Source organism: Lactuca virosa, chromosome 8 (genome assembly GCF_052849685.1).
Source record: "Lactuca virosa cultivar CGN04683 chromosome 8, Lactuca_virosa_CGN04683_v6, whole genome shotgun sequence".
NCBI lineage: Eukaryota > Viridiplantae > Streptophyta > Magnoliopsida > Asterales > Asteraceae > Lactuca > Lactuca virosa.
In genome coordinates this window covers 90243251-90315339 of record NC_136433.1, presented here as the reverse complement: position 1 = coordinate 90315339, position 72089 = coordinate 90243251, and the positions used below count along the sequence as shown (strand labels likewise).

General features: G+C 34.8%; 3 protein-coding genes across 3 annotated transcripts; 2 read left to right on the top strand and 1 right to left on the bottom strand.

Annotated features, from left to right (window-relative positions):
* Window positions 1-31513: 31513 nt before the first annotated feature.
* Window positions 31514-34391, top strand: LOC145130617 (uncharacterized). The gene is made up of 6 exons (XM_079065392.1): window positions 31514-31931; window positions 31992-32054; window positions 32105-32934; window positions 33016-33166; window positions 33339-33656; window positions 33745-34391. Exons 1-6 carry the CDS (start codon window positions 31514-31516, stop codon window positions 34389-34391), a joined length of 2427 nt encoding a protein of 808 aa, XP_078921518.1.
* A 1512-nt stretch (window positions 34392-35903) lies between these two features.
* On the top strand, window positions 35904-37250 carry LOC145130616 (uncharacterized). The gene is made up of 3 exons (XM_079065391.1): window positions 35904-36056; window positions 36147-36777; window positions 36853-37250. Exons 1-3 carry the CDS (start codon window positions 35904-35906, stop codon window positions 37248-37250), a joined length of 1182 nt encoding a protein of 393 aa, XP_078921517.1.
* Window positions 37251-39958: 2708 nt separating this feature from the next.
* On the bottom strand, window positions 39959-41294 carry LOC145130615 (uncharacterized). The gene is made up of 3 exons (XM_079065389.1): window positions 41142-41294; window positions 40421-41051; window positions 39959-40356 (listed from the first exon to the last, which is right to left on the bottom strand). Exons 1-3 carry the CDS (start codon window positions 41292-41294, stop codon window positions 39959-39961), a joined length of 1182 nt encoding a protein of 393 aa, XP_078921515.1.
* Window positions 41295-72089: the final 30795 nt, after the last annotated feature.

Genomic DNA, 72089 nt, shown 5'->3' with positions numbered 1-72089 from the left:
ACAAGTTAGGATGGTGTAGGAGTGCATACTGTTGGGTTATGAGCATTCTAACACTCCTAAGTGTACATGCAACCCTAAATACCTTGGATCTATGTTTTCTCTATTATACATACAATTATGAACATCCAAGGTATTATCCTAATCTAGCATACAAAATAACAAATATAACAAGATAGAATACATACCTCTTTGATGTAGAATGTCTTCATGAAGCTTGAGTGCCTAGTGCCCCAAGTGTGACACCTCAAATGGTTCACACAACACCAAATACACTTGGAATAACTTGAGAGAAACTTGAACACTCCTTGAAATCGTCTAGCCCTCACACTCACACATTAGTGCACGATTTCTTGAGCCATGGGATTCTTTTATATGGTGGCTATTAGGGTTGCACCATGTAACTCATAACTTTACCCATTACTTATGCTCCATGGATTTTAACCTCCATGGAGTATCCATGGGTCACCCCATGGACTTAGTCCAACATAAGGAATCTTGGATCACAAGCCCACACATATAAGAATGAATGATTTACACAATCAACCCATATATTTAATTAGTCTCCTTTTGATCACTTAATTAATTCCAAATTAATTCTTGATCAATACTAATTAAATAACCTTATTAATATATTAGAACTTATAATATATTAACCAACCTTAAGTGTTATTTCTCTCATTATAGTCTATCCAAATGCATAATGCCATGCAACCCAAATGGACCATGCCGGGTCGGGTCAAGTCTTACCAATTATAGTTATGGACTTAGACATTAATCCAACAGTCTCCCACTTGGATAAGTCTAAAACTATTATTGCGTATGACTTCAGGAACCGATCAGCAATCGTAGCTCTCAAAAGCTTCTGTCGAACTCTGACCTTGTCGATGAACTCTGACCTTTGTCAATGACTTGTCCATTAGATAAGGGATCATATATTCCTCCATTCTAGATATCATATGGACTGAGACATGGATTATCAATCATTCTCTCTGTCCATTTGTTGTTTCCCGATTTCCGATTCATGATGACTGACTGATTGAACAAATCAAATCAGTCCTGGCTTGGCCAAGCACTCACATGTATCATCTTTAAATCATCGAGGGGCCCACAGATATCGCTTTTATCCCGAAGGTAAAAGGAATGGATAAACTTCGACTCATATGGCTTATTCTACTACTTGTTGAATCATACACAAAGGCACATTTTATAACATCGAGTTACCAATGCGTTTTCGTGCAATCAATGTATAACCAACTCATAGTAACAACTCATATCTCTAGGTTTGAAGAATATAAGATATTATCGTCTCATGATCACTCGTGATAAAATCCATGAAGTGATTCAAATGAGCGCGGGTTGAATCCAATACTCAGAACTTATGAGCACTCATGAGTGTTGTAGCACCACTTTGTCCACCAACTTGGACCTCTACAAACCAACCCATGACAGTCTTGATTCATATCTACTTCCAACATATGACCGACTGTGGATGGTTTGAATAACTTAATCATTCAGGAAGAGCGACTTAGTTATTCTGGAAGTCAAAACATGCAAAGTGAAACACAAGAATAAATGAATCAAATATGGTATCAAACCCTATGAATATAAATAAACACTTTTATTTATCACCATACTGATTACTCATTATTCATTGTTTCGGTTTTATCAACTTTATACTTGAATTTAAAACAATAGTTGTCCCATGCTCCAAGCATGTACACTATGTTTTCTAAACACTAGTCATGCCATACACCAAGTATGCATACTATGTTTGTCTATGATCTTTACTTTGTAAAATAGATCAATTGAACATCACTCCAATGATCCTCTTTTCACAGTCCCAAATCCTTACTGCAAATGCAAGAATTCCAAATTCATGCCATTTACTGAAATCTGTTAGATTCTAAACTTATATGCATTGATCCTCTTAATGATTATGCACAAAGTCAGAAAGACTTGACAACAATCATTACAGAGCATTCCAAAGGAGATCAGCTCCTTGGAAACATCCTTATTGCATTAAGTTTCCTAATCTTACACAGATTGAATAATTTCTAACTCTGAAACATTTCCATATTCCATTTTGACTATCACTTCTGAACAAGAGTTGCCTCCTTACAGATTATGTCAATATGGTCCTTCCAGAATTAACATTATACTTCCAACTGTCCTTGAGCAACCAATCTTTGGTAAACCTTAGATTGTCCTCGACAATTGCTTAATCATTTTAGTCATATCCAATTCTAGACCTTTTCCCTTCATAATGCCCCAGGCATTTGGAAAATTTTAGAAAGGATGAATATAGCACATGTAATCGATCCTATATCCGAAGCATATGGGACACGATTCATGATGTCTCACATAAAGACTAAACCAGTCTTTTGCTATAATATTTCCATTTCAATTTGCCAAGTTCTCAAAATTCAGATTATGAAAAGGGATGCCGTAATCATAATCGAATTTTAGAACGCAAATAATGGACCCATATATAGAATTTCCTTATGTTGAGCCATTCCAACATGAAATTCATATATATATCCTTGATTAAATACGATTAAAATCTCAATCTAAGCTTTTTAGAATTGAAATGAAGTATAATTTCCTCTCCCTTAATTATAGCAAAACAACTTTTTCAACCCCTGCAACCTCACGAATTGAAACTTTTGTTTTCTATAATTAACATTGCTAACTTGCAACCTTTGTCATAATTATCATGCTCCCACTAACATGATGATTATTAGCATAACACTTATGCTCCCACTAGCTTTGACATGTACTCAGAAATCAGCTGACTTTCTTACCAAAGTTCAGATTTCTGATACTAGATTGTTTTGATAAAACTTTATCAAAATCATACACCTCTCTTAGATAGCTCACATGTGTGTCTAAACAATTTTAGAACTATGAAAAGGGATGCCGTAATCATAGTCTCAATTGTTTAGACCTTTGCCACTTCTCACAAGTCCATGTTAGTGTGCCGGTAAACCACACACGCTCCACTAACGACTTTGAGAATGCAAATATCACAATTGCTATCTAGCTAAAATCTACTTAGTGAAAGTGTTTCCTCACCATCATTTTCATGAATCGGAGAGAAACCTTATGACACTTAGATTTAATAGTGTATGTGTTCTTATCCATGTGAATTTGTCAAAACCATAATCACAAGACAAGGTTAGTGACAAATCCAAACTCATATTGATTAAACTTGTGCAATCTTAAATTCTTGCCATTTGGAAGCTCAGGTGCCTGCCATTGCTTCCAAGTAGTTGTGCAACCAATTGAGAACTCTCAGAACTCCTATGCAAAGCCAACTTGAATAGGCACAAAAATTTCAACACGATAGGTTATAAACCTCAAGTCGTGTGCTAGTGAAGGACTTTAAGTTTTATTCTTGATTAAGTCTTGAAACTTTCAAGAGCTTTAAGACTCCCACTGTCCTCTTTACATATAAGACTCCCTTGTCAAATATTCAAGAGATAGTGCGGATTCTTTATCAAGACTAACACTTTACACAATTGGCCTAAGTTGGTCTCTGTTTTATCCAAAACATCACAACTTACCAATTTCAAATGTACAAGAGTAGATAACCTTTTACTCTTACATTTGACTAGTGTTAACAAACCCTCTTTAAGATATGTCACTCAAGTTATAATCTTGGAGTATGACTCTAAGAATTGTTTTGGAACGAAGTATGACTCATCTTTTTGATTTAACCATTTCAACAATTCATGACTCCTCTTCTTGACTTTAGAGGACCAATTGTGATATGGTATCTTAATCATTAAGATGATCATAAGCATGATACTAAAGTACTCTCCCATCTTTTCAGATTTGAGAAACTTTTATCTTTCTGCCATACTTTGATTCTTCTTATTCGTTCTGTCTCACATTGAAACTTCTCCAATGCTACAGACTTATACTTAAACTTATAAGTATAACCATATTTACTGAACTTAAGTAAATCATGACGAATAGTCTTCTTGATCTTTTGTGGTGGACTTGACCAGTGCATAAGAATGTGTACTCGATCCCTTAGTCCTTTCCTTATTCACATAAGGAATTAGTCTTAATTTTCCAAGATGAAAGTTCTCATTCATCATACTATACAACTTGCATGATTCCAAGTTTCGGTCCAATTGAACCTTGGGTGATGAGAATCTTTCCTTATTTGGTAATATTAGACACTACCACAACCGAAAGAATCAAATCCATTTTTCCAATATTGCTATCAATGGAATCTTATAAGCAACAACTTTTCACAAATGCCATTGTAAGGATACTTAAAATAAATAAAATCAAAACCTTTTTCTTTTATTTTAAAACTTTGCGGAAAAACTTATCCTTACAATCCATATGAAAACCTTGTTGTTATCTATTCCTAAGCAATATAAATATCATAACTCTTAAGTAATAGCCCAAAATTCTGATCACCGAACCATGCGATTGAAATCCATCTTCGCGATCAGAATCAGCATGTACTTAATAGAGTTAGACAATGGACTTTACCTGAAGTAGAGCCAAAATTATTGACTTTAACATCCTTAGGTAAATTTGGCAGGTTCGTAACCAATGCCCCTTCCTTTGGCAATAGTTACCTATGGATCCTTGATAATGGGACTATCTCAGACTTCGCCTCTCTCTTTACCATTGGGTCAACAGAGTTAACTATGGCCGATCCCTTTCCATTGGGAAGAGAGAGCTTTACTGGATATCCAATGTCAATGTCCATAGCGTTTTAGGAAGTTGATCTTAGCAAATAGATAAGATCATTAAGGGTCTTGTCTTAGTCTGTTTCATAGGATTCCCAAAAGAACTCACTATGTGACTTAGAAAGTAGTTGAGCCACCAACTTTCTCAAGACTTTGACACCCAACTCTCCCGGCTTGTCAATATGTGACTACATCTCCAAGATGTGATCACACCTAGACCTTGCCTTGCCAATAGGGCTTGAGTGACCTTAAAATTTTTAGGAACTTGTGGGTTAGGGAGAATAATTGGAGGAGGTGAAAGAAGTATGATATCCATGGGACATCATCTTCATTTAGGAAAGCTTGTTTCAAGAGATTTGGGAAGATCATAAATGTCTAGACCAGACATCTTTTTGGGAGATATTCAAGATAGTTGATTTAAAGTCCTTAATATGACACCCAATATGAAATATTAAGGCTAGGACACAACAAACTATTTTATAACTTAGAAGAGGGATGCCGTAATCCAAGCTATAAAATATTTGAAGGTAGGTGAATGACGATTCACCAATTTCCACCATGAAAAACGAAATAATTTATTAGGTTTTAATTGGATTTGAAAGTCCTAGATCTTTGAGATTCATTGAACTGTTCAAAGGCATGTTTCAATCTCGAGTGTGCCCTTCAGGTTTTGTGACTGGGATACCGAGGATCACAAAACAAGGTGTGAATAACCATGCAAATATACTTGGTACCCTTAATATTTACCCCTTAATCAGTGTGCCGGTTAACCACACACGCTCCACCGATACTATGATAAATATTAAGTTACCCTTTGCCTACCTTGTTAAGTCCAGGTTAGTGTGCCGGTTAACCACACAAGCTCCACTAACGACTTAAGCAAAGTGCAAAGTGTAATTTCATGGGTTAGCACCAAATTCACATTTTCCTAAGTAACTAAGATTGGGTATTAATAAGAGTTTAGTTACTTAGTATTTATCATTAATACTTTTAATGAAAGGAGAATTATAGTCCTTGTCCTACCCGTTCGGCTAACGACCCTCCACCAGTCAAGGAAGCGGTGGGTGAGAGTGGACACCCATTAAACTGCCATTTTATAGGCAGTAACCTTATACCCCCCCCCCCCTTATAGACCGACTTCGTGAATGAGGCCTACTAACGGTAAGACTGACTTTACTCTTATACATATATATAAATATTATTAACTTATAATATTATAAAGTATAAGGGTTGAATTTTAACTTTTAAAATTCTAAGGGCTAACTTGGAATTAAAGTATTCATAAGTGAAAACTTTTCAAATTCCAAAACTTGAGGGCAAGTTTTGAAACTATTCAAAACTAATTAATTCCATAACTTATGAGTTTAAAGTAGTTTTAATTAAAAAAAAAAACTCTTCAAGTTCATAACTTGAGGACAAGTTATGGAAGACTTTAAACTAATTAATAAAAAAAATAACTTTTTTTTATTGTAACTTATGGAACTAATTAAGGTTACACTTTTTTTTTTAATTTAATGAAGAGACTCTTGAACCTCCATAACTTGAGGACAAGTTATGGAGTCATAAAACCATTTAATTAGAACTAGACTCTTCATTTTGTAACTTTTGCCAACTTTTATGAGTTTTATGATTCTTAAATGTGACTTTTCATATAACTTGAGGACAAGTTACAAAAACACACTTTGGAATCAACTCTTAGATTAAAATGGATTGAAAACAACTATTTCACACAACTTTTCTATTAATCTAAGAACCTCATAAGAACAAGATAATTCAAATCATCAATCTTCAAGAAATTAGCAAGAACATACAAACTAATACAAATCTTGAAATTATGACAATTATCTTAGAAATTGGATTAGCATGAACATTACCACATCAAAAACAAGTTTATAAGTCCAAAAACATCTTAGGGTAATGTTCCTAGTCCAATTCCAGCCAAAACAATTGAATATATGCATCCAACTCGATTTTTCAGCTACTTTTGCAAGTATAACAAGAAATCAAGCATAGGCTCTGATACCACTGTTGGGTTATGAGCATTCTAACACTCCTAAGTGTACATGCAACCCTAAATACCTTGGATCTATGTTTTCTCTATTATACATACAATTATAAACATCCAAGGTATTATCCTAATCTAGCATACAAAATAATAAATATAACAAGATAGAATACATACCTCTTTGATGTAGAATGTCTTCATGAAGCTTGAGTGCCTAGTGCCCCAAGTGTGACACCTCAAATGGTTCACACAACACCAAATACACTTGGAATAACTTGAGAGAAACTTGAACACTCCTTGAAATCGTCTAGCCCTCACACTCACACATTAGTGCACGATTTCTTGAGCCATGGGATTCTTTTATATGGTGGCTATTAGGGTTACACCATGTAACTCATAACTTTACCCATTCCTTATGCTCCATGGATTTTAACCTCCATGGAGTATCCATGGGTCACCCCATGGACTTAGTCCAACATAAGGAATCTTGGATCACAAGCCCACACATATAAGAATGAATGATTTACACAATCAACCCATATATTTAATTAGTCTCCTTTTGATCACTTAATTAATTCTTGATCAATACTAATTAAATAACCTTATTAATATATTAGAACTTATAATATATTAACCAACCTTAAGTGTTATTTCTCTCATTATAGTCTATCCAAATGCATGATGCCATGCAACCCAAATGGACCATGTCGGGTCGGGTCAAGTCTTACCAATTATAGTTATGGACTTAGACATTAATCCAACACATACTTGTTCAAGATTTCAAGATTCAAAGTACACTGTTATTTAGGGGCGAAGCCTCTAAACGAACGGGGGTTCCCGGGCAGTGCCCTTAGGAGCGGGGTCTAAGGGGTGGCAGCCCTTGGCTGGGGTCGAGCTGCTATATTAAAAAATGCATCAAAAATCCGATTTTTTAGAAAATTGACCCTTTTTCCTGAGATCCGTTTTATGACAGGTTTGGTAGTTTTGATGACAGTTTGTAACTGTCTAGTGACAGTTTTCAGACAGGAATCATATACCCATTTTTGGTCATTTTCTGGTACACTTCTTGAAGAACATTTTCACATACATTCTATAATTTCGTATCTCTAAATTTCATCCAATTGAGTGTTCGATCTGTACCATCAAAATACTTCCATTTGATAGTGAATCACGAATTTCAGAGAATCCAAGCAATCTGTTCATCCCCTATTTCTAACAAATATCACGTCTCACGTCATGAGCTCAATATAATTGATGTTTGGCAAGGAAACTGCATTTCGCGTAGTTATCTTCTGGAATATTCATTCTCATGTCATAAGCAGTAATAGATCACATCGTGAGCTTCTATTTAACTCAATTTTCTCTTCTTGTATGCTCCATTAAGCTCCCAGCTCGGCTCCAGTCCTTCCAGGTTTCAGCTTTTGTCGGTTTTTGTCCATTTTCCTCAAGAATGTCATATTTGGCTGTAAATGTAATTTAACTCAATAAGTACCAAATATATTTGCAAATAACCAAAATATAGTCTAATTGTATTAAAATAATGCCTAAATATATGTATAAATGTGACCATATCAAAATACCCCACACTTGTCTTTTGCTTGCCCCCAAGCAAAACTGATTTTCCTTATCATCACATCAAACCCCTAGCTACCAACATCACACAAGACAATCAATTTGAGCCTCTCCATTACATCAAGACCATAATGCATGTATTTGTGTCTAAATTTCCTAAAAACCTCTCCAATCCTAAATACTTACGATCCTCATAAACACGCTCCCACTTATTTTGAACAGCACTCATTTTATGCATCCCTCCGAATATATCCCTAGAAAACTTTCTTAACCTCAAGGTATTTTTGGTTAAGCTCCCAAGCATACACATGCAATCAGTTGATCAAGAAAGAGTTGAGCAAAATCCACTCTTTTGTTGCAAGCAATGGAATACTGAATTCTTGCTCAAATAGGTATGACTGATCTAAGCTCCCAGTTTTGTGTCCAAGGTGTTTACAAATCACCCCTGATAAGTACTTCCACCCTACACTATAACATTGACGAAGGTGTATTTGGTTAGATCATGAGAGGTGCGCTGAAGGGAAAAGTTATACCCTAATCTTGAACGAATAGACTTGCATATTTCTTTAGCATGGATTTCAAAATAGTTTTCTGATCGGGGAAGATGAAGAGTAGTTCGAAAAGTTTCTACATTGATAGTAAACCTAGATTGACCATCTCTAATGGTTCCGGTAATGGTTTGAGCACTAGAATCAACAAAGCAGGAATAACATAACTCACATACTTGCTTAGGGTATAATGACTATGGGAAGTCGCAGAAAGCATATCGAAGAGGACAGATTTTGATGTAGTTGACGAAGTCTTCAATTTCTGAGTTCTTAAAGTGTTTTGGGATAACATAAGAGAATGTCACATTGTTTTCTTGAATGACAATGGGAGAATCAAGGGCATGAGGTCCTTTGACAATATTAGCATTAGAAGCAAACTCATAAAGAACCTTTGACATGATGAGAGCTTGAGGAAGATGATTGTTGAGAGAGCCCTTTTTCATGAGAGAGAATCAACTGCTTGAATGAATTGTGAAAGTGACCTAGGAGAGATAATTTTCCAAATTTATCTGTAAATTTTCTTCCCATTTATGCAATCATGATTGGAGAAGGCAGCGCCGTAAAAATCTCGTATTCCAAGATACAGTTACATCTTTTAATCATAATACAAAAGTTATTGTTGAGATAAAGGAATTATGTATCAGTGAGACATAGCGTCAGCGACAATAATCATTAGCGGAAGCAAGTAGCGTATCAGAGTTACAGTTGGTAATCAAGTGAGTTCGTGATATCTCCTGATAGTATAGGTTTAAACTATCATTCAGTGACATACTATTGCGAGATCTGATCAGCGTATGGTTCTATACACTTAATCATTAACTTATTTTATTAGAAGAATAAAGGGCAAGAACGGAATGATGCATGTAATACATTCCGGTATAAAATGTAACCATCCTTAAAGAGTGTAAAAGTTTTATCAGTGTATGGCTAATACAGTGAATCGTTAACTTCTTTAATAGAAGAATTGTTAGGAAGGAACGGGTAGGTGCATGTAATACATCACAGACAATGATATAGCCATTGACATAGATTTTTGGAATCCTCATCAGCGTTTGACTTCATATGCTGAATAATAAAATTATGAAGAAGAGTATATGGTGAGAAAGGATTGTTGTGTGTGATAATGATGGGTTTTGAGCAAAACATACAATCATATGTGTGCATGCAACCCTAATTGAATTGGATCTAGGTTTTCTCTAATTGAACATGAAACTTGAACACAAAAGAAGAAACCCTAGGTTCTATGTATTATAATCAAATTCACACAATACGGATTAAAATACATACCTTGATTGTTATATTGTAATAACAATCTAAAAACTTTGCTTGAAAGACCTTTGGTAGCAAGTGCCACAAGTGTCGCGCCTCTAATGGCTCACAAACAAACCTAGCAACCAAGGATTACTATGGAAAGAGAGAAGGGAAGTGCAAAATTCGGCTCTAAGCCTTTCTTGGAGTGTATGGGACGAAATCCAACCCTGTAGGGGTTTATATAGGTGATAAGGAAGGTTTAGGATAAGGCAGGTGTATCTTAGATAACCTTAATCCCTTAACTTCCTCCCTAAGGCTTCCAAGGCACCCTTAGAGCCCAAGGAAACCCCGGGATCATCTAGATTTCGTTTCCCCCTCTAAGGGAGGTTCTAGAATGCTCAATTATCAACTATTGAGCATTGTCACCTTTAGTCCCTGCAGTTTCAATTAATTCCTTCAATCCCAAAATTAACTCCAAGTTAATTTCTGATTAAATATTAATTAAACTATATGATTACTAATTAATATATTATTCACATAATACATTAATTAAATCATTTATTTTGATTTCAAATTAATTTATCAACCAAGTAATAAATTAATAAATCATTCTTCTCTCTCTAACAATCATCCTATTCCATTGCCAGGTTTGAAGGCAACCCAAAAGGACATTGCTACTATCAATTCAAGTTTATAGCAATTATAGTTATGGGCTTAGACACCTAATCCAACAGTCTCCCACTTGGATAAGTCTAATAACTATAGTCGCAAGTATAACTACCAAATTGACTAGAAAATTGTAGCTACCAAAATCCGTTGTCGAACTCTGACCCAGTCAGTGACATGTCCTTAGATAAAGGATCAAATATTACTCCATTCTACAAGATATCATATCGACATGAGACATGAATTATAATCATTCTCTCTATCCATACGTTGTTTCCCAATTTCCGATTTATGACAACTGACTGCAGACTACAATTGACCACATCAACCTAGTCCAGGCTTGGCCAAACGCTTAGGGTGTCATCACTAAATCATCGAGGGGCCCACAGATATTGCTTTTATCCCACTTTGGGTAAAAGGAACGGATAAACTTCAACTCATATGTTTGTACTATTTACTCATCAAATCACACATAACAATACGTTTTATAACATCAAGCTACTGATGCGTTTACATATTATTAATGTGCAACCGATTCGTAAACAACAACTCATATATCTCCGTTTCAGGAGTATAAGATATTATCGTCTCACAATCACTCATGATAAAATCCATGAAGTGATTCATGTGAGCGTGGGTTTAACCCAATACTCAAATCCTATTTCAGAAGTACTCATGAACATTGCAGCAAACTTGTGTTATGTCTAAACACTTAGACAATCTACAGTCGGATTCATGACAACCTTACCTCATTACTTACATCCAAAGTATGATTGACTGTGGATGTTTGAATAATCTTATTATTCAGGAAGTAAAACATGCGAAGTGAAACACAAGAATAATCTAATCCAATATGGTCTCAACACTTTTGAATATAAATAGAACACTTATTATTTAATCACCATATTGATTACACATTATTCATTGTATAATGTTTCGACTAATCAACTTAATACTTGAATTAAAACAATAGTTATCCCATGCTCCAAGCATGCACACTATGTTTACCTATGGTCCTTACTTTGTGAAATAGATCAATTGAACACATTTCCAATGATGCTCATTTCACAATTCCAAATCCTTATCATAATTGCAAGAATACCAAATTCTTCCACTATTAGAATGTGTTAGATTCTAAGCTATCATGCAATGATCATTTTGTAATGTCTAGGCACCAAAGTCAGAGAGACTTTGCCAATTACAAAACATTCCACTGGAGATTGTTACAAGACAATTCCATAGATATGAAGTCTCATATTCAAAGTACATTCCTTTGAATATCCTTCTTGCATAAAAGTTTCTACACATAGATTCTTAATATCCAACTCCCATTATGGAAAACATTTCCATATTTGCCATATGACAATTCATTCTTAATAGAATCCCATCTATTCATGATTATGTCAATATGGTCCATCCATTACTATACTTCCAACTGCCCACAAGCGACCAATCCTTAGTGAAGCTTAGATCGTCCTTGACAGTTGTTTAATTAGTTTAGCATATCCGGTTCTGGTCCTTTTTCCCTCTTAATGCCCTAGGCATTTGGAAAATCAGAACAAGCAAATATTATAACATATGCAATCGATCCTATACCCGAAGCATATAGGATACGATTCATAATAAAGATATGATACTTTACCAATCTCTTGTTATAATATTTCCATATATGGAATTTCCAACGTTGAAACATTTCAACTTGCTATTCATATATGCTCATGACTAAGTTCGATTAATACTTCAATCTAAACTTTTAGATTCGAAATAAAGTATAAGTATCCTCTCCCTTACTATAGCAAAAAAACTTTTCAAACTCTGCAACTTTGCAAATCAAAACTTTGTTTCCTATAAATAGCATTGCTAGCTCGCAACACCTATCATAATGATTATGCTCCCACTAGCACAATAATTATGTCCTTACGAGCATAGCACTTATGCTCCCACTAGCTTTGACATGTACCCATAAATCAGCTGGACTTCTAGAAATCAATACTTATTGACTTTCTTACCAAAGTTCAGATTTCTGATATAAGATGCTTCGATAAGACTTTATCTAGGCTTCTCAAACTCATACACTTTTCCTTAGATAACTCATATGCGTGTCTAAACTTTTTCAGAATTTACAGCAGCAAGTCCCGAATGTTTAGACTATTTTCCATTTCTCACAATTCGAACTATGAAGAGGGATGCCGTAATCATAATCGAATTTGAGAATGCAATTAACACAACTGCTATCTCTTTAAATCTACTTAGTGAAAGCATTTCCTCACAATCATTTTATGAAGCGGAGAGAAACCTTTGCCACTTAGATTTTATGGTGTATGTATTCCTATCCATGTGAATTTGTCATAACCATAATCACAAGACAAGATTTGTGACAAATCCAAACTAATATGGAATGAACTTGTTCAATCTTAATTTCTTGCATTTAGTAGTATAGGGCCTACAATTGCATCCAGGTTGTTAAGCAGCTCACCTATACCGATCAATGTACTTTCATTGATCAAGGTGCTTTGTCTTATGCAATCCAATGAGAACTCATAGAACTTACATGCATAGTCAACTTAAATGGAATGGCATAGAACCAAGAATATGTCAAAACAATAGGTTATAAACCTCAAGTCGTGTGCTAGTGATAAACAATAGGTTTATTCTTGATTAGTTCTTGAAACTATTCAATATCATTAAGACTCCCACTGACCTCTTGACATATAAGATTCTCTGTCAAGGAACATTTCTCGACAAACAAACATTCAAGAGTTAGTTCGGATTCTTATCAAGAAAAAACACTTCATACAATTGGTCTTAGTTGGTCTTTGTTTTATCCAAAACATCACAACTTACCAATTTCGAATGTGCAAGAGTAAGAAACATTTCTACTCCACATTTCATGAGGTGTTATAAACCTACTTTAGATATGTCACTAAAGGTGCAATCTTGGAGTATGACTCTAAGACTCAATTTTGAAACGAAGTATGATTCACCCTTTTTTATTCAACCATTTCAACAATTCCCGATTCCTCTTATTAGCCATACAAATGTACTAAGGTGTCCTTAGAGGATCAACTGTGACATGGTTTCATAATCACTAAGACGATCATAAAACACGATACTCAAGTACTCTCATTTCCTTTCAGATTGGAGAAACTTTTATCTTTCTGCCTAATTGATTCTTCTTATTCGTTCTGCTATACATTGAAACTTTTTCAATGATTCAGAATCACACTTAATCTTGTAAGCATAACCATATTTACTAAACTTTTAGTAAATCATGACGAATAGTCTTATCATTCTTTGAGGCGGACTTGACCAGTGCACATCAATGTGTACCAGATCCTTCTGCCCTTCACTTGACTCATATCTACATGTGAACAAGTAATTAGTCTTAATTTCCCAAAGATGAAAATTCTCATTCATCACACAATACAAGTCGTATGATTCCAAGTTTCTATCCAATTGAAACTTGGGTGATGAGAATATTTCCTTATTTGGTAAATTTCTGACACTACCACAAACGATATTACTAAGAATCAAATCCATTTTCAATATTGCTAAAAATATATAAACACCAATTTTCATAAATGCCATTGCAATGAAATATAAATAAAACAGAATCAAAATTTTTCTTTATTTATAAAAAATGCGGAAAACTTGTCCTTACAACGCAAGTACAAATGAAAACTATGTCACTAAATATTCCTAAGCAATCTATCATAACTCCTAAGCAGCAGCTCAAAAATCTAATCATCGAACCAAGCGATCGAAATCCATCTCTTTGCGATCAGACTCAACTCACTCTTCCTTTAAGCTTCCTTTCTCTTTTCCGATCCTACAAAACATCAAAATGCAATCTTATTACATCATGTATTAAGAATCTATAAATAGGAACCTAATAGAGTTAGATAGTGGACTTACCTGAAGTAGAGTCATACATTTTTACTTTACCATCCTTGCGATCTTTCAGGTAGATACGGCAGCTTCGCATCTAATGCCCCTTCTCTTGGCAATAAAAACAAACATACTCTTTTGGAATGGTACATGGAACTATCTCAGATTCAACCTTTCTCTTTACCATCTGGTCAAACAGTTTGACCTTGGCCGATCCCTTTCCATTGGGAAGAGAAAGCTTTTCTGGACTTCCAATGTGGCCATTGTCAATGTCCATGGAAGTTTGGGAGATTGATCTTCTAGACAAATTTGCTTGACCAGTGCTCCAAATCATTGCTGATTCAGTAGCAATAAGCAAATAGGTTAGATCAATAAGGGTCACGTCGTGGTCTCTCATATAGTAGTCCTTAATGAACCTACTATATGACTTAGGAAGTGATTGAAGAACCAAGTCAACAGCCAACTTCCTTGAGACAACGACACCAACATTCCCAGCCTGTCAATATGCAACTTCATCTCCAAGACGTGAGCACATACATACTTTCCATCTTCGTGCTTGCTTGCCAATAGGGCTCGAGTGACCTTGAACTTTTCAAGGCGACGAACACGTGGGTCAGGGAGAACTATTGGAGGAGGTGGAGGAAGTGAAGTATGATCTCTAGTTCCTTGATCGAAACGTGGAACATCATCTTCATGAGGAAAGCTTTTTCCAAAAGATTCGGGAAGACCATAGTTGTCAGAACTAGACATCTACAAAAGGGAGAAATTCAAGTTAGTTGATTCAATCCTTAATATAACACTCAAATGAAATATTAAGGCTAGGATCCAACACAATAATTTACAATTCGGAAGAGGGATGCCGTAATCCAATTGTAAACTATTTGTCGGTAGGTAAATGACGATTTACCAATTCCACTACGAAAACGAAATTTTAAACGAATTAGGTTTTAAATGAAACTCCTAGATCTTTTGAGATTCATTGAACTTTTCAATGGCATGTTTAATCTAGATTATGCCCTTCAAGTTTGTGACTGGGATACCGAGGATCACAAACAATGTGTGAATAACCATGCAAATTAGCTTGGTTATCTCGATGTCATTTATCATCTAATCAATGTGTCGGTTAACCACACACGCTCCATTGATCAATGATAATTTACGAGAAACCCATTTCCATCCTTTATTAGTCCCATATTAGTGTGTCGGTAAACCACACACGCTCCACTAACGACCAATAAGGTGCAATGTGCAATTTCATGGGTTAGCATCAAATTCACATTTTCCTAAAGTAACTAAGATTAGGAATTATAAATGGTTTAGTTACTTTATAATTCATTATACTTTTAATAAGAATTTAGTGTCCTATCCTACCCGTTCGGCTAACGACCCTCCTGATGGGTTTTGAGCATTCTAACACTTCCTAAGTGTACATGCAACCCTAATAACCTTGGATCTATGTTTGTCTAATTATCATGCAAAGTTGAATTCCAAGGTTATATTCCTATCTAGCATACATGGGGAACAAATTTTAACTTGCATGAAAGATAGAATAACTTACCTTGTTGTTGCTTATGATCCTTGAAACCTTGTGAGCCTAGCACCCTAAGTGTGATGCCTCAAATGCTTCACACAACACCAAATACTTTTGGAATGACTTTAGAGAGAATACACACTTCTAAAATCGGCCTAGCCCTCTTGTTTCTTATGTGTAGCCAATTTTGGTGGAGAATGGGTTTCTTATATAGTGTTGACACATCTAGGGTTACACCATGTAAACCCTAATGTGTCATGACTCTTCATTTCCATGACCCATGGGTTTGTAACTCCCATGGAGCATCCATGGAGCATCCTATGGGTGGAACCCAACTTGATAATCCATGGAGCCTCTTAGCCCACTATATAAGATATGGAAGATTTACATAATCTACCCATATATTTAATTAGTTATCTTTTGATCACTTAATTAATTCTTGATCAAACTAATTAAATAATATTATTAATATATTAGAACTTATAATATATTAATAAACCATAAGTGTTATTTCTCTCATTTTAGTTTATCCAATTGCATGGTGCCATGCAACCCAAATGGACCATGCCGGGTCGGGTCAAGTACATACCAGAAATAGTTATGGACTTAGACACCTTATCCAACAGTCTCCCACTTGGATAAGTCTAATAACTATAACTGCAATACTTCAGGAACCGATCGGCAATCGTAGCTCTTCCAAGGTCTCTCGGAACTGAGAAGATGATGATACGCCATTTAAGATAAGTGATCATATAATCCTCTGTTCTAGATATCAGCCGGACAAATACATGGAACAATGTCTTACTTATTGTCCAGCAGTTTGTTTCCCGATTTCCGATTTGTTTGACAAAGAACTTAATTGAACACATCAACTTAGTTCTGACCGGGCCCGGTACATAGGTCAAAACAAAATCATCGAGGGGCCCATATATCAGCTTCTAATCCAAGAAGGAACAGATAAACTTCGACTCATATGTTTGTTCTACCACTCATTGAATTATACACAAAAGCACGTTTTATAACATCGAGTTACCAATGCGTTAACGTACAATCAATGCATAACCAACTCATAAGTAACAAATCATATCTCTAGGTTTGAAGACTTATATGATATTACCGTCTCACGATCACTCGAGATAAATTCCATGAAGTGATTCCAGTGAGCGTGGGTTGAGTCCAATGCTCAGAACTTATGAGCACTCATGAGTGTTGTAGCCATGTCCAACAACTTAGACCTCTGCAACCAATCATGACAGTCTTGATTCATACCTACTTCCGACATATGACCGACTGTGGAGGTTCGAATAATGTGATATACCAAACATAATTATTCTGGAAGTCAAAACATGCAAAAGAAATATAATAAACGATCGACAAGAGATAGCAACACTTTACTCATAAATAAAACACCTTTTATTCATCATCTAATGTCAATTACACTTTACAAATTTCAAGGTTATCTAACTACTAAATCTAATATCATCCTTCAGCCATATGCTCCGAGCATGCTGGAGATGCTTAACCCGAGTCAGTCCCTTCGTGAGGGGATCTGCTGGATTCTCATCCGATGATACCCTCTTTGCCACGAGGAGTCCTTCTTCTATTCGATGTTTGATGAAATGGTATTTTCTGTCGATGTGTCTGGATCTCCCGTGATCCCTTGGTTCCTTGGCTAAGGCAACTGCACTTTCACTATCACAGAAAATTTCCATTGGCTCTTTAATAGCTGGTACAACTCCAAGGTCTCCAATGAAGTTCTTCAGCCATATCGCCTCCTTTGCTGCCTCGCTAGCTGCTATATACTCTGATTCGCAAGTTGAATCAGCCACTGTCTCTTGCTTGGAACTCTTCCAAGAAATTGCTCCTCCATTTAAGGTAAAGACCCAGCCTGACTGAGAGCGGAAATTATCCCTATCAGTCTGAAAGCTAGCATCACTATACCCTACAACTCTCAAGTCTTCACTCCCACCGAGGGTAAGGACCCAGTCCTTAGTCCTCTGTAGGTACTTGAGGATATTCTTTACCGCAGTCCAGTGTGCCTTGCCAGGGTTCCCCTGATACCTGCTAACCATGCTCAAAGCAAAGGCTACATCAGGTCGAGTACATGTCATAGCATACATGATCGATCCTACAGCCGAAGCATAAGGTATTCGACTCATTTCTGCTATCTCAGCCTCAGTACTAGGGCTTTGTGTCTTACTCAATCTGGCATTACTCTGGATGGGTAACTCTCCTTTCTTGGTGTCCTGCATGCCGAATCTCTTCAACACCTTATCCAAGTAAGTACTCTGACTAAGTCCAATTAGTCTTTTACTCCGGTCTCTCAAGATCCTTATCCCTAGAATATAGGCAGCTTCTCCTAGGTCCTTCATAGAGAAACACTTCCCAAGCCAGGACTTAACTTCCTGCAGAGTTGGGATGTCATTTCCTATGAGTAGTATGTCATCCACATACAATACCAAAAAGCTAACTATACTCCCACTAGCATTGACATATACATAAGATTCATCTTCACTCCTAGAAAAGCCAAATTCCTTGACTTTCTCATCAAAGCAAAGATTCCATCTGCGAGGTGCTTGATTTAACCCATAAATGGATTTCTCAAGCTTACACACTCTATTAGGGTACTCTGTGTTGACAAAACCCTCTGGCTGACTCATGTAAACATCCTCAGCCAACTTTCCATTAAGGAAAGCGGTTTTGACATCCATTTGCCATATTTCATAGTCATGAAATGCGGCTATGGCTAACAGAACCCTAATAGACTTAATCTTGGCCACTGGAGAAAAGGTCTCATCATAATCAACTCCCGGAGTTTGTGAGAAACCCTTTGCAACCAGTCGTGCCTTATAAGTGTGTACATTACCATCCATGTCGGTCTTCTTCTTGAAGATCCATTTGCACCCTACAGTCTTACGACCTGGTACATTCTCAACCAAGTTCCAAACTTGATTGTCATACATGGACTGTATCTCGCTGTCTATTGCCTCTTTCCATTTGGCTGACTCAGGGCCTGCCATGGCTTCCGCGTAACTGTTAGGTTCATCCAGACCTATCAGTGTCTCATCATTGATAAGTGTATCGCCTTCCGCAGTAATATGGAATCCATAGTAATGCTCAGGTGCATTGCTAACCCTTGTGGAACGCCTCAGAGGTACAAACTTGTCAATTGGCTCAACAGAAGTTTCCTCCTCAAGTTGAGTGCTAGGGTTTGAAGTTCCTTCACCACTTGACTCTTGAATTTCTTCAAGGTCAACTTGCCTCCTACTGTCTCCTTGGCTTATGAACTCTCTCTCTCGAAAGAAAGCCCTCCTAGCTACAAAGACCACATTCTCACTAGGTCTGTAGAAGAGGTAACCAAAGGATTTCTGTGGGTAGCCGATGAAAATACACCTCTCACTTCGAGGTTCGAGCTTATCGTGAGTCTTGCGTCTCACGAAAGCCTCGCAACCCCAGATCTTAATGTGGTCTAGTTTGGGTACTTTACCAGTCCACATCTCATGAGGAGTTTTGGCAACTTTATTTGTGGGAACTAGATTAAGGATATTGGCGGCAGTCTCTAAGGCATACCTCCAAAATGAGATTGGTAGCGAAGCTCGACTCATCATGGAACGAACCATATCCAACAAGGTTCGATTACGCCTCTCAGCTACACCATTCAACTGCGGTGTCCTGGGAGGTGTCAATTGTGAGACAATCCCACATTTCCTAAGATAGTCGAGGAACTCTGAACTAAGATACTCACCACCTCGATCGGATCGAAGCATCTTAATGTTCCTGCCCAATTGATTCTCGACTTCCTGTTTAAACTCTTTAAACCTCTCAAAAGTCTCTGACTTATGCTTGATTAAGTAGACATATCCATATCTACTGTAATCATCAGTAAAAGTCAAATAATAACGATTAGCATCCCTTGTGGCATGTTTGAAGGGTCCACACACATCCGTGTGTATAAGATCCAACAAACCTTCACCCCTCTCACAAGAACCTGTGAAGGGTGACTTTGTCATTTTTCCAAGTAAGCATGATTCGCAACTATCATCTGACTTTAGGTCAAATGACTCCAATACTCCATCCTTTTGGAGTTGGCCTATGCGTTTCTTGCTTATATGTCCAAGACGACAATGCCATAATGATGCTTTATCCAAGTTATTATCATTAACAGAATCAATACACAATACATTATTTCCTAAGTTATCAACCACAGATACAGTTTCATACACACCATCACAAGGTAATGCTTTAAAATAAAGAACATTATTAAAGAAAGCATTAATCGAACCAACTTCATTATCAAATGAAAAGGTGAAACCTTGTTTATACAATGCATGAAAGGAAATAATATTTCTTGCCATTTCTGGCGAATAACAACATTTACTCAAATCTAAACTAAACCCACTACTTAGCGATAAAGTATAAACTCCAATCTTGGTGACAGGTAAAGCTTTCCTATTCCCCATGATTAAGTTTATTCTTCCATGCTCCACATTCTCACTTCTTCTTAATCCCTACAAATCAGAACAGATATGAATACCACAACCGGTATCAAGGACCCAAGAGTTAGAATGGGGTGAGTTATTAGATAAGATAGTGTAAATACCTGCATGGTTGGGTTTAACTTTCCCATCCTTCACATCTTGCTGGTACTTTGGGCAGTTCCGCTTCCAATGTGACTTTTCATGGCAATAGAAGCATTCAGCCTCTTTAGGGTCAGAAGAAGGAGTGACAAAACCTTTCTTGGTTCCACTTGAAGAAGAGCCATCAAGGGTCCTAGCCTTGGTACCCTTCGAAGAGCTCTTCCTGTTCTTCCCTTTACCTTTCCCAATTGCCAAAACCGGGGCGGAGTTTGGAGTAGGAGTGTTAACAACCGACTTACCCTTAAGACCTGTTTCTGCGGTCTTGAGGAGTCCCTGAAGTTTGCTGAGTGTGACCTCTTCCTTATTCATGTGATATGTCATGCGGAATTGATCATAGCACGATGGTAAGGAGTGCAAAATGATATCTATTGCAAGCTCCTCAGGGAAGTTCACATTAAGCTTCAGCAACCGATCCACATACCTTTGCATTTTCTGCATGTGGCTCGTGACGGATTCCCCGTCCTTCATCATGGTTGTTATGATAGAGCATATGATTTCATACCTCTCTTGTCGTGCACTTTGATGGTATCTTTCCATCAGATCTTGGTGCATTTCAAAAGGGTAGAAGTCCTCATAGGACTTTTGGAGTTCCGCTGTCATGGTGGCCAACATGATGCATGCCACTTTTGTAGCATCCCTTTCATGTGCCCGGAAGTCAGCGATCTCCTGGGGAGTTGCAGTGGTCTCATCAATCTCCTTAAGCTCCTTGTCAAGGACATATTCTTTGTCCTCGTAGCGAGTAATCATCCTGATGTTTCTGATCCATTCATTGAATTTGGATCCATCAAAAGTGACTTTCCCACACAAGTTCATAAGGGTAAAGGAGCCATTAGGATTAGAGCCAGAAGCAGCATTGTTTGAAGACATCTGAAAGAAGAGAACAAGATTAGTTTAGATATTAAGAGAGTCCTTAATAAAACACCCAAATGTAATATTAAGGCTAGGATCCAATCACAATATATTATAACTTAGAAGAGGTATGCCGTAATCCAAGCTATAACATATTTGAAAGGTAGGTGAATGACGATTCACCAATTTCCACCATGAAAAACGAAATATAAATATTAGGTTTTTAATTGGTTCTTAGAAATCCCTAGATTCTTTTGAGATTCAATGAACTTTTCAAAGGCATGTTTCAATCTCGAGTGTGCCCTCCAAGTTTTGTGACTGGGATACCGAGGATCACAAAACGAGGTGTGAAGTAACCATGCAAATCACTTGGTACCCTCAAGGTTTATCACTCAATCGATGTGCCGGTAAACCACACACGCTCCACCGATGCTATGGTAAACCTTAAGTCACCCTTTACCTACCTTGTTAAGTCCAAGTTAGTGTGCCGGTTAACCACACACGCTCCACCAACGACTTAAACAAAGTGTAAAGTGTAATTTCATGGATTAGCACCTTATTCACATTTTCCTAAAGTAACTAAGATTGGGAATTTAATAAAAGCATTTAGTTACTTTATAATATTCATCATACTTTTAATGAGAATTTATAAGTCCTTGTCTTACCCGTTCGGCTAACGACCCTCCACCGATCAAGGAAGCGGTGGGTGAGAGTGGACACCCATTAAGTTGCCATTTTATAGGCAACAACCTTATACCCCCTTATAGACCGGCTTCGAGAATGAGGCGTACTAGCGGTAAGACGACTTGACGTTATACATATATATATTAGTAACTTATAATATTATAAAGTATAAGGGTTGAATTTTAACTTTTAAAATTCTAAGGGTTGGAACGAAAGTTTTAATCAAGACTTTACATGTTCCAAAACTTGAGGGCAAGTTTTGTAAACTTCCAAAACTTTTCATTTCTTATAACTTATGAATTAATTGAGTAATAAAAATGAAGACTCTTCATTTTTATAACTCTTGTGTTCTTTTAATGGCTTTAATAAAAGTGAGACTTCTGGTTTTCTATAACTTGAGGACAAGTTATGGACTCCATTAAAACACATTATGATCATGAATTAAACTACCATGAAGGTTACAAACAATTCCTATGATCATCTAATCTTCATAAGTTCAAGAACATGAATATGAACACTTTCAAGAATCAAAAATTACACTTAAAAAAAAACTTGTAATTTTAATAATTGCCATTGTAAATGGATTAGCATAAACATTACACCATCTAAAACAAGCTTTAAAACATCAAAACAGTTTAGGGTAATGTTTCTAGTCCATTTCCAGCAACAAATGTGCAAACTTTCATACGAGCAGAAAACAGAAAAACGATTTTTTTTCAAGCTGTTTGCACACAAAAAAAAAAAAAAAAACAACAAACGAACCAGGCTCTGACACCACTGATGAGTTTTGAGAATTCTAACACTTCCTAAGTGTACATGAAACCCTAATAACCTTGGATCTATGTTTGTCTAATTATCATGCAAAGTTGAATTCCAAGGTTATATTCCTATCTAGCATACATGGGGAACAAATTTTAACTTGCATGAAAGATAGAATAACTTACCTTGTTGTTGCTTATGATCCTTGAAACCTTGTGAGCCTAGCACCCCAAGTGTGATGCCTCAAATGCTTCACACAACACCAAATGCTTTTGGAATGACTTTAGAGAGAATACACACTTCTAAAATCGTCCTAGCCCTCTTGTTTCTTATGTGTAGCCAATTTTGGTGGAGAATGAGTTTCTTATATAGTGTTGACACATCTAGGGTTACACCATGTAAACCCTAATGTGTCATGACTCTTCATTTCCATGACCCATGGGTTTGTAACTCCCATGGAGCATCCATGGAGCATCCTATGGGTGGAACCCAACTTGATAATCCATGGAGCCTCTTAGCCCACTATATAAGATATGGAAGATTTACATAATCTACCCATATATTTAATTAGTTATCTTTTGATCACTTAATTAATTCTTGATCAAACTAATTAAATAATATTATTAATATATTAGAACTTATAATATATTAATAAACCATAAGTGTTATTTCTCTCATTTTAGTTTATCCAATTGCATGGTGCCATGCAACCCAAATGGACCATGCCGGGTCGGGTCAAGTACATACCAGAAATAGTTATGGACTTAGACACTTTATCCAACACCTCCACTAGTCAAGAGTGTGGTGGGTAAGAGTGGATACCCAATGGTGGTCATTTTACAGGCCGCTTCCTTAAACACCTCTTATAGATCAGCTTCGTGAATGAGACCTACTAACGGTAAGACTGACCTTTTCTTATACATATATATAATTAAACTTTTAATCTTATATAGTATAGGGTGTATTTTAGACTTTTAAAATAGTAAGGTTTAATCCTTTAATAAATTAAGCTTTTAATTTAATTAGATTTAAACCTATCTATGGATTTATCAATTGTCTTTTAATTAAACACTCTTAATCAATTAATTAATAAAATCCATGAAGGTGTATTTTTAAACTATTAAAAATACTAGGGTTTTAATTTTAATTTTAAATTTCGAAAATTAAACTATTTAATTTAAATTTAAAAATTAAAATAAAATAATTGATTTAATAATTATCTATTATTTAAATCAAATGAGGATTATCCATTAAATTAATCAAGATAATTTAACCTAATCCCAATCCCCTAATTTTCGAAAATGGGAGGGATAAAAATTATCTTAGTTAAACAATTAACAAGATAATTCCTAAAAATATGAACCCTATCTATATCACAAAATATTCGAAAATCACTAGACTTGGGGAGGAAGGCAAGGGTTTCATCCCTTGCCTTATTTTCGAAAATTCTAAGGGTTGGGAAACCCTTAATTTTTGAAATTTGAGGCCAAGGGTTTAGTTTCGATAAACCTTAATTTTTTCAAGTTCAAACAATTGCATCAAATACAATAGAAAACAATTCCTAGGCTCTGATACCACTGATGAGTTTTGAGCAAAACATACAATCCTATGTGTGCATGCAACCCTAATTGAATTGGATCTAGGTTTTCTCTAATTGAACATGCAACTTGAACACAAAAGAAGAAACCCTAGGTTCTATGTATTATAATCAAATTCACACAACAGGGATTAAAATACATACATTGATTGTTATATTGTAATAACAATCTAAAAACCTTGCTTAAAAGACCTTTGGTAGCAAGCGCCACAAGTGTCGTGCCTCTAATGGCTCACAAACAAACCTAGCAACCAAGGATTACTATGGAGAGAGAGAGAGAGAGAGAGAGAAGGGAAGTGGAAAATTCGGCTCTAAGCCTTTCTTGGAGTGCATGGGAGGTTCTAGAATGCTCAATTCTCAACTATTGAACATTGTCACCTTTAGTCCCTACAGTTTCAGTTAATTCCTTTAATCCCAAAATTAACTCCAAGTTAATTTCTGATTAAATATTAATTAAACTATATGATTACTAATTAGTATATTATTCACATAATACATTAATTAAATCATTTATTTTGATTTCAAATTAATTTATCAACCAAGTAATAAATTAATAAATCATTCTTCTCTCTCTAACAGTCATCGTATTCCATTGCCAGGTTTGAAGGCAACCCAAAAGGACATTCTACTATCAATTCAAGTTTATACCATTTATAGTTATGTTCTTAGACACCTAATCCAACAGATAAGCTATGGTGTTTATCTTAACCATCGACAAAGATTTTTCAAGCCCTCATCAACGTATGGTATGTTACGTTGAATCATAAAGCTTTAAAGAAGAATCCATGGGCAAGAGGGAGTTGGTGTGTGTGATAACCTACGGTACATAGATGAACCATCGACACAGAGTTTCAGACTTTCATCAGTGTGTGGTATATCACATGGAACTGTAAAGTTTTATCAAGAAGAATTTGAGGAGAGAATGGAATATTTCAATCACGCTGAGGTGAGATCAACGAGAATCATAAACAATGTCAGCTCATCAACAAGAAGTGGTTTATCTACAGTATCATAGAGTTGAGTTGCAATCTAGAATATAAGATTCACCATCAATTCATTTAATGTTGTACAAAACAAAATGAAAATAATAAAGAGTACAAGAGTAACAAACAAAAGAGTTAGTCAAACATGGAAATATTCTAAAAGCAAAATTTGTGCAACTTTTTCAGAAATGAGATAAAAACCCGATTCGTCAAATCTTTTGAATTGAAAGACCATAAATGAAATTCATTTTCCCGAGATATCTGTTCCTCAACACTGTCTATAAAAGAATGAGTAAACAAGATCAAATATATCAAACTAAAACACAATTCATGGTAGCCAAAGAGAGAATATGCCTTTAATCGTTAAAGTATTGCAAATTGATTCCAAGCTTCATGTTCACCAAGAACAAGAGAGGAACATGAACCAGTCTTTGTAACCAACGAGTTAAAAAGATCCAATATTTGTAACCTTCGAGTTATGAGAGTCACCAAGACAAGACTCGAAGGTTTTATACATTGTGATCCGTGATAGAAGCAATGAGGAGCACCATCTTGTTAAAGAAGTATTTGGATCTCATACGGAATCGGTGTAGCAATGACAGGGTCTATGGAAATTAGACGTGTTATACCTAGCTTCACTTCATCCTATTTCAACAAAGATAGGCTATCCAAGAAGGAAAATATTTGTGTCCAGAAGGACAAGGTCAAACACAATTCTCTCTTATCCGACCTCATTTATTGGATACTCGTGTCAATCAACATGAGCATCAGCGTCAGGGAGAGAGTAGTTAAGGCTGAAGAAAAGATGCAGAGCCAGCTTAAACTAGCTCTACTCGGAAGATGTTGCACCGAAGGAATGACACGCTGATCCTTTCCAAAGGAACAAATCAGTTAAGATCATTTTCAAGATGAATATAGAAGATCCTGAGACTGAGGGGGTGAACGAGAAGAACACACATAGAAACTGTTAGTAGCAATATGTACAATGTATACTCCTTTGGTAAAATAAAAGTTAAAAAGATTTTTTGAAGCGAAAGAGTCATAGTAAACTTAAATTTTAGCAGCTTATGTTTAGAAATTTTGAGGTATCAACACATAATGTAAAGTCATAAAGTAGCATTCTCTTACACAAGTAAAATCAAAGCATATAAATGTTATTGTCCCTGAGTGCAGTGAGCACAATTTTGTTCTTAGAGTCTATAACCTTTCCTTCATTGCAATCAAAGAGAACTTTGTAACCAGCGTCACAAAGTTGACTGATGGAAAGAAGATTGCTTTTTAGGCCCTTGACATAGAACACATTCATCAGCTTGAATGCTCTGCACTTAAATATTCCAACTCCCATGACAGCTTCTTCACTGTTGTCACCAAAAACTACAACCAGACCATCTTTCTCCACAAACTCTGTTAAAAGGGACTTAAGACCGGTCATGTTTCTAGAGCACCCACTGTCAACGAACCAAGTATGCACCAGATCCTGACTTGACTCTTGGACAACTTGAGAAGTATCATTGTCACACTTGCTGAAATCACCATCAGGGGAATCGTTGATAAGATCCATAAGACCCATAAAATTTAGTCCCACATGTACATATGTTTCCTCTTCTTCCACCCATTCTTCATGATCCTCCTGCTTTGCAATGAAGGATTTTGGCAGAGAGATGTTCTCCTTCTTCATGTAGGCCAACAGCTTCTTGTACAAGACTTCATCATTCTCCTGTCTTTGAGCTTCTTTCTTCTCTTTACAGTCCCTGGAAAAATGGTCAGGGCTTCCACAGTTAAAACAATTACCTAAGTTTCTTTTCTCTGAGTTAAGTCTTCTCGTTGAATTGTCTACCTTGGACTGAGCTCTTCAGACTCCATTTGATAAACTTTCTTCGTAACGTTTAACGATCAATGCAACACTAGCAACAAGTTCATCAGTAATTTCGTCATTACTTATTTCTAACAGATCAGAGTTATCACAGTCGCTGATGAAATTTATTGCTTCTTTTCAGGAGACCACGGCTATAGACTTCTCTTTATTTGAGTCCTTCATTATGTCTTTAAGAAGAGGTTTAGTTTCTTCATAGTTTCGTAGATTTCCAAACAAGGAGTTAAGATCCATGTCATTAATCTTCTCACTATTCTTAAGAACATCAACGTGATGTTCCCAGCTATTTCCAAGAGAGTCCAGGAACTTTAAAAACCAACCGAGTAGAATGGTTGACGACCACTAGCATGCGCATATCATTCACCAAAGAATTAAACATGTTAAAGGTTTGAGTTAGAGATTCACCTTGTTGAGAAAAGAAGTGCTCATATCGCTGATTGAGGTTTTTGATGGTTGTAGCCTAAATCTCCACAGTGCCTTCATATGCCACCGTCAGTGTCTCCATCACCTCTTGATTTGATTCACAGTTCTGAACAAAATGATACACATGGTAGGGAAGAGAGTTTCCTATGGTTTCCCTAGCTTTCATATCAAGACTGATAAGTCTCCTGTCGTCATCTTCATAACTATTATTTGGCTTTTCCTTCAAGGGACAAGCAGGAGCATTGTTAACCATAGGTTGATAGATAGAAATGTGAGGACCCTTCTCAATAATGTTAAGCATCTCATAATCCATGGTTTCAAGAACAACCATAGCCTTAGTTTTCCACATAATAAAATTGTACTCATCGAAAGGAGGGATCTTGTTAAGAGCAGACGATTTGGGATTATAGGATATCAACATGGCAACTTAAGTGTATCAAAAACCCGCACTGATACCAATTCAAGGTTTGTATCAATCCAATACACTTCAAATGTGAATAACAAATAACAAACTAACTAAGAAAAGATTAAACAGTAAAATAAGAAACACGTGTAATCACAAATATGATTTCACTAAGAAAGGATGTTCTCACCAAGAGAACGAATGTCACAAAGACATTATATTAAGGTTTCACCCTAATGTTGAATATATACGATTACAATAACCGATATCTCACTAATTAACAGATGGATACCTATATAACTAAATGTTTGATCCTAATCACCAAGATTACTGATCAGATCATAAGATGTGACCTTACAGTTTTAAATCAATATCCTTTGAGAAAACAATTTATATCTAATCACATGAGTTTGGATGACCTCGTTTATACTATGTGTGGTTAGCATCTTTTCTGAACCAAAAGATTCCCGCAAACCATTCTTATCTTGCGAACTCTTTTGTGTGATTTGTTTTTTCAAAAAACTGAATTAATGCTTTAATTCAAACATATTTAAGTACCTTCCTACAAAAATGTGATTTACGAAGAGTGCATATGTGCATAGTTTGTGAATATGTGCATTTTTTAAGTTTGTGCATATATACACTCTTCGTATATGCATGTTTTTTTTAAATATGTTAGAATCAATGAGCTAATTACTTTTTTGATTAAAAATAAATTTGCAAGATAAGAATGGTTCGTGGGAATAGTTTTTTTCGAAAAAAAATCCTGACATAATATATATATATATATATATATATATATATATATATATATATATATATATATATATATATATAGATCATTGATTATTAGTATCATAGGTTATAAAAACTTTGAGTCTTCGTTGAATAATTAAAGTTGATAATTTTTAATATCGAATTAAAATATAATGTAGTTAAGAAAGACTTTTATGATATAGTAATTAAAGGATAAATTAAAAATGAATATGTTTATAATAAAATGATCTTTATTATCATATCTATATATATATATATATATATATATATATATATATATATATATATATATATATATATATATATAAAACCCATTTCTCAGTCCATTAGAAAATTCACAAACTATAAGGCACATTTCACATGTGTCACTTACAAAGTTTTGATAAACCGGAAAAAGCAAAATTTTATTTGGATATTAGTAAAAGAATAGTTAATCTTGTAAAAGACTTTATATTTTGTGTTTTTTCAGGTTTGAACTCAATTTTATTTTATTTTTCTTGAAAAAGACCTTGCATTTTATTCAGATCCGGACTTTTTTGTCATTTTTTTTCTTAAAAAGTTGCAAAATGTGAGGGTTTTTTCGGGAAAAACCTAAAAAATTTAAGGATTTATGTGGAAACAGTTTGAAGTTTGAGATTTTTTCAAAAAAGAAAAAAAATGTTGAGATTTTTTTGGAAAAAATGAAAAAATCACATGGTCTTATTCAGGAAAAAAAATATAGATAAGGTTTAATACGAAAAAAAAAACACAAAATATAAGACCTTTTATGAAATTACCCCAAAAAAAATGTTATATTTATTATTGTCAAATATATACCATTTAGATTCTATGTATATCTCATGACATCATGTAATAAATGCTAATATGTCATCATAGTTATTATTCAATTGTTGTTCAAAATTTTCTAACATATTCACAACTACTCAACTATTTATTTATGACTAAGTCTTTAAATGTTGAAAATACTATCTTTTATATAAATCGAGAATTTTATTTCTTGTTATTGAAAACCTCAGGATGCCTGTTATTGAAAACCTCATGATGCCTAGCCTTTATAGAGTCATTACTATCTTCTTCTTCTTAACAATGTCATCCGCTCGTCCACTCAATTCCTCTGAAAACTGCTTTTTAGTCAATAGGTGGCATATACTCGTTACTAGTAACCTTCCTGATAATATGAATCTTCATTTCCATGGAAGTCATAATAGCGATGAAACAGTTGACCTTTCTTCCGGACAAGCTTTTGATTGGTCATTCTGTAAAACCGGCAATCAACAATATTTTGGTGACTTCAATTGGGGTTCAAGGAGTGTATCTTTGACACTATTTGATAATCATGTCAACAGGATTTGCAATCGTTTTAAAGTAGGAACAAGACATTGTTATTGGTTAGTTAATACAGAAGGTTTTTACGTATCAAGAACTAATCCACCATTTCCTAATGATGATTGGCATTTTGAAAGGTCTTGGAGTTGAATATTTTGTAATCTTGTTGACTTTATAATTAAATTAATATAATAAAGTATGTTTTCAGTTTACTGATGTTGTGACATTTTTTTCTCTTTTAATCATAATTCATTTACTTCTACCATATCTACGACTCTTTACTATTCTATTCATACCAAATTTTCCAATCATACAATTTAGATTAGAATATATGGTTAAAATATTTGGGGTAATTACTAATCTAGCCAAATTAAGGGGGTAATTAAGAATTTTTAGCCAAAAATTAGCAAATGGCCAAAAATAGCCCACGAAACCGTAGGTTTCGAGATTCGCCTATTGTTTCGCCATTTCGTCTACTGTTTCGCGTTTTGTATAAATTTTTTTTTTTTTTTCATTTTTGACATTCAAAACCGTAGGTTTTTTAAAACCTACGGTTTCCCAAACCGTAGGCTACGGTTTCGCAAAAAAAGCTACGGTTTTTTTTTTGGAGGGGTTTTATTTACTATTTTGGGGGTTTTATCTACTATTTTGGCCAAAAAACTACGGTTTTAATTTTTTATTTTTTATTTTTTATTTTTAAATTTTTTTTTTTTTGTAATATAGAGTAAAAAAAAGAGTGTTTATAATATGTACAATAACTTTAACAATTCTTTTGTTTAATTTTTAACAATTATTTGGTTTGAGTTATTTTGTTTTAATTTTAACAGTAGTCAACTCTGACAAAAAGAGTAGACTACTTTTTGGGTAAAGTTGACTACTTTGTTGCTAAATTTGACTACTTTTTTGTTAAACTTGACTACTTTTTCATCAGAGTTGACTACTGTTTTCAACCTATCTTATATATATTAAGTATTTTATATTTTTGGAAAGTTTATTCTCTCTAGCTTCTTTATCCTCAAAATTAAGATAATGAGTTGTAACGAGTATTTTGTATTGCTCATTACGGATGGAAGATGGGAGTTTGTTAATTCCCAATTATCATATGTTTGGCCACTGGGATACAATCCGAGAATGTTTTATTTAGGTGTTGAATTTTACGAAAACACAACGTTCACCGAATTTGTTCAGTTGGTCAAGTGCAAGATGGGTCTTCCCGAAGAATCAAAAGTTAGTTTGGCCTATCAACATCCAGAACAACTCTATTATTGTGGTATTGTTGATGATCGTGATATTAGAAAGCTGATGAAGGTAATAAATGGCGTTGGAGATAAATATGTGTCTGTGTATGTGGTGGTTGAAGAAGGCGTTTGGCCGAACGAAATGGATGATAGAGGAAAGGCATCTGCAGCAAATTTATCAAGTGGAAAAGGGAGCAACAACCCAATAGGTAATTTTAAAAGTCCAAGTAAAAGTCAATATCATAGTGTTGCTGAAAATGTAAATGTAGTGCCAGAACCGATTATGTATGTTACACCGGAGAATTATAAGTATATCGGTGATAATGATGTTGGTGCATATGTTAATGATGTTGGTGTAAATGATTCATTTGACAAAAAAAAGCAATAGCCGTGGTGAATAAGGTTGGTAATGAATCTGGAAAACAGGAAGTTCCGTTTTTGCATGATGGTGAACTAAAAGGATATGGCGAGTTTGCGGACTGTGACAAGTTGGATATATCCGGCCTAGATAGTGATTCTAACGGAGAAGAATTAGATGACGAATCTAAGCTTATTTATTCAGATACCATGTTTCATGGTATGCCCCCTTTGCCTTCGTGTCCTGTAAACGCTGATGTGAACATTCCATGTCAGAGGGTGGATATAAGTGAAGAGATTAAGGTTTTAGACATTTTTGATGACAAAGAGTTGCTCAAGCTTGCAATCGGAAGACAATGCATGGAACAAGGTAAGCAGTATAAGACTACCAGATCGAGCAAAGGAAGGTTCGAGGTTGTTTGTTTGGTTAAAAATTGTTCATGGATGGTTAGGGCAAGGGGAATCCAATCGACTACTGCTTTCCAAGTCACAAAAGTTGTTGACCAACACACATGTTGTGCGACAAATTTGGAGTCTAATCATCGACAATCAAAGAAAAAGGTAATCGGCCACTTTATCGCTGAAGTATTGGCCGGAGACTATAATAGAGTTTATCGGGGCAATGAAATTGTTAGGGACATCAATTCGAAATTTCCAATCAATATCTCATACCAACAGGCATGGCGTGCAAAACAATATGCGTTGTTGATGTTAAGAAGTACCAAAGAGGATTCATTCACCAAACTACCAGTGTATCTGCACAACTTGGTCAAGCACAATCCAGGAACTGTTACTCAGATAAGAGTAGACGATGATGATCGGTTTGAGTTCGTGTTTATCGCGTTGGGTTGCTCGGTAAGCAGTGTTAGTTTTTATAACAAATATAACATATGAATCCTAATTGGTATTTGTTAATGCAATGAAAAATAATTGTAGGTACGAGCGTTCATCAAATATTGTAGGCCGACCCTAATAATTGATGGTGGTCACCTAAAGGGTGAATTCAAAGGCACGATGTTGCTTGCAGTGACAATGGACGGTCAAAACCAAATCATGCCTGTTGCTTATGCCATTTGCAAAAGTGAATGTACTGAGACGTGGTCCTGGTTCCTTCGAAAGCTACGTGAATGTATAGGCAACTTGGAAGACCTTACAATTATATCTGATAGGGCTCCATCCATAGCGACGTCAATTGCAAAATATATTTCCTCACGCCTATCATGGAATATGTGGTATCCATTTGTATTTCAACATTTCAGCAAAATTTGGAAGCAGCGATACAATGCACGCATTATTTTGGGAGACATGCAAAGCCTATACCATTAAAAAATTCGACAATGGGATGAAAAAAATAAAAAATGTAAATATTCGTGTATGGGAATACCTACAAAACATCAATCCAGAAAGATGGGTCAGGGCACATTTTCCTGGGAATCGGTATTTTCTTATGACATCAAATAGTGCGGAGTCGATAAATTCAATGTCACGATTTGCAAGAAAGATGCCAATATTGATGTTGATTGAGTATTTTCGTGCAACAATGCAACAATGGAGTTTTCAGAAACGTAATGTTGCAGGTACTAATATTTTATATACATTGTTGATTGAGTATTTTCTTAACTCGTGTAGTAATAATTTTATGAAAAAATATGTCTATTTTTTTAGCTGAAACTAAAACAACACTCACCCAATGGGCTGAAACGATTATACAAGCAAATAAGAATGCTTGTAATAATTGGATGGTGTACCCTATCTCAAATAGCAGATTTGAAGTGAAAAGCTCTAACCACAAAAGTGTCATTGTTGATTTCCAACAAAGAACCTGTACATGTAGGCGGTGGCAAATAGATGGCTTACCTTGTGGCCATGTTATAAAAGTGCTGACAATGAACCGTTACGAAGATTGTTCGGAATTCGCTTTAAAAGCTTACTTTACAGAAACATTGAGGAAAACTTACGAGGAGTCTGTGAACCCCTTACCAAGTCCATCTGAGTGGGAGATCCCCGATGATGTGATGACCGTGAAGCCACCCATAATGGAGAGACGTCATCCGGGTAGGCCAAGAAACACTGGACGTATTCCGTCGCAAGGTGAGCGTCCCATACGACAAGAATGTTCTACATGCGGTCAATTTGGACACACTAGGAACGATTGTACGGGTAGGGGATCGGGGAGCGGATCTAGGGGGAGGAAAAAATCTACACAAAAGGGCATAATGACTGATGAGTTTGCATCCGCGAGCGGGTCACAGAACGAAAGCGTGTACCCTACTTTTGATTACAATAGTACATTTGATTTGAATTGTCCTTAGATTAATGTATGAAAGCAATGAATTCCCGTATTTGTAATTTGTATTGCTTGTATTAAAAAGCACTTCTGAGATTATTAATTAAATCTAGTACTCCATTTATTAACTCCTTTATTCCATGAAAAATAAAACACAAACATAAAACATTATAGAAATCGAGATACACCCTTACGAAACATTACATAAGACATTTCACATAAAAGAGCCTTCTACATGAAACATTTGTTATTTTTAAGTAGGATCCATGCATCCTCATACTCGAAGTCACTTCCCTCGTGCTCCAAAATGTAATGATCTTTAACCATTTCTAAAAGATCTTCGTCGTTGTTTGGATAACGATACCTGTTTTTAAGATGATGATACCATCGATTAAACCATGTGATTTTTTCCTTTAAATCCATCCACTTACCAAAAATATCTTCTTGTGTTCGGTGTTTTCCTTCTCCCAACGAGAGGTTAAACATGGCTGTTATGCGGGTCCATTCATCACCTTCTAAGCAATCAGGGTTAACCATGGTTACATCATCGTAAATGTTCATCCAACAACGTGTTACCACCATTACCTCTCTTATCGTCCATGGATGTGGAGTATTGGACGGAGCAACTGCGTTGGAAGAAGTTGGTTGATTGGAGGCCATTTTTTTAATTTTTTTGTTAGTTTGTTATAATTTTATAGGAGTACTTAAATAAGAAAAAAGAATAACATACAATTAGGTGGATTCCCATAAGTACTGTTTGAAACTACATTATGAAACCGTAGTCAAATAATGTCAAAGAGTAGTCCGATTGTCAGATACCTTACACGGAGATACTGTTTGAAACGACAAATATACTGTTCGAAAAGACAATACATTATGCAGGCTACAAAGTAGTAGTCAAAGTCTATGAAACCGTAGTCATATAATGTCAAAGAGTAGTCCGATTGTCAGATACCTTACATGGAGATACTGTTTGAAACGACAAATATATTGTTCGAAAAGACAATACATTATGCAAGCTACAAAGTAGTAGTCAAACTCTATGAAACCAGAATCATATAATGTCAAAGAGTAGTCCGATTGTCAGATACCTTACACGGAGATACTGTTTGAAACAACAAATATACAGTTCGAAAAGACATTACATTATGCAGACTACAAAGTAGTAGCCAAAGTCTATGAAACCGTAATCATATAATGTCAAAGAGTAGTCCGATTGTCAGATACCTTACACGGAGATACTGTTTGAAACGACAAATATACTATTCGAAAAGAGAATACATTATGCAGGCTACAAAGTAGTAGTCAAAGTCTATGAAACCGTAGTCATATAATGTCAAAGAGTAGTCCGATTGTCAGATACCTTACACGGAGATACTGTTTGAAACGACAAATATACTGTTCGAAAAGACAATAAATTATTGACCTTGCCTTTGCATCTCCTACTTATTTATGTGTCCGCATGTGGAAAGCCCCTAACCCGCACAACCTTACGCACACTAAGTAATTGCTAATTGTCTCTTACAATTGTTTCGAAATGAGTTTCTCCGACACTGACCATGAAGAAAGCTTCAACAACTTGCCTATTTACCTTCATAACCTAAGGCGAACCAACCCACATACTCACACTCACATCAAAACGGATTTGATGGATCGTTTCCAATCTTGTTTTGTGGCTATTGGATGGGTGGTATAATTCTTTTCCAAATCCGTTTTGTGTCTTTACATTTGATAATGTTTGTACATTAAAGTAATTGGTGTGCTCTATTAAAAATTACAGGTCCATGCATTCGTGCATTGTTTCTTGCCTGTCCTCTACATAGGTATCGTCCCTCTTAGAGGGGACTACCTAAAAACAATGTTTGTAGCTGTTGCTAAAGATGGGAACAATCTGACTTTCCCTATAGCGTTTGGTATGGCGGTTGAAAATAATGTGGTAAATTCTACCTGGTTCCTGATGAGGTTAAAAGAATGTCTCGGAGAGGGTAGGGAAATAGCGTTCATATCCAATATGTACGATGACGTTAGCTCTTGTGTAGATAATGTGTTCAATGATTCTTATCGTGGTTACACTTGTAACAGCGTGCAAAACTATTTACGCACAAGAGTAGACTCCGGGAGATCATTGGAAACTTTGTTCTGGATAACATTAAAATCCTACACGTTGTCAACTTTTGCACAAAATTTTTCTAGATTAAGCATTGATGCTCGTGAAGTGCTTACGAATATCGGTCATCCGAAATGGGCAAGAGCCTATTTCCCTAACATCCGTTCGAATGTACTCAACATGGAAGTTCCTCGATACTTTTCAGTAGTATCGCGCAATCATTGTAATGTACCGATAATAGCGCTTATCGAGGGAATTCGTGAGTACATGCAAAATACTTTTGTTGAACGAAGTATAATTGCAGGTATATTTTTGGATGAAATATAAAAGAATTAAATAGGTTGTACAACAACCTTTTGTAACCGTATTTAATTTTCAGGGAGTTTGACTGGTGTATTAACACCGTATGCTGAAATGCTGGTTCAAAGAAGGATGCAAAAGTCTGTTCGTTGGCAAGCAACACATATCCCCCAACAGATATCCTCTCTCATGCCAACATATGTGTATGAAGTGTTTGATTTTAAAACAACTTGTGTTGTTGACTTTAAAGCTTATACTTGTTCATGTGGAAAATGGAGCAGTCTCGGTATAGCATGTGGTCATGCCATCACAGCAGCACGTGATTCAGACATGCATGACATTGTTAATTTGGTTCAAGTATATTACCATGCCGATGTATATCAGCTCATCTACCAGACACAAACCGTTCACGCAGTTCCCCCACCAGCTGAATGGGGAATCCCAGACCCTTTGATGGTTGTTTTATTGCCGATGTAATTTTTATTCCCTTTAAATAATGATGCTTGTAATATATTTGTCCTTGTCTATGTAATATATTTGTTGTTGAGTTTGTAATATATTTGTCTTTGTCTATGTAATATATTTGATGTTGAGTTTGTAATATATTTTTCAATATATTATGTTTGTAATATAGTTGACAATGTGTTTGTAATAAGTTTGAAATACATTATGTTTGTAATCAATAAAATTGAACATAACATAAAAGTAAAGGAAATTACAATTAGAATTAAACATAACATTGTTAAAGGAACGTCTCACCACCTATTACATAGTTAAATTGGTTTCCACATATTAGGAAACTGTTTGGGATACAAGTTTTGTTCACGGTCGATAAAATCCCCTCTAATTCTAACAACATCTAATAGACGATCCCGTTCTGCTTGAAGCTTTTGAAACTCCGTATTTGCATTTCGAATCCACTTCTTAGCTTCCTTAATATTTTTTGTAGTTTCAGCAATCCATTTTTCTTTTTCAATTACTTGATCTGCTATGTCGTTTACATGTTGGTTGAGTTTGCGACTAATTTCAGAGTCCCTTTCGTTGGCTTCTTCAGCAGCCTTCATAGCATGGAAAATGTCGTCAGACATGTAATCTGGGAGTGGGAAATATGGGCCTTCAGGAATTGGGTTTGTATCGGAACAAACATAGCAGTCTTCGTCTTCGCAATGCCAAACACCGAAGTCAGATGAATTCATTTTCAATTTTAGAATGTTGTAGTGTATCACGTATAAGTTCTATGTTAGTTGCATATTAATAGTTTGAGAACAAAAATCACTATTGGATAAGACAACAGGTAAAGTATTAGTCAAATGCGACTAGACAGTAGTCAAAAGCTATAACACAGTAGTCAAACTACAATCGTGTGTCAGAAAAAAAACATAACATTACTGATAAAAACGTAAAGTAGTAGTCAAATACACTTAACGTTAAAATCATTTGAACTTAGAATTACTAATAAATATAACACAATTCTGAAAGGAAATTAGAATTACAAATAAACATAATATTACTGGTAAACATAACTACTAATAAAATTAGTCTAAGTAATTAGTAACATGCAAATGGTGGTACGACGACCATCTTCTCAGTTGGTATTTCCCAATGTAGAAGAATTGGAATATGATTAATCGTCTCCGCTTGGAATGCATGTCGATACACCGCAGAAGTCAACCTATAATTAATCAATTGCTGTTTCTCTTCAACTGTAAGCCTGCTTAATGATGTTATACCATGTTCACAGGGTATGCCGCATTTTTGTCATTTGCCACAAGTACAAATACCACGTTCAACTTGTACCGTTTGTATGGTTAAATTACAACGCACTTCAAATTTGTCACTACCAATATGTGTAACCTCATAACCATTAGATTGGTTCATTCTCCGTTCAAACACGTGTTGTGCATAAGGGGTAAGTTGACCATGCATTCCACCTGTGTAATTAATTTACTTAAAATTAAAAAGAGGATAGAGTAACGGAAAAGAAAGAAAACAATTCTTTATTACCTCCAAATTCAGCTCGTTGCGCGTACACCGTTTGTATTGACTGATGGACCAGTTCAATGATTGTCGTTATTGGTAACTCGTGCGTGTTTGATCTAAGCCAAGTCAATCCAATCGGAATGCTAATGTATTTAACATTGAAACGGACTTTAGGAAAAAAGGCTCGAGCCCATTTTGACATTGGGATATTGTCAAGCCAGTCAAGATCATACCCATTAACCTCATTTTTTAAATTGTTTAAACAAACGTAAAATTCAGACAAGCTATAAGTTTTGCATGTCTTCCAGAACAACTGTTCGACAACGATACTTCCTGTGGAAGCCCGAACTTTATTGGCTATATTTTTACAACAATACCCATGATAGGAATCTGGGTATACTTGCATAATGGTGTAGTCTATCGAGTCAGACATATGGCTTATGAAACCAACTTCAGTAGTGTCACCTAAGCATTCTTTCAACCTTCTCATGAACCAAGTCCAAGCCTCTTCACAGTCAACACTTCCCAAAGCGAATGCTATGATCAGGGGTTCATGATTACCGTCCAAAGCATGAGCAAGATACATTGTCGTTATGTTGGTCCCAATAAGGGGTACATGAGCAACAAATAGTGTTGGTATCATGGATGTGAGAAAGGTAGTAATCTGTAAGAAACGATGGCAACATTACATAAATGTGAACTTGAAATAAATAATAACATAATATAGAGGAGGAGTTACCACGCATGCTAATGCGACAAAACAAAATTGAAACCTGTCTCTCATGTCTTTCTTAATGATTGTGAAAGAGTTACGATTTGTTCTTTGAAGATTATGAAAGAGTATCGGTAGGTTGGAAAAGCTTTGTTTGTATATCTCATTAAATCCACTCATTATGAGAATTGGTATGTTTCAATGAATTTGGTCGAGGCTATATAAAGGGATTTCATTTCAAATAGAATTCGGTCAGAAACGTTGCACGGAAATAATGTTTGAAGCGAAAAATCTACTGTTGGAAAAGACTATACATTATGCAGTGTGCCAAACAGTAGTCAAAGACTATGAAACCGTAGTCTAATAATGTGAAGGAGTTGATTTTATATAGGGATTAAAGCGACCATCAATGCCTCTGGTATTACATAGGGATTAGAATGTAACGTTATCTACAATGGAAATTATATTTATTAAACGAACATCTGACAACCTATTACATAGGGATTAAAACGACCGGCAATGGCTCTGGTATTTCCCATTCAGATGGAGGGGGAACAACATTCACATTCCTAGTCTGGTATGTAGTTCGAAACACATCACCCCGATAATATATTTGAACCATATCGGCTAATTCTGTGTTGCTTGTATAACGTGCTGCAGCAAGAGCATGACCACATGCTATACCAAGACTGCGCCATTTCCCACAAGAACATGTGTGTCGATTCAGATCCACAACACATGTACGTTTGAAATCAAAAACTTGGAAAATATCCGAAGGTAACATAGACGGGATCTCAGGTGGGATTTTCGTTGCTTTCCATTGCCGAGACTTTTGCATCCTCCTTTGAAGGACCATCTCTGCGTAAGGTGTGAATATGGTGCTCAACATTCCTGAAAAATCAAAGGATAATAAATTACCGGCATTTAACTGATTTATAAAATGTTCCTATATTACCTCCCATGACATAGCGTTCTGCAAATGTCTGTTGGATGTACTGCACAATCGCATCAATTAGCGTTATTATCGGTACATTGCGTTGACTAACCGATAACACCATTAGGAATTCTGGAATATTAATGTTTAGTACATTCCAACGTATATTAGGGAAATAGGCCCGTGCCCATTTCATATGTCTGATGTTGTGAAGAACTTGCTCTGCACCATGACTTAACTTAGAAAATGTTTGTTTAAAGTCTTGTGTGGTATATGCTTTGCATACACGGAAGAACAAGTAGTCTAAATTTCTGCTTTGACCAATTCTTAATCGACAATAATTCAAAACACTGTTAGACGAATAACCATGGTAAGCATCAGGGAATACTTGACCAATGCAAGAAGCAATGGTATCGCCCATGTTGGTTATGAGCGCAACTTCCGTACCCGCTCCGATAGCATCCTTCAACCTCATAAGGAACCAAGTGCAGGAGTTAACACTATTTGCCACCCCGACACCAAATGCTATTGGCGTAGTATTGTTGTTTCCATCAATAGCAACTGCTACGAACATTGTATTAAGATACTCTCCTCTGATACGGACACTGCTTATGAAGATGACCGGAAGCATGCATCCTATAAATGTGTTGATCTATTTCAAATTTTATATAACATAATTATTAGTTTTTAGACTAATCTAAAATGGTTTAGCAAAATAATAAACAAATCGATACTACATTACCACACATCGAATAGCAACAAAACATAGTTCGAACCGATCCATAACATCGGTTTTGATGTATGTGTAACTGTGGGGATTTGCACGCTGAATGTTGTGGAGGTAAACAGGCAAGTTGGTAAAGCTATCTTCATAGTCATTGTATGAGAAACTCATGTTTAACGTTAGGGCGGTGAACAGGAACCTTTGTAAAATATATCAATAACGATGATTTAAATTATTTCAAAACTTTTTTATAGAATCGAAGCAGTATTCGAAAACTAAAGTAGTAGTCAAATGGTGGTAGACAGTAGTCAATACCTATAACACAGTAGTCAAGCTACAATCCTATGTCAGAAATTAACAGTTAGATTAGACAACACATAAACCAGTAGTCAACTGCAAGTGGACAGTAGTCAATACGTACAACACAGTAGTCAACCTACAATCCTGTGTCCGAAATTCACTGTTTGATAAGACAACACGTAAAATAGTAGTCAAATGCTAAAGGGTAATAGTCCAAACCTATAAGACAGTAGTCAAGCTACAATCATGTGTCCGAATATGTAGGTTAATGACACTATATAAATGAAGATATTTACCTGGCCACACTAATAAAAATTTCATATCAGTAACCAATGAAAATGGCAAATTGCAGTTGTGGGGCTCAAGGTATTATAAGGACATCAAGGACTTCAAACAACCCTGGACGGCTATTTTACGCTTGTCCTAAAGAGGTATTTGCGTTATCACTTAATTATATATATATATATATATATATATATATATATATATATATATATATATATATATATATATATATATTGTTATTTATGATTGAATATTTAGAGAATACACATAATGTTTTTGATATTTATTTATCAGCCACCACAGTCTGGGTTTATTTGTTGGCTGGATGAAGCGAAAGACAATAATTCGTTGATAGTCGCTAACTTAGCTCGATCAAAGAAGAAGCTTCAAAGCAAAGTACTACACTTGAAGATAGCGTTACTTTGTAGTTGGATTTTCTTTTTTGGTGTTGTTGTGTATAAGTTGTAGTCTAAATCTCGATTATGCAGGTTGTATGTACCACTAAGTAGTAGAAGTACGTAAGATGTAGTAATGTATGTTTTTAATTGTAATGGTTTGTGTTTCCATGTATGAGAATTTGTTGTCTTAATTTTCTATATTGCTTGTGTACTATACATGTTGTAATATATATTTATTCTTAATTCATTCGACTATACAACACATGTTGTTTACAAATAAAAAAGTCAAAAATAGCAGACATAACCATTTCGTTGAGTAATTAATAAAACAAAGTTGACATTAGCATAATTAGATTACTAAACATAAGTAAACTAATGTATGTTTTTAATTGTAATGGTTTGTGTTTCCATGTATGAGAATTTGTTGTCTTAACTTTCTATATTGCTTGTGTACTATACATGTTGTAATATATATTTATTCTTAATTCATTCGACTATACAACACATGTTGTTTACAAATAAAAAAGTCAAAAATAGAAGACATAACCATTTCGTTGAGTATTTGATAAAACAAAGTTGACATTAACATAATTAGATTACTAAACATAAGTAAACCAGGAATTATTACAGATTTTGCAGCTCCTAACCAACCACTAATAAAAAAACATAGTTGCGGATATACTACCTTAAAGTTAAAAATGAAAGACATACTTGGACATATACTACCTTTATATTACTACAACAAGCAAGAAAATTATTAAAATACTACTCATCTTCTTCCCACATCGGAAACTCATACGAATACTCTTTTTTCATAGCAATGACTTCCTTTTTTTTCTCCAAGTAGTACTCACGAAGTGCTAATTCACTCTTAAGCTTTTGCAAATTTTCTTCACTGGAACGGATCGAACTCTCGGTAGATTGGATTTCTTGCCTGGTACTTATAATCCAATTCTTTTTACGATCAATGTCATTACAATAGATGTCTAGAAGGTCTCTTTGGAGACGATAATCTTTAAAAGCCTTATCCACTTCAGCTTCTCTTTGTAACAACAATTTTTTCACTTCCTCATCCATCTTGTCTCCTACTATAGGAGGATCAACGTTGGGAGGGGGATTGGTTGACACGTTATGGGAACTTGTCCCCAAAGGAGGCTTATTGTTGGACGTTGATGGCCAATTAAATTTTGCCAAGATCCTTTTCATCTCCTCTGATCTTTCTGTCATTTTCACACTTCAATTTTTTTTGTTATTGTTTCTTTCATTTCTGAATTGATAACAAATCCACATTAAATATAACACAAGATAACAGTCAACGGCTAGAAGATAGTAGTCATAACCTATAAAAAGTAGTCAATCAAATCAACTAATAGTCAAATGCTATTAGACAGTAGTCAAAACCTATAAAAAAGTAGTCAAATAACAATCATGTGTCGAATATTCACTGTTCGATAAGACTAAACATAACATAGTAGTCAATGGCTAGTAGACAGTAGTCAAATCCTATAAGACACTAGTCAAAGTTCAATAATGTTTTGGTAGGATGTGACAACACATAATATAGTAGTCATAAGCTATTTTACAGTAGTCAACACCTATAAAAAAGTGGTTAAATTGTCAATTATATATAGAGACTTATATGTATTCTATAAACCTCAATCACATAAACTGATGTCCACCTCTCAAGAAAAATGGTGGTTGATGCCACAAGAGAAGCCATCACAACTATTAATAAAAGAAGAAGAGATCAAGAACGAGATTAAAGGCATTGAAGAAGATAGGAAGCGATTGGATAAGTTACAAGCCGATATCTGGTCTAAAATGAGGTCGATCCAAGACAAAGAACGCGACATTAAAACTGCACGGGTTTGGGTACAAGATGTAACAGACTACGCCAACAAAGAAGAGGTTAAGATGGAAAAGATTCTCAAAAACATACAAAAAAAATACAACTGGGTGATTCAAGAAAAAGAAAAATTTCCAAATGATTTTCAAAATGTTTGAATTTGATAATTCTTGATTAATCAGCTAGTAAGTTTATGCATTATTTATGAGTTTATGTATGTAACATGTATTGTATTATATTTGCTTGTTTATTATGATTAATCTATATAATATGTAATTTTATCTCGATATGATACTTTCTTTATGTTTCATAATAACGAGACATTTTGATAACATAAACCAAAATACAACTTTATCTTTCGACATGAAACATTACACAAAATTTGTTACTAAAAAATTACTAATCAAACTAACTACAAAATCGCCTTTGCAACTGATCCATAGTATACCATGCCCATCCTATTGCGAAAGTTAGTAGCCGCAAAAACAGGTGTCGTCGATATACCAATCGCCCGTCCAAAAACAAGCTGCTCCATGAACATCAGCATAAAGACACCGCACTCTCCAAACATCCCTTCCTGTTGGGGCACGTCCGTAACATCCTTAACAGTAATGGATGCTTTCTGAACAGGCAAACCCATGTGATTCCAATAATCAATGTCAACAAGAATGCGGTCTACAAGATCTTCAAACCGCACAAAATCAATCATGGTGACGGCGCGAAAAGATCGCAAGCTGTCGTACAAATTCAACGACAGCGTGTCCATCCATAACTCCCCAAGTACCCAATGATGTGGGTTTATACAAATTGGAAAATAAACCTGTTTTACCACACAACCGTTGGAATTAGTTACAACGTTTAATTAGTGTAATATCAAAATTTAAGTGATTAATCAATAATATTTGTTTACTTACACGGTCAACTTCTAACCAAGATTTACATCCATCTAACGGGTCAAACGGATGTCCCAATGCACTTCCTACCCACTCGAACATCTCAAATACAGCAAAAAATGAAGATGGCATGATTGTCCATCGAGCATCGTTCGGTCTCCGCTCATTCAAAAGCCTTCCCCATAAGTCAACATGCTGTATTTAAATCTAATTTAAACATACGGACCTTATCAATTATTTAAATTTTAAATATAAACAAATGTCTTCATACCGCTTCATCTAAATATCCCAAGTCAATTGAATAAAAAAGGAGATCCCAAAACCTTGCTTTGATTCTTTCATTGTACAACCGATGTTTCAAATAAACAGCCGGTTTGTTTCCCATGTATAATGAAGGGGCGGCACATCCAGGAATGACATACGGCTCCAATAAAAGTGTCGGGGATCGCTAAAAGAAACGGGGGTATGGTTCATTGCGTATTACCCCACCCGGACGATATCGGGGAGCATTTTGAACCTACAGTATACACGTAGTCAATAAGTATCCATATAGTTAAAAAAAATTTATAGTAAATATAATTTTAAAGAAACTTACAGAAACATATGGAGAGCTAAGATATTGAGAAGGTTTCAATACCCTAACCGGACGACCTGGTTTTGCAACAGGAGGCACGGGTATATGATTTTCCGCATCCACGATGTTGCTGGCAACAATCTTCTTTTTCTTCTTCTACAAAATACATATTAATTTATTTAATATACTCTGAAAAAATATAAAAATTAATATACAAAAAAAATAAAATTATAACCTCCTTCACGAGTTTTTTTTGTTTTCTACGACCAACATCATCATCCTCGTTTACTCGATTTGAATTCGGTGGACTACCGAATTGTTCATTCACCGGGCTTGTCATCCGATGACTGCCTCCCACATCTTCCTTCCCATACATTTAAACAAAAAATAATTATTTTACCTCGAAACCTTCGTTAAGAATTAATAGTAAATTTATAAAATGAAATATTTTACCCCAAACGCTGCGGCAAAAAATTCATTATTGTCATCCCGTTTTTCAAATCCCTCTTTACATTTTATTCCTCAGATTTCTTCCTCCAAGCTTTGAAGTCTTGTCATTATTTCTCGGGCTGTTCTCCTATTAATTCCCACCGTATGAGTTTCTCCGGTGGACTGGGTAGATCGGCTGTTTCCACAGGATGGATCAGAATAAGATGCTCCCTACATAAATTTTTTTATATATCAATAATAGTTGAAATTTTTTAATATACTAGATAATACTTTTAGTATTTTACTTACATCTTTTCTAAAGTTGTAGCGTACAGAAGAGGGGACTTCTGGCGATTCAGGATTCAGACTAGAAATATATGTCAAGTAATGTGGAGTAGATGACTCGACATCTGGGGCAATCATCTTTCTTTTCGGTTGATGTGCCTCGTCCTGGTCAACATCGAAAAGATCGCAAACTTTCTCCCATGTTAACCTTCTAAGGTGAAACCACCGCAACATACGAGGATATAAATTGTTTCGTCGTAACGCAGCATTCCCCCGAGCTAGTGGGAACATCTCTCATATCCATATCTTGTAATAAATATACATTAATATATAAGTGTTAGCAATAACTAACAGGGATTATGAAAAAATAAAAACCAAAAAAATTTAAAATTATATTTTTTCCTTCAACGGAATAACAAAACCGGATAGTGTATACACACAAGGTTTTGTGGGATGTTTGGACATATGATCCTCAAATTTCTTAAACATACCCGACAATCTAGGGTATGTTTTACTCCATAGGTAACTCCCCCACGAGACCTATATTATATGCAAAACTATTAGTTAAACATATAAAAAATAGTATTTTTTTATAATATTAAATTGATAAATATCTGTTCCATTCATCCAGGTTCTCCCCCACTCACATAAATTCCTTCGTGACTTTGTCTTTGGGTTCTTTTCCCAAAAAACCTTGATTGAGGATATATAGCAAAATCGCACGGACAACATCGTCAGCCGATATCTCATTGAACCGTCGGTTCAAGATAAGTAGCTCTAAATCTTCTACAAGTAACGTAGTGTCCGTGCGATACGGGAAGACTCTGGACCGAAATGTATTATCATCGTATCCGTGATTATACATGGTTGAAAATTCGATCCTTGAAGTAGGAAAACGGCCCATGTAAAGTCCCGAGACAATACAAAACTCTTCCGGCCCAAATGATAAAGAACGTCTAGAAAACATGAAATGTAGACGCTCAGCTGCATCACTTTCAGGGGTAGGACGCAGCATGTGAAATAGTAGGCCATGAATAAGTAGTATGTCTCCGGACTGAGCTGGTAGATCCAAGAGGTAACCAAAGCTAGTCCTTGAAAATATCTCTCGAACCGGCCCATTCAACTGACTCAAAACTTCATGCAACTTGTGACATGAAGCTTTCACAGATATATTGCATGTCATCTTTTTGTTAGGAAGCTACAAAATAAATAAAAAATAAAGTTAAATAAGGTTTTATAAAAAAAACAGTGTTGGAGTATCACACAATAAAACAGTTAAACATTTCATATAATCTATTTACTTTCTATAAAATACCAAAGTAAATTATTTTACACAAAATTTTGTCTTTTCTATACTACTTGTATACAAAAAATAGTATTGTACTTTAAAAATGGTGTGACAATAACATATTTTATAACAAACCCGAAACTACCAAAACACAATGTTATTTTATCAATACAATATAATACAAAATATCTACACATTATACACATAAAAACTTCTTCAAATAGATACTACATTGCTATTGTATGCTATAATTGAGACATAGAAAATAACATCATTTTTAACAACATGCAAAACATTGAATCATAAGATACATACAAGGGGATAAAATCGTTACAAATACGTTTAAACAAATTTTTTTTAAGAAAATTGAAAATAAAAAAATATATATAAAACCATACATTTTAGGAAACCTACAATTTTTTTCCAAAAAAAATCATAAGATACATACAAGGGGATACAAATGTTTACTGGCTATTAATTTTTTTTTAATAAAAAAAAAACGGTTTTTTTGTGAAACCTACGGTGTACAAGTGTTTACTGCACAAACTGTGCAGTAAATACTTGTACACCGTAGGTTTCTAAAAAACCTACGGTTTCCTTTTTTTTTTTATAAAAAAAATTATACCACAACAAAATACAACCAATTCCTATTCTATTGATACCATTTTAAAAAAAAACGAAAAACAAAATAACGTCCGTACGGTTTCATATGAAACCTACGGTGTACAAGTCGAAACTGCACAAACAGTGCATTGGGCACTTGTACACCGTAGGTTTCATATGAAACCTACGGTTTTATATTTTTTTTTTCCAATTTTTTTCAAAAAAAAATTTATCCCCATAAACAAAACCTACTCCTAATCACAAACACGGTAAAATTTTTAAGAAAAGTAGACAAACCTGATTGTTCTTCGGGTGCTCCATTGAGAGAAAAATGTAGCCTAACAAAAGAAAACAACAGGAAAATGACCTAATCTGAAAAAAATTTCTTTATATACTTTGGGCTAATGGGCCACGAAAAAGTAAACGGCCCCTTGAAACAGTAGCCCATTAGAGGAAAAAAGAGTAGTCAACGGTCGTTGACCGTAGTCATCCCATGTTGACCGTAGTCAACCGAATGTTGACTACTCTTTTGTGGGCTATTTTTGGCTAAGTGAGTTTTTTTTGGCTATTTTTTGATAAGTAATTAGGAAAAATGGCTAGTTTTGTATTTTCCCCAAATGTTTTGGGTTTTGGATTAAATATTGATCAAAACTAAATCATGTTTTTGTCCAAAACCTAATCATTATTTTAGATTTGACGTTGGTTTTCGATCGCAAAACTAAAACCAGTTATATATATATATATATATATATATATATATATATATATATATATATATATATATATATATATATATATATATATATATATATAAGTTCAATAGAGAACCATTATTAATCAATGAACCAATGAACCAATCCAAAGCGTCGGAATTTAAAGCGATCAACAGCAAAAAAAATGGGTTGTAAACTTTTATAATGGACGCACATGTACCCGGATTATAACAAAACCCACTTCCTTTTTTCATTTAAAATTTTTTTTAGGCCAAGTTTTTTATCGAAAAAAAAACCGAATATACCGTTGTTCACGATTTTTCGTCATTTCCATAGAGATTCATGATAATATATATAAAACGAACTTTTTTTTTCGAAAAAAACTCACTTAACTTTATTAGTTTTTTCAATATTTAAGTTTATTTTTATTAAAAAAAAAACTAATTATACCAAAAATATTAATTTTTTGTACTCTATTAATAAACATCAACACCGATTAAAAAAAAAACTCGAACAGTGTAGATTCACACTGTGAATCTAAACTATAAATATTTCAATTTTTAACATTCACAATATGAAAAATCTCGAACAGTTCAGATTCACATTGTGAATCTGAATTACTATTATGCACACTGTAAATCTGAGAATGTTCACAAAAACAAAAAAAAAACTCGATCAGTATAGATTCACACTGTGAATTTAAACTGTAAATATTTCAAATTTTAACATTTACAATGTGAAAAAGCTCCGATCAGTTCAGATTCACACTGTGAATCTGACCTATTATTATGCACTCTGTGAATCTGAGGAGGTTCACAATGTGAATCTGAATAGGTTTACAATATGAAACTGAAATATCTTTTTTTTTAACATGAATATGAATTTATGTTTAAAAAGTACAAAAAATATGAATTTTGATATATTTATTAATTTTTTTCTATAAAAAAATAGACCATAACGTTTTTAATCAAAGAAAATTAAGTGGGTTTTTTTAGAAAACAAAGTTCGTTTTTTATATATCATCATTGATCTCTATGGAAAGAGGACGAAAAATCGTGAACAACGGTATATTCGGTTTTTTTTTCGATAAAAAACATAGCCTAAAAAAAATTTTAAACGAAAAAAAGTGGTGAGTTTTTTGTAAATGGTAAATTTTTTGATATAATCCGGTGTGTGCGCGTCCAATGTAAAAGTATAACCTATATATATATATATATATATATATATATATATATATATATATATATATATATATATATATATATATATATATATATATATAGGATCTTACGAAAACATAAATATTTTGCGAAAATGCGAAAACAGATTTCATCTTATAAAAATCAAACAAATTACTTTAGAAATTAAATTTATTAGCAAAATAATAAGTTTAAATGGGATGATGTTATGGTAATATAGATTCAGAGGTGGTTCTAACAACCGTTTCCACTTTTTTTTTTCACGTCCTTAACAACTTTTATATTCAAGTTTTCATAATAAAAAAGTCAAAAAACAGGCTTTGTTAATATGAAATAATTTCTTATGTATTATCGATTATCATAATGTAAGGTTAAGATGACACAGTCTCATAAGTTATATATATATATATATATATATATATATATATATATATATATATATATATATATATATATAGAGAGAGAGAGAGAGAGAGAGAGCGAGAGCGGTAAGTTCAATTAAGAAAATAAAAAATATTGAGAATGGGGAATAATTTTCAACCAATCATTTATTTTTGCCACAAAACATTCCGTTGTACCGGGCCGACGGAGGATGAGTAATATTCATATTTGAATATAAATATAAGTGTATTCATAAATTAATACACCACCACCTCTGCCACCAACCACCACCACCGCCGCCAAAAACCACCACTGCCACCTCCGCCACCACCACTACCTCCACAACCAACCACCACCAACAACCGCCACCCCGCCACCACCCACCGCCGCTATTTTCATATATGAATAATCACTTCCGTTGTTCTTATTCATATATGAATACACGTATTCATATATGAATACACTAATTCATACGTATTCATAAATGAATATGATCTGTTCCGTCGGCCTGGTACGCTGGAACGCTTAAGCGGCAAATTCGAAATGAATGACCCAGATTCATTCCATCGTTCTCAACTTTTTTTTTCTCAATTGAACCCTCCCTTATATATATATATATATATATATATATATATATATATATATATATATATATATATATATATATATATATATATATATATATATATATGAATAATCACTTGAGAATATGTATATACCCGCGGCCGGTACACGGGAGGTTTTTGCGGCAATATATATATATATATATATATATATATATATATATATATATATATATATATATATATATATATATATATATATATATATATATATATGGCTCAGATTTGTATTCGTGTTCTCAATGTTTATATATATATATATATATATATATATATATATATATATATATATATATATATATATATATATATATATATATATATATATATATATACACACACACACACACACATACGGGTGTAAGTGAACCGAGCTATTCGTGAGCTACTCGGGATTAACTCGTTAAAAGCTCGACTCAAGATCAAATTAAACGAGTCTGAGCCGAGCTCGAGCCTAAATACGAGGCTCGTTTATTAAATGAGCTCGAGCCGAGCTTCAATTCATGGGCTCGCAAGCCTAAACGAGCTTAAACGAGCCTATATATATATATATATATATATATATATATATATATATATATATATATATATATATATATATATACACACATAGAGGCTGGTTTAGGCTCGATTAGGCTCGCGAGCCCACTACATTGTTCACGAGCCGAGCTCGAGCTTCATTTCAAGGCTCGAATCGAGCTCGAGCTTCCTCAAAATTAAACAAGCCGAGCTCGAGCTTGGTCAGGCTCGGGCTCGACTCAGCTCGTTTACACCCCTACACACACATAGAGAGAGAGAGAGATGTTAAAAGGAAAACCGTTTAGAACATGAGAACAAATATGAGCCCTTAAAATATTAATATAAATGGATAATATATGCAGACCATTAATATATAATTAAAAGTTAAGTGATGAAATTATAATTTTCTCAATATCGTTTAAGGGCTTTCATGTTCACTAATTTTTATCCTATTCTTATGAGCTCCATCAATCTTTCTCTCTCGACACACTCATTCTTCTCTTGTTTCTATATATATATATATATATATATATATATATATATATATATATATATATATCCACTTCACACGTATAAAGCATAGTCTCCACCCAATTTATGGCACCTCATCTATTGGCGTCTCCCTAATTTCTGGCAAACGCCTTCCACCACCATAAGCAAGATGGTAGTAGTAGTAGTATCACCAGAAATCGAATTCCTTGTGGAGAATTGGTTTTTAGAGGCAATGAAAGGAAGAGGAAACAGTTGGTGTTTGATTTTAGAAGGACAAAAACAATGGAAAATAAAAGGCCTTCAACCCATCGTTGTACTTCTTGACTATGCATTCGATCTTCATTTTTTACGCCCAAAATTATTTTCAGCCGCCATGGATCTTCTTCTTTGATGTGTTTTAAACTTACTAAGATTTAAATTTATAACCCTAACCAATTTTATCATCTAAAACAAAATAGGCAGTGTGCCTAGTAATGCAATAATATAGTAGAGTAAGTGAGAGATCGATCAACAGTGATTTTTAAACAAGAAATTAAATGCTAGTAATTAAACTAAAAGAAAGAACTTTAATTATTTTATTTTTTTATTTTTTTATTTTTTTATTTTTAATTTTTAATTTAATTTAATTTTGTTTTTAACTTACATTGAAACACTTAATTAATCACTTCAAGCAAAAGCAAACAAGTAGAAAACGATTTTTAATCAAGAATAAAAGATACTTCCGCTTAGCTTTGAATCCTCATTTTTCCTATGGTTAATTTCAAGATAATGGATTTATTTTGTTGGTTACAATATTATAGTTTACTAGTTATCATGATCTGAATACCTAACATATACCAATTTATAAACTTTAATTACAATTGTCAAGCAATTTAAGAACACCAAATTGATTTTAGGTTATCTATTGGACTATGAATGATAAGATTTGACAATTACTTTTCTATGGTTAAGACAAGCAATTTAAGCGCACAATAATATTATTAATGTTTTCCTATACAATTAAAGCAACTAAATTTTACCACCTAACTATAGGATATGTTCTATCTCTAGATCTACCAACTCATTGTTAATAAACAACTAGATAACAAGTTCATGTAGTCAAATTAATCATATAACTACACAAAACTTGTAGGAAAAGCAATAAAGGACAGAAATTTAACATGCTAGGATATGATTTATCAAACACAAGTAAAAACCAACTTCATAAATCTCAAAATAAGAAATCAACACATAGTATTACGGTTCATCTAATCTAAACGTAAGTACAGGAGTACTAGCCCAGGATCAAAGCAGAAACACACATAATCAAAGAGTAAACTAATCTAAACATGTTAAAAAATAAGCAAACCGAATGATTGGTGATGTTCTTCACTTGAATCTCTTTGATCCTTGTTCTTCAATTGAAATCTAGCCACCCAAGGGTTTCTTAGAAGTATTTTGTCGCTTTTGGTCGCAACTCCTTTTAAGATCTCTTGAAATTTAACATAAAAATCGATATTTATACTTTCAATAATATAGCTTCCACGACGTGGCATAATGCTCGCCATGTCGTGGGAGACAATTTTCTTCCGTAGGCTTCAAGTCTTCATGTAGTTCAGTCAAGAAACTTCTAAGCCAGGAATGTAGTGTTCGCGGCGTGGCATCCACTCAATGCACAATTTCTTCTCTCTTTTCCTCTATACGTATGCTCCAACCTCCAAGTTTCCATATTTGTCCACTTTTAGCCTTTTTTTCTTGAGAATGTCCTTCTTTGGCTACAAAATAGATTTTATATATATTAAGCACCAAATATCTTTATAATTAACCAAAATAAAGCTAATGTGTACTTAAATAATGAATAAATATATGTATAAATAATATAGCAATATCAAAAGACTCCATACTTGCCTTTTGCTCCTCAAGCACAACTTATTATTTTCAATACATCACATCAAATTTTTGCTCACCAATATCACACAAAAGAATCCAACTTGAACTCGCTAATTATATTTCACCTCAATGCATATATTTGTGGCAAAATAAACCTTAAGTACTTCCCAAATGCTATATATTAACGGTCCTCATAATTGATCCCCATTTAGTTTGAACAACATTTATTTATGCATCTCTCCAAAATATATCCTCAGAAAACTTTCATGACCTCAAGGTATTTTTGTTAAGTTCCTAAGCGTACATATGGTAACATAATCTAGAGAGAAAAATTACAAATTTGACTACTAAGCCCTTGGCTTTTGGCAATTTTGTCTTATTTCTTCACTTCTTCAAGATCTTTATACTTTGATAGCTTTTATTCTTTCAACAATTTTTAACAACACTTTTTTTCTTTTTCTATTTTTTCTATTTTTTCTTTTTAATTTAGCTCACTTTTGTTTTCTCTCAACTTAAAACCTAAAAGAAAAACATATGCTTAAGCATGGGAGCTTAACCACAACCTTTATTGGTTAAAGACATTAGTCTAAAGTGCAATGACAACACAAATTTTCTTGGATATATTTAGTATACTATGTGAAACATATTATGTCCCTCAATCTAAACAAGTTTATATTTTTATCTCAAGATTTTAATGGAGATTAGTGCCCATAGCCATAACAAGCCCTGTGATATTACTATATATAGTTGTGTCCTTTTTGGTTACATGCAAGAACAAAACTGAAGCATATCTGAAAAGATATTTATTTGAGGGACTTGTTTAGTTAATTAATTAATAGTTTAACTAATTATTAGTAAATAAATGGAATACGGAATACTCCAAAATGATTTGAATTCATTAGATAATAATTATTATATTTGATAGTTATCCCTAGGGTTTCAAATCACATCCTTATAAACAGAGGACTCTAAATCCAGTTTTGAGACTTGAGAAAAATACCTCTCAGTTGTCAAAGTTCAAAATCCTTAAAACCCTAAAGAATCCCAAAGTGTTGTTCCCACGTCATGACCAGTTGATCTCCACATCGTGGTCGACGAACACAATCGAGATTTCGATTTTGTTAAAGCTCATAGTCAGATGATTTCTTGGATCTGTTTCTTGGGTGCGATTTTAGAAGAGGAACTATCCTTTGGGTTCTATATTCCAATCAACTGGCTCGTCCAAAGAAAACCACAAAGAAGTCTAAGGTATGTTTTCTATCCGTTGAGTTCTATAAGTAGAATGGATTAGCTGAGTTTAGATCCATATGTTTCAACTTTAGATCATCTTTGTTTTTGTTTCCGCTGCCATTTGGATAATCTAATGAGGCTCGAAACCCTTCAGTAGTACACTGGTTAACTCATGTCTATTGCATGTAGAATTTTTCCTTTGAGTATGTTAGGGTTTGTATGTATAGGGTTTCTGTTTTAAATCATTTTAAAAGTCTAGAAATACGCCTTGATTGAAATTGAAATTGTTTATGCTTGAAATACTACGTTTTAGTCGTCCTGACTCTTCGTCACGACGTGGCTGGTCCACCACCACATCATAGTATCCACATGGATCACGGCTGTCTTTGTCGCCACATTGTGGTCGTCTCTAGACCACGTCGTGGATTGCCGCTGAGACCCTAAAATATTAATTTAATTCAATCGCGTGTTTTCAGTGTGCCACGACGTGGCTGTTCTTTTCCCACGTCGTGGAACCTAAACTTTTATATTCTTCTAAATTCGTTTTTAATTTTTGGTTGCTCATCTTTTTCAATCTTAATCACGTACAAACTATCCTTTATTCTAAAAGATAAAGTTACATTTCATTTAATTATAAGATTAACTAAAAGAAAAAAAATTAGAACTCTTAATTTAATTCTTGACTTTAATTCAATAGAATTGAAAGATATATAAACCTCAATTATGTTATATATATATATATATATATATATATATATATATATATATATATATATATATATATATATATATATATAGTGTGAGTCTTATGGTTCCCATGGAAATTACGCCTTATGGTATGTTCTTCTTGACGTAAGCGTGTGTGGTTTACCGGCTCGTCAAAAGAAGAGCATAATAAAAGAAAGGTATATGTTGATCGGGATTCTCAAGCGTCACTTGAGTTGAATTTCATTGTAACTTCGAATGGTCGATTCACTATTTGGATTCATGATCCTCGGCTAATCCAGTCATGAATGCTAAATGAGCACTAGATGAGATTAACATGCTATTGACATAATTCAATAAATCTTGTATTCTAGGAATCTCGTATAGATTGAGATCGACAAAAGTTTGTCCACCTAAATATCTTCATTTTTAATTTTGGGCTAATCCACTTGAAATTGTGAAGCCAAATATGGATTCTAGCCTTTTTATTAATAATTTTTTATTGGGTAATTATAATAAAAGGATTCTTGATCAAACTAATTGTGTTTATTTTCTTAATAGATGAAAAACGTCTCATATGCTACTCCTCCTCCGACACCAACCACTTCATTAAACTTATCTCTACTCCATATCATCTCTCAAGATAAGCTCCTGGTCCAAAATATCTAGAGTGGATTCGTAACCTAAGGATCACTTTGAGGTATGCAAAGAAGGACTATGTCTAGGATGAGTATCTTGAAGAGGAGCTTCCTGATGATGCTACTGGAGAAGAAGCAACCAAACATGGAAATCATAGCTATCACTCAATTGAAGTCTCGTGTCTAATGTTGGCGACCATGTATTCTAAACTCCAAAAGATTTGTGAGAATCTTGGGGAGTACGACATGAATGAGCAGCTTAAAGACATGTTTCAAGAGCAAGTTCGAACTAAGATATTTAAGGTAATGCAATCAATTACAGGTTGAAAGCAATAGGAGACTGGTTCTGTGAGTGCCCATGTGGGAAAACTAAAAGGACACTTTGAATTGTTGGATCGTCTTGGCTTCCCATTTACTCAAGAACTGGCTATTGATTTCATTCTTAATTCTCTGACTAGTGCGTACAAGTAGTTCACTATGAACTACTAGATGAATGTTTTAGAGAAGAGTATTATGGAGCTTCATGGGATGCTAAAGACAGTTGAATAAATAATTGTTCCACCTAGGAGCACAAGTTCAACCACTCTTGTTCTGTCTATTGGTGATGGTGGTGTCAAAAGAAAGAGGTCCTCTTATCCAAATATCAAGGGAAAAGGGAAACAGAAAGTTGGTAATCCCAACCCTAAGAAGGACGTTTCTGACATACCTCCAATGAATGACCCTAAAGAAGCTATTTTCTATTACTGCCATTTACTCAAGAATTGGCTATTGATTTCATTCTTATTTCTCTGACTAGTGCGTACAAGCAGTTCACTATGAACTACTAGATGAATGTTTTAGAGAAGATTGTTATGGAGCTTCATGGGATGCTAAAGACAGTTGAATAAATAATTGTTCCACCTAGGAACACAATTTCAACCACTCTTGTTCTGTCTATTGGTGATGGTGGTGTCAAAAGAAAGAGGTCCTCTTATCCCAATATCAAGGGAAAAGGGAAACAGAAAGTTGGTAATCCCAACCCTAAGAAGGACGTTTCTGACATACCTCCAATGAATGACCCTAAAGAAGCTATTTTCTATTACTGCCAAGAGAATGACCATTAGAAACGTAGCTACCCTAAGTATATGGAGGATCTTAAGAAGAACAAGGCCAAGGGTACTGACACTAAATGTATGTTTACAATTGAATTACATTCGGCCTCTACTTCTAAAAATTAGATACTTGACACAGGATGTGGAACCCACATTTGTTCCGATGTGCAGGGACTAAGATGAAGCAAGAAGCAAAGGCATGGACAGCTTGACTTGAACATGGGGAACAAGAGCATAGTGGCTGTTACCAAGATTAGAGATTACGAGCTTTTATTACCATCTAGTTTTTCATTTGTTTTAAAAGATTGTTGCTATTCGCCTTAAATGGAAAGAAACATACTTCATTTTATGCAGTGTGGTTGGATGGTTTTACTTTTGCAAGTCCTTACAATGACATATATGAACCTGTAATTGGTGTAAGTGAAAGTATAAGTTAATCTTAATTGTTGGCTCGTTTACTTTGGATAAATCATGTGTATGGCATTGGTGTGTTGGCCATATAAACAAGAAGAGAATCACCAAGCTCCAATCGGATGAAATCTTATAACCATTTAACCTAGAGTTTAACGGAGATTGTGAATCTTGTTTACTTGGGAATATGACAAAGTCTCCTTTCATAAGTAACTATGAGAGGGACATATCTATGGGACATCATCCATTCAGATGTATATGGTCCATTCAGAAATATCACCAGACATGGTGAAAGATACTTTGTCATATGTACTGATAATTTTAGTAGATATGGATATGTTTATTTAATCCAACATAAGTCTGATACATTTGAAGTATTCAAGAACTTCCAAAAAGGATTAGAGAATCAACTGGGCAAGAAAATCAAGATACTTCGTTCTAATATGGGTGGAGAGTATCTTAGTGAGACTTCTGCGACCATCTTAGAAGTTGTGGGATAGTCTTACAACTAGAACCACCAAGAAAACCACAGCATAATGGTGTGTCTGAAAAGAGAAATCGAACCTTTCTTGACATGGTTCGTTCTATGATGACTCGTGCTACACTTCTAGTTAGTTTTTGTGGTTATGCTCTTCAAACGGACACTTATATTCTAAACCTCGTACTAAATAAGAAGGTTAAGAAAACATCATTCTAAATATAGAAAGGGTCTTGTCCCTCTCTTTCACAAATCAAGGTCTGTGGTTGTGAGGCTTTCATTCACCAAGAAGTGCTAGACAAACTTGAACCCAAATCTGAAAGCTGTTACTTCATTGGTCATCCTAAAGACTCTTTTGTACACTTGTTTTACAAGCCTACTAAGAACAAGATCTTTGTTGCTTGTAGGGCAATATTTTGTGAAAGAGAACTGATATCTCAAGAAACTAGTGGGAGCCAAATTGATCTTAATGAGGTTCAAGAATCAACTAATGAAGAACCTGAAGTTGACACTAGACCTGAACAAGAGGTTGAGCAACTTGTTGAGGAATCTAATGTACCTCCACCTCCACCTCGTAGATCTAATAGAGAACGTCATCAACCTAAGTTTTATGGATTCCATATTACTCTAGAGGATGACAACTTGTTAGGTGATAATGAGCCGTACAACTATCAGGAAGCCATGGTGAGCACAGAGGCCGCAAAATGGAAAAAGACGATGGACAGCGAGATTGAGTCCATGTATGATAAAAAAAGTATGGAACTTGGTTGATCCTATACCTGGTCTTAAGACCATTAGATGTAGATGGGTCTTCAAGAAGAAGACTAACTTGGATGGGAACATACAGACTTATAGTGAAAGGTTATACTCAGACTCAAGGAATTGATTATGAGGAAACCTCTCACCAATGGCTATGATTAAGTCTATTAGGATACTACTTGCTATAGCTACATTTCATGATTATAAAATATGGAAATTATATGTAAAAATTGTTTTCCTTAATGGGAAACTAACTGAGGATGTTTACATGGCTCAGCCAGATGGTTTTGTACAATTCAAGTCTCTGAATATGGTATGTAAGCTTGAGAAGTCCATTTATGGACTTAAACAAGCAACTCGCAGGTGGAACATCTGTTTCGATGAGAAAAACAAGGAGTTTGGTTTCTCGATCAATGAAGATGAACATTGTGTGTATGTTATATGTAGTATAAGAGTAGTTGTATTTCTCGTCTTATATGTCCATGACATTCTACTCATAGGAAATGGCACTCCAACACTTAATTGTGTAAAAGCAAGGCTTGGAAAAGTTTCGCTATGAGGGAATCGGGAGATGTTGCCTACATATTTGGTATCAAGATCTATAAGGATATATCTAGCCGTCTAATAGGAATTTTCCAAAACACTTAGATAAAATCTTGAATAAATTCAAGATGGAAGAACTTAATAAGGGATTTATACCTATGCATCATGGCATGGTTTAGAGTAAAACCCAATGTCCTAGTACTAGTGAAGAACTGGACAAAATAAGTCGAGTCCCATATGCTTCTACTATAGGATCGTTCATATATGCCATGATATGTACAAGGTGGGTCGTCTCATATGCAATTAGTACAACGAGTTGTTACCAGGCTAATCTAGGTGAAAGTCATTGGACTGTAGTCAAGAACATTCTGAAGTATCTTAGGAGGACTAAAGATATGCTCCTAGTTTATGGTGGTAAAGATTAGCTAAGCGTCAAAGGATATGTGGATGCAAGTTTCCAAACTGACAGAGATAACTCAAGATCCCATTCGGGTTTTGTGTTCATACTGAATGTTGGAGTAGTAACTTGGAGAAGTTCCAAGCAAGAGATTATTGTTGATTCAATTAAAGAGTCAGAGTATATTACAACCAATGAAACAACCAAAGAGGCAGTATGGTTCAAGAAAGTCATCAACGTTTGAGGTGTTGTTCCAAGCATAGCTGAAATGGTTGAGATCTTTTGTGATAATGAGGGTGTAATTTCCTCAACTAATGAACCTCGATATCACAAGCAAACAAGGCATATTAAGAGAAAGTTCCATCTTATAAGGAATCTAGTTGAAGATGGAGACATTAATGTAATTCAGGTTCCTTCTAAAGAAAATTTTGTAGATCCACTCACCAAATAATTGTCATAGATTAAGCATGATGCTAATACTAGGTTTATTGGCATTAGATTTTCTATTGAATTGATTTGATAACAAAATTTGTAATTTGATATTCTTTTGGAACTTTTTGGATATTTTTTATTTGGTATATATTAATAAGAAGTTACTATGTTTGTTCATTATATATGTGTTCCTACTTTTTCATGTTTAGAACCCTTTCCCGAATTATTTATTATTCAAACATTTCACAATAAATCATACTCTTGGAAGATAGTAGTGAATTAAGATTGTTATAGTAACTGTAGATTGTTCATGGAGATGGACATTGTGAAGCCTTACGATCAATATAATGAGTACTTGAAAAAGGAGTAACAACGCTTAATGATTAATCTGTGGATTATGTGATGAGTAAATTAAGAAGACTATTTTTTATATTCTTCAAATGGAGATACATGAGGTTCTCTTTTACAATATGTTGTATCTTGGTTTTTCCCCAACGTTGTTCGTAACTAGCATCGATACAGGGTTTGACTAGGTATTACATGAGGAATAATACTAACCTATGTAGTAAAGTTTATTTGATCCTTCTGCTAGAAATGGATAAGTAGATATCTTTGGGCCTCTCGTTAATTTGGTTTTGATAAACAATGCTTGGCCAAGCCGACACTAAGTTGGTCGGATTTAACAGTCAGTGTGTCAAGTCATCACAAATCAGTATGGAGAAACATAATCTTGAACCATGAGATTGACCTTTGATACATGTCTCTAGTTCATAATCAGATATGACGAAGAACAAAGGAATTTGAAGTTATTAGTCTTACGAATGTTTATAGAAAAAATGCTATAAGTACAATAGTTGCATTGGACTGCTACTCACTGTTGTTTCTAGTAGAGTATTATACTTGTCAATTGTAGATACTTAAGTGCAAGTGGCAGCTGAAGGAGATTAGTGCCCATATCCATAACAAGTCCTATGATATTACTATAAATAGAAATGTCATTTAGGGTTACACGCAAGAACAAAAACGAAGTAGATCTGAAAGATATTTATTTGAGGGACTTGTTTAGTTAATTAATTAATAGTTTAATTAATTAATTGTATATAAATGGAATATGAAATATTCCAAAATGATTTGAATTCATAAGATAATTATTTTTATATTTGATAGTTATCTCTAAGGTTTCAAATAAGCACCCCATAAATAGAGGGCTCCAAATCCGGTTTTAAGACTTGTGAAGTATACCTCTCAGTTGTCAAAGTTAGGAATCGTCAAAATCCTAGAGAATCTGAAAGAGTCGTTCCCATGTCGTTTCCAATTAATCTCCACGTCATAGCCGACGAATGTAATCGAAATTCTGATTCTGTTGAAGCTTATAGTCAGAGGATTACTTGGATCTATTTCTTGTTTGTTTCTTCTGTGTGATTTCAGAAGAGGAACATCCCTTTGGGTTTTCTAGTCTAATCAACCAGATCGTCCAAAGAAAACCACAAAGGGGTCTAAGGTATGTTTTCTATCTGTTGAGTTATATAAGTAGCATAGATTAGTTGAGTTTAGATCCATATGTTTCGAGTATAGATCACATTTGTTTTTGTTTCTGCCGCCTTTTGTTTGATCTAATGAGGGTCGAATGAACTAGAACTAGGAAGCCACAAATATATTATAACGAATTTGCTTAACTAAACCTTAGTATTCTCATCGAATCCTCTCATATAACACTAGCAAACTAGCTCTAACGCAATAATATCAAAATTTTAATACTTACCATATTTTTTTATTTAGACCATGTTTTGCTAAGTATGCTTGTTATCCTTATTTTTCTCCCCTAAATAGCCCACACTTCAAATATACAATGCCTTCATTGTATATATAAAAAAAGATTAAAAGCACACGATAGATGTCATTTACTCATGATTTTTGTTAGAACTCCCGTGTTGTTCATGTTTTTATGTCGTTTTCATATGTTTCGAGTGGAACGGAAATTTGGAGGTAGCTTGGATACACATTTGGAGCTTAATGGAGCTAAAATACCTCAGGAAGCTGGTAGCTATGTTAGATTTGTTGAAACTGAAGAATTCGCATCTGAAACATGTGTTTTGCCAAAAATGCAATTATGTTTTCTCTTCTATGATCATGCTTTTGATCGCGTTTTACCTTCGCAACTTTTGCATGCCAAAAATCAAGTTTTGGGGCTTCAATGAAAACGAATTTTAAAGGATATTTTATTCACTTTTTCATCACTTTTTGAAGATCTGAAAGCTATGGATCATCTCAATCATTTAGTTTAGTAAGAATTAGTAGTTTAATCTTTCTCTTCATTAGTGTTGATCAGATTTTAGTCATGTATGGCTAAAACCTAGATTTCAGTTCTACATAGATCAATACTTTTCATGTAATAAATCATTAGATCTGGTTTTTTATTTGTGATTCTATCTAAATATTTCAGTTTTGTGCTTAATGAATGTTTGATTTTAGTTCTTTTTAGATTGATCACCTAATTTAGAATTACATCAATCCAGTTAATCTGTTGATGGAATATGTAATTGTTCTAATCCATTGGTAATAAGTAACAAATATTAAATTGGTTATGTGTTGGTATTTAATTCCGATATAAACTGAAATTTCATATATTTACACTTCCGAGCTTGTGAGAAGTGTTGAAGATTGTGGGGAATTTTATATAGATCATAATGCTGCTTTACTTATTTGATTAAGAGCTTGTTTAATTAAATTAGTAAATAGTTAAGTTTAACTGAAGAGTTTGTTTTGGTTAATTAATTAGGTAAAAGAGAATGTACTAGGGCTTATTTCAGTACCAGCTTAGATAGAACACACTTTGAATAACCTTGTTTATGTTGATTGCATGATTAGGAAATTCGCATAAGAACTTAATTTGCTTTTTATTATTCAATTTTATTTAGTTATTTTTAGGGTTTTTGTCATAAAAGCCCCCGAATTTACATAAAACAAAAAAACTGGTGATGCCCAAAATCGATTTTTTGCCACAGATGCCTCAGATTTGCCCCTTATGTTTCATTTTAATGTTTTTCACCAGTTCCCCTTTACTAGCCGGTTACATCCCCCTTTTTAACTGTAACTCCCGTGTTTCTAGACTAGACATTAATGATGATGTAATAGTCTAGGTCAACCTTTGTAATTTTTTTATGAAGTAATAAAGATATATTATTTGAGTATTATGTGCTTTATGCATAATTATTATGATTTAATAAGTTAATGATAAAAATAAGCGTCGAAATTAAATGCTACATAAACCCGATATCTATGAAGAAAGTTTTAGTGGTTGAAACAAGGATTCCGGAGATATAAAGAATACCGAAATCCAAGTTATAACAAAGAAGTTATGACCTGTCGAAGTTTCCCGACAGAACCGACACGACGCTGTAAAAGAACTCCTTTCTAAACTTTCATATTTCTGAAAGACCCAAACTTTCATACTTGAAAATATAGTTACTCCAAAACATGCTACATGCATATTTATAAAACATTATCTTAAATTGATAAAGTGATTACAAAAAATTGGATACAAACCGACTATATTTTAATATTTTACATAACTACCCAGTATATTGTAAATTTATACAAACATAAACCGAAATACAAGGTAATATTACAACTATTCTAAACCTTCCAACAGTATATGACTATACTGGTTACTTATTCCCTGCAAATTTGTTAAACATTGAGAGGGTAAGCGGTGACGCTTAGTGAGTTCAATAATAGATACAATATAACGTTATGCCATATATATACTTCAATATGGCAGAAGCAAAGAGGAACAAGGAACAACAAAGGCATATGTGAATCATGTGAAAAACTTTCCATATCAATCATTGATTTGATTCAAAGATATACAATCAATGAGACATAACAATTTCCATACTTGATATATATCAATAAAGCTTTGGCCCAAATGGCACAGAAGATACTCAGGAATATCATTTTGCTAGAATATTTAGGCTTTCAGCCTTATCTTAGCATACTGCCGAAGCCAAAGTGATGCCTATGTCATACACTTCATGGTCAACGGTTCATACCAATACCCAAGTGATGCCTATGTCATACACTTCGTGGTCAGAGGTACAGCCTTGCTATAAAAATAGCAGAAATAATAACACGAGATGATAACATGGAAAAGCACATAGCACATATAACACATAACATATAATTTTTCCTATATATTAAACTCACCTTGAAATAACCGGGGGTCAAAATAATAATTTGTGCAGCTTTCGGCTCTAAATATGACTTTATTCGTTGAAAACCGGGAGATTTATTGAAAAATCGGGCCTTGCGAAGGTAGAGCTTCAAACCGAAAAGATAAATTTTTTGGGCTTCACGGGAACTTTGGAACGTATTTCGGGCTTTAAAAATGATATCGGGGCTTCGGGGGAAGTCAAAATAATAAAAAAGATGAAAAATGGGTGAAAAATGACAATTTTGGAATTCTACCCGGGAGATCTCGCAGGTCTCCTATTTATAGGGGTGAGGTCCGAAGGTCGGCCGAGAAGAGGCGGTGCCAGCGAGGGGCTCGGACGCGACATGCATCGCACATGCGAAGGCAGCAGGTGGCAGGCTGCGAGGGTCTCCAGGTGTCTCGCATGCGAGGGGCCAGCGAGGCTTCGGTTCGGACAGCTGGAAGCTTCTAAGTGGACCGAACTTCGGTCCAATGGGGAAAGAGGGTGACGACTTCGGACCAATCAGCGGGTGCCACGCGAGGCTTCGGTCCAATCAGAAGACGCCATGTGGAGGCTGCTTGCGAAGGATGAGGTGGCTGGCACTATTCATGCGAATTTTCTCGAAAATTGTGCCCAATCTTGTAAAATCCATAACTTTCTCATACGGGCTCCGTTTTTGACGTTCTTTATATGCACGTGTAGGGAAAATTATGCTCTACAACTTTCGTTTAGACTTCGTCGGAAAAATTTGATTTTATTTTTATATTATTATTTTTAACAGACCGGGACTGGTAAATCCATTAAAAATTCATAACTTCTTCATCCGACGTCCGTTTTCGTCAGACTTTTTACCGTTGTACTACTATTGACGAAACCTTCGATTATCGTTTAGGTTGTGTAGGCTAAAAATCACTCGATCTAAAATTCGAGTTTTTAGCTATCTACTGCTAAGCTGAAACTTAGAAAAATCATAACTTCCTCATACGAAGTCAGATTTTGGCGTTCTTTTTATCAAAATTCTCGGTTTAACGAATACTACGACTTTCATTTAGATCACTAAGGCTAAATAGTAGTTTATCAAAAACTCACTTTTTACGTCATTCGGCGCCGTGCCGGTTTTGTCGCGGATTTTCGATTGGTCATAACTTCTTCGTTATAACTCGGATTTCGATGAGGTTTTCGCCTAAATGTTTCTAACGAGATTATCTACAACTTTCAATAATAAAATTTTACTTATTTCAAATTTTATATTTTCGCTAAATTTCACTATTTGACTTTTAATTGGAATCTCATAAGACTTCCAATATTTTCTGAGTGACTCTAAACATAGTTTTACTTCATTTCTAATAAAAACTATCTATTAGAACTCAACACTCAATTTCACAAAATATTTCATAATATTATTAACTTTTCAAATTACATAGCACGATTTCAAAACGTATATGTTACAGTGACGTAAAAAGTGAATTTAAGATAAAGTGCTTTTTAGCTTTAGCGATCTAAATGAAAGTCATAGTATACATTAAACCGAGAGCGTACATAAAAAGAATGTCCAAATCTGACTTTGTATGAAGAAGTTATGAATTTTCTAAGATTTGGTATATCAGTATGCAGCCCAGAATTCGAATTATAGATCAAGCGATTTTTAGCCGACAAAACCTAAACGAGAATCGAAGATCTCATCGATAGTAGTTTAACGGTAAAAAGAAAGACGAAAACAGATGTCGGATGAAGAAGTTATGAATTTTTAACGGACTTTTCCTGTCCCGGCCTGTTAAAAATATAACTTTAAAAATAAATTCAAAATTAGCCGACGGAGTCTAAACGAAAGTTGTAGAGTATAATCTCACCTATCCGCGGATATAAAGAATGTCAAAAACGGATCTCGTATGCGAAATATATGAATTTTTGAAATTCTGGGCACAAACTTCGAGGCTGGTCCGAAGGAGCACGTCCAGCGTACTTCGCACGTATTCGATCCGGAATCAGCCACGGCGCCCTTCCTTCGCTAAACACATATCTTGACACGTCTGAGGCACAAGAACCAAACACAAGCCACGTTTGCCTCGTACGCCCAGTACGCCCCGCGTACCGAAGAATTACGCCCAGCGTAATGCGAGGCTTCGGCCACTATAAAAGGGGTGCGAGACCTTCCGAAATTCTTTGGAAAATTTTACACTCTTCCACTTTCTACTTCTTTTTTAGCTACAATAAATACCCCCGAAGCCTAGGGAACCTCCCTAACACCCGCAGCAAGTCCCGAAGCACCCGAAGATCCTGAGAAAAGTGTTTTTCGAGTCGAGACTCTGCCCGCATAAAGCCCGGTTTTTAAGAAAACATCCCGGTTTCATTGAAAAAGATTCTTTTAAAGGACGAAGTGATGTCCAACCGCCGTCTTATCAAGTGAGTGTATAGTCACTTTCATCTTACACTTAGATATGAAGTATTGTATATAATATATGTCACACCCCAAACCAGAACGACGGAAACGTTCGGGGGCAGAGGACTTCAGGTAAGTATCACAACACATGCAATTTAGTAATCAAAGTACAAACAACCATTGCATTAATGTGTATAAGTTTTACATAAGTGTTTAAACATTACATATTCAAACACTAAAGTAGGTACAGTAGAAGACAAGAGTCGCGGTACGGTACTAGGTAGTCTTCTCAAAAGCTTCGGGAGTGTACCTGTCTACTGGATTCCTGAGAATACAAGATATTTGGAAAGAGTAGATCAGCATTTAAGCTGGTGAGTTCATAAGTATTTTAGTTCTGTTAAGTATACTCTAAGTTCTTTGGAAAAGTTCACTGGTTCCTCCAGAAAATACTATATTTCCTGAGGTGATAGACTGATAACCTCAGTAGTTTCCCTCTGTAATTACTTAGTTTATACTAATTATATATAATCCAATATCAAATGGACAGTTAAATGGGTGTATATGCCCTAAGCCCACAACCAAACAAGGAACAGGAAGTAAGGCGGAAGTCACACATTTCATTGTCAATCGGATGTTACTTATGTATAAATATGATGTAGCAACTAAGGAATTATAGAATTAACCACTAAAGGTCCTTTGTGTTATACTAGTTTAAAGCGATTGAATGACTAAGTTCCATTTGATAAGTAGTTTAATTCCATAAACCAATTCATTTGTAAAAGTGGTTTAATCCCATAAACCGTTTCATTTGTAAAAGTGGTTTAATCCCATAAACCGTTTCATTTGTAAAAGTGGTTTAATCCCATAAACCGTTTCCTTTGTAAAGGTATTCTTAGTTATATCTGTTCTATAGTAAAAACCTTAGTATTAATCCTGGAAAATATTATATTATCCATAATACTGCCTTGTGGTTTTAAATGTTCAAAACCAGAAGTACAAGTATATTTACCATACTTGATTTCATGATACATAGTTTTTACTGTAAGTAAAGACTACAGGAGGTATATTTGGTCAGGATGTAATTATCTTTTCTTACTGTTTTAAGAGAAGTATATTACTTAGTAATTCACTCGTTGTTTTATCCATGTGAGTTCTATTAACCATACTAATATGACTGATATGTCTGCGGCGACGTTCTTCAGGCGTCAGAAATGGTATGATATTTGACACCCTAGGCCTGCCGGCCAAACTGTAACGAACAGTAGAGGTGCGGGATTGTCAGTCCCATATAGATCTATACACAAATTCACGCTCTCCCTACAAGAGATTCTGCGGCGACGTTCTTCAGGCGTCGGAAATGGTATGATATTTGACACCCTAGGCCTGCCGGCCAAACTGTAACGAACAGTAGAGGTGCGGGATTGTCAGTCCCATATAGATCTATACACAAATTCACGCTCTCCCTACAAGAGATTCTGGTTAATAAGTCAGGACTTAAGGTCGTACTTAGATAAGTACACCATGAAGAGTCTCACAAATTTATTGTTTCAACGAGATTTACGATGTATTATTACCCCGTGATTGCTAACCCTGGTACGTTGTATTTGTACCTTTGTTAATGCAAACCCGGTATGATGTATTATTACCTCGTGATCGCTAACACTGGTACTCTGTATCGTACCTTTGTTAATGCAAACCCGGTATGATGTATTAATTATTACCTCATGATCGCTAACACTGGTACTCTGTATCGTACCTTTGTTAATGCAATCTCGGTATGATGTATTATTACCCCGTGATCGCTAACCCTGGTACTCTGTATCGTACCTTTGTTAATGCAATCCCGGTATGATGTATTATTACTTCTTTAATATGTTGTTCATATATTAAATGTATTATACATATCCTGGTATAGTTAAATAAATTTTGGTACTTTCCTTGGAATGTGAATCATACTTGTATATTTAGTTTTGAATCATAATATATACCTATTATAATTTATATGTTCTATCTGATTAGCATGATTTCTCATGGATGAACACCTTTGCTCTGCATGATACAAAGGTAATGATACCGAAGGGAGTAACCTTTTATACTCATATATGTATAATATATATATATATATATATATATATATATATATATATATATATATATATATATATATATATATAATTAAGAAGGAAACGACCTTCGGACAAATAATACAACCTTAATTCCACATCCAAACAAGGAAAAGGAAATAAGATAATTCATTAGTCCTAAGCCCTTCAAATTTTATTTATATATTTATACATATATAAACATGATTTTGGAATTTATAATTTGAAATAGTTTATTAAAAACATTTTTCAAAGAATTTAATGGAGTCTACATGACTTTAAAGATTTAACATGGCTTTAAGTCATTTTGGAAGCATTTGGTAATCCTTAAAAGCATAAGGAAAGCCTTTGTGTGATTATTATCACATACAGTTATTAACACAATTTAATATTGTGTTAAACTTGTATTCCCCCTAAAAAGCATTTAAAAACCATTAAAAAGGTAAATTATAGGGGTATGAACTCACTTTGATAAACGGTGATTCGGGCAGCGTTTTGTTTCCCGGAAAGGAGTTTGTTTGACGAGAAACCGGCTTAAATTGAGCAGAGTTTCGACTGGAGAAAGGTTAACTTCTCGAGAATTTCGGGGCTCCGGGGCTTGCTTCGGGTTTTAGACACGATATCGGGGCCTTGGGGGGTCGTGAGAAAGTTTAGGGGGTGAAAAGGTGAAAAGTGGTGAAATTTGGGGTGAAAAACCTCTCAAATCCGAGAAGTCTCGCACCCTTTATATAGGGGTGCGAGGGTTCGGCCGAAGGGTGAGTCACCGGACAGCTGGCGAGGCGAAGAAGGAGCCAGCAGCCACGCGTCATCAGCTGCGAAGGCCACGTGCGAGGCTCGGACAGGTGGAGGCTTCGGACTGGACCGGACTTCGGTCCAATGGGAAGAGGGCACGAAGGTCTGAGGGGTGTCCGAGGGGTATCTGCAGGGTGTCTTATGCGAAGGTGTCCGATGCTTAGTGGACCGCGGACTTGGTCGAATCAGAAGGCGACACGGCGAACTTTGGTCCTATCAGCAGCGAACACGTGTCCCATACGTGGAAGCCTCGCATGCGAGGGTGACGTGGCCGAAGGGGGTCCATGCGAAAATTCCCGGTTTTCAACATTTCTTGATTTTCGTGCCAAAAACTTGCGAAATTCATAACTTTCGCATACGGGCTCCATTTTTGGCGTTCTTTATATGCACGCGTAGGTAAAATTATACTCTACGACTTTCGTTTAGACTTCGTCGGCTGATTTTGACTTTATCTTTAATATTATTATTTTTAACAGACCGGGACAAGAAATCCGTTAAAAATTCATAACTTCTTCATCCGACGTCCGTTTTCGTCTGTCTTTTTACCGTTGTGCTACTTTTGACGAGACCTTCGATTCTCGTTTAAGTTGTGCCGGCTAAATATCGATCGATTTATATTTTGAATTTTTAGCTATCTACTGCTAAACCGAAACTTAGAAAAATCATAACTTCCTCATACGAAGTCAGATTTTTACGTTCTTTTTATGAACGTTCTTGGTTTAACATATTCTACAACTTTCATTTAGACTGTTAAGGCTAAAAAGCCTTTTATCGAAAATTCACTTATTACACTGAACAGTGTTTTGCCGATTTTACCGATTTTGTCGCGGATTTTCGGTTGGTCATAACTTATTCGTTATAACTCGGATTTCAGTGTTCTTTATATTTTTGGAAACCTTCTTACAAACTCTACCACTTGGTTCATCCCAATTACGATTATTGATCAATTTATTTTTGACCTATATTTGACTGGTGTCACAATATACATGCTATGTGTATATATATATATTGTTTGTTTATGTGAGATGGATGTTGAATGAATGTTTTATACATGTTTAGAATGATTTAAACTGTATATGTATTTTTATATACAAATATGTTGGGTATAACATGGGTAGATGAAATAGTTGATGTGTGATGAAATAAAATGATGAGAGGTCTCGATGTTGACGATGTTCCAGTCATCTAGCGGAATATAGATGACGACCACAGACTTTTCTAGATAGTCCAGTGGAACGTTAATAGGCTCGTAATCTGTAGGTATTTTTGAACTATTTGTTCATCCGGTGTCTTTGAACTATGTGATCGTCAGATATTTTTGAACTATGTGCTCATTAGGTGTTTTTAAACTGAGTGTTCACTAGGTGTTTTTGAACTAGGTGTTCATTCAGTACTTTTGAACTGAGTGTTTACCAGATGTTTTAAACTACATGTTCATCAGTTGTAATTTAAGAACCCTGGCAGCGATGTACTTCGTGCCTATTCCTTAAGATAATCCTTAGGAATGAATGAATGAAGGACAGATGATTCTTAAGATCTTTAAGAATAAAGAAGATAATGGGGATGGGAAATTGGGTTGTTTGTTTGATGTTTAAACATAATAAATTTATTTATTGTGGGTTGAAAATCCTATATGCTCACCAGGCCCCTAATCCTGACCCACTCAGCTTTTTATATTACACGTACTGGAACAAGAGCATAGTTGGATGATGACGAGGGATTTTGGATTATAGGCCAGTAGATGTAAATAACTGTTGTGAGGCCTATATTGTACTGTTTATGCTTTTGGTCTGTATCAGAACATGACATCCCGAGGTTTTGTAATATAATGAAAATACATTTCTTTAAGAAATTCTTTGATAAATCTTTATCATATTTTGTTTTGGGGACAAGTTCCGCAACACCTTTTGAAAGATTACTCTGATTTTATTTTAAAAAGCATAAACGAAATCGGTCTTTTCTGGCCGTGAAAATGGGGATGTCACATTAACCCCCAAACATCGTCTTCAGTTAACATCGATCCAAAGTCTTTCCCTCGCCTTCTATCCCCTCCCTCCTCTTCTACCCTCTATCTCTGTGAAATGTTGACTTCGGCTGCCAAATCAAGCTTCCATGGGG

Bases quoted from the DNA above. Each gene is read 5' to 3' on its own strand.
- LOC145130616 (XM_079065391.1), top strand. From the start codon at position 35,904: ATGAGTTTCTCCGACACTGACCATGAAGAAAGCTTCAACAACTTGCCT. The intron at 36,057-36,146 runs GTATAATTCTTT...TAAAAATTACAG, and splicing joins TTGTGGCTATTGGATGGGTG to GTCCATGCATTCGTGCATTG. The intron at 36,778-36,852 runs GTATATTTTTGG...TTTAATTTTCAG, and splicing joins TGAACGAAGTATAATTGCAG to GGAGTTTGACTGGTGTATTA.
- LOC145130615 (XM_079065389.1), bottom strand. From the start codon at position 41,294: ATGAGTTTCTCATACAATGACTATGAAGATAGCTTTACCAACTTGCCT. The intron at 41,052-41,141 runs GTAATGTAGTAT...AATTTGAAATAG, and splicing joins TTGTTGCTATTCGATGTGTG to ATCAACACATTTATAGGATG. The intron at 40,357-40,420 runs GTAATATAGGAA...TTGATTTTTCAG, and splicing joins AGAACGCTATGTCATGGGAG to GAATGTTGAGCACCATATTC.
- LOC145130617 (XM_079065392.1), top strand. From the start codon at position 31,514: ATGAGTTGTAACGAGTATTTTGTATTGCTCATTACGGATGGAAGATGG. The intron at 32,055-32,104 runs GTGCATATGTTA...GACAAAAAAAAG, and splicing joins TATCGGTGATAATGATGTTG to CAATAGCCGTGGTGAATAAG. The intron at 33,657-33,744 runs GTACTAATATTT...CTATTTTTTTAG, and splicing joins TCAGAAACGTAATGTTGCAG to CTGAAACTAAAACAACACTC.